A 72,089-nucleotide genomic window follows, 5' to 3' on the forward strand; every position below is an offset into this window, starting at 1 on the left:
ATTCATCGTTGGCTATATTTCGATAGCGATTACGGAAACAAGTAAAGACATTCCCTGGCAGAGAGAACTCCTCGTAACGGGCTCAATTCTGTTGTACACGCCGCTCGGGGTTTATATCATTCTCAGCGCTTCGTATATATCTCACTCGCGAGAGGATAATTGACCTTCACCCCTCCGTAATGAACCTCTGCGAGCGATTATACTTCGTCGGGACATGCCGCGCGTCCAAGCCCCGACACCTCTAAGCCGGGGCTGTTTAGCGTGGCAAGTGGGTGAAACGGAGGGACGTTTACGCGCACGATAGGCACGTAATGACCGATCGGCAAGGCGTTTTGTTGGCCGAGCTAAAGCGAGAACACAGGGCCGGGCGTGTATTTTTGAGTAATTACCGCTATCACGCGACGCCGAAGGTGTTACTTGGTTGCAAAGCTACGATCAAAGCTCTACTCCCTCTTCGCCCTGCTGCACCTCTCGCGTATCAAGCGGAACCGGCTGGTTCCCTTTCCCTTCGACATCTATCGCTACCGTACCCTCCCCCGTACTTCTTCTCTCCCATTTCCTTCCCCCCTATTCGCCACCTCCTACGATCTCTCACCCTTGCTTCCCCGAATAGACGGCAGTTAGGCGAAACTTGGAAACTGGTAGTTCGACGGTCGCATGACTCCGATAAGCGATTATGCCTTAACGGACTACCACCGAGAGGCTTTAACGACCGGTTGCCTCATTGGCTTCTCACGACATTGGCCGTTTTTCACCGACTAGACTTTGAGCATGAAAGACTGACGCGCCAATCGAGAAACACAAACCACGATTAAAAATGTTACGTTCGAATTAAAAATTAAAATTTATTTTTACTACTTTTTACAATTTATACTGTATTATTTATATTTTAATATAAAGAGTTTCACTATGGAGCGCAGTTTATTTTGTTGTTTTGGAAATTGAACCTAATGCGCTTCGTATAATTTTCTGCGAGGAAACCGCTCGGTTCTATCAACGTCGAATGAGATCATGGCCCGCAAGCAGCAAAAGAATCCACCGGGAATCTATCGATAGCATTCTGCCGATAATTTGAGATAATGAAAATACAGTCGTAATGAGATCACGATTCAATCCTCAGCGCAGATCGAAGGAAGGCGCGATCGTAACGGACGGCGGTCTCTCTTCTGTTGCGGTCTTCCGCGGGTGGTCACGCACCACCGGCCACGCCGCAAATCCGGTCGCGCTGCGATATCGTCCGCATCAGCATATTCGCACAAATTGATCGCGCCGGTATCGGGGACAAGGGCTCTTCTCCCGCGTTCAAGGATAAAGCGCCGTAATCTTTCGAATCTCGGCGTGACCCGCAATCACGACAGAATAAGACATGACCCCGTTTTACTACTTCGTGTTACTAAATAATACCTAACATTTTCCAAGGCGCCCATCCCTTTGCAAGAATACGAGGAAAAACGTATCTTGAAGAATGTAAATCGTCTATATCCCAAAATCTGCTTGCGGACAAACGCGAATGCGAGCACGTGCGGCTCCTTAATGTCCCCTTTCGTTTTCATCGGTCCCGGCCGCAGAACGATCTCGGCGCGGTCGAGCGGACACGCACGGTCGCTTCTGGGGAAGCGACCGAGAAAGAGTCGCCTGAACGGGCCTGGGTATCTTCCGCGCATTAATTTGGAGAAGGGACGTAAAGCGAGCAAAAGGACGTGGTCTTGTCGGGAGCGAGAGAAAGAAAGAGAGAGAGAGAAAGAGAATGAATGAACGATTCTCGAGTATCGATAAGCTCGCGACTTAAGCCCGAACTTTCCTTCATCTGTATTTATTTCTCAACGTGGTCGTACGGTCCTTGTGCCCTCTTTGCTTTCTTCATCTCCTGTCTCTAACGCTTTCAGTACCTGTTCTCCGGTTAACGTCACGCTCGGCTGCCTCGTTGACGGCGCCTTTTGTGCCGTCGAGCGTCATAATGACACCGGGCAAAAACTGTCAATGTTGCATATGCGGCGTATCGGCTTCCACGCATGCATTAGGCGTATCCGAAGTTTATAATATGCTACTAGATACTTTCCCGTACGCGCCGTGACTTGAATCCGATTATGGTAATATTACTACGCAGCCGAGCAACGTCCGTGCATTCTATACGCATATCTTTAGTGTACAATATTAGATTTATGCAAAAAAAAAAAAAATTAGAGACGTGCGCGCATGACGATAATTAACCATATCTATATTTAAGGCTATTAAATACGCTAAAAATTTATTTTTAGTTTATCATTCTTGTACAGGATGTCCCAGGGTTGGTGTGACAACGCTCGTGGGGTGTTAGATCTCGATAAATTAAACATAAAAGTTCTATACCATTTTACGTTTTTTTAAATTATAATCAAGATATAAATTTTTAAAAATTTATAAAGTACAGCGAATGAGTTCCACGCTTTAAAAGAAAATAACACAACCTACTCAATCACGCATGGGCCAAAAATTGTTTCTATAGCGGCAAGACAGCCGGCTCGGTACATTTACAATCGAGCGTCGGCCCATGCGTATTAGAGTAGGCTGTGCTATTCTCTACTAGAGCGTGGAACTTATTTGCTGTATTTTATTAATTTTTAAAAATTTATATCTCGACTATAATTTGAAAAAACGTAAAATGATATACAACTTTTACGTTCAATTTGTCGAGATCTATTATCCCACGAGCGTTGTCACACTAACCCGGGGACACCCTGTATAATAAATTTGCAATCAGGTTTTTTTTTCTTTAGAGAGGCAGTTGATAAACGAGACTGCATTTATGGAATAAACTTAACTCCCCGGAATTATTCAAATTTTTTTTATTATATTAAATTAAGAAAAATATTCTCGCGGTTTGGTATTAAAAACTGCTAGGTAAATACTGTATTAAATCGTATTTTACTTGCTCATTGTCCCGTAAAATGACAAAGTTTCGACGGAATAAATCGACTCTTTTTCTGCTTTATTTCTACCGATTAAACGTCATCACGTCGGTAAATAGTACACATCAGAACATAACATTCGTTGCGTGACCGCATCGATTAGGAGGCGCTTTTACTGTAATTCAAACGACATGTTCTAAGCCAATTTAGTAGAAAGCAATAGTGATCTGGCGTGCCTAGCGGTTGGCGAAGCGAGGTTTCCCAGACCGGTCCTTATACAAAGAGGATAGCGCGGTATGCCGCCGGTGGCTTCAATAATCAGAGGCGATTACTGTCGTCCTTCCTATGTTTTTTAGTGTCTCCTTTCATCCGTTCACTTGTCGTCGCGCGTCATCCGATTCTCTTCGCCGTGTGACGAGGAAGAGAGCGCGAGAGAAAAAAAGTGATCCCGTAAAAAGAAGAATAGACTTAAGACGACGGTGAATTGCGGATAGAATTGTTGTATCGAGGAAGTTCAAACCGCTTTTAGTTTACATAACGACGAGAAAGATACAAGAGAATTTATTCCAAATAAATGACGAGAGGAGTTTAAGAAAAAAAAAATTACGAAATAAAAATTTTTTACGTCGACTCACGAAAATTAAATTGTTCGCTGTGGAGTTTTTAGTTTTCAAATTTATAGCCCGAGATGTTATGGTAGCTTGATAGGTGATGACTTCGAAACGCGCGGCGCGGCAATCAGGACTCGCACGAATCGCTCGCCGCGGTCGTTCGGAAGCGTCGTATCGTAAGTCGAAGGACATTTACGAGTGGTTTCGTCAACGCGATGAACGAGCGAAGCCGGCGATAGAGGAGCGAACGCGGACAGCCATTTATTTATCAAACTGAATTACGACGTCGGAACACGTTCTCCAATAAGTTATCCTACGCCTCCATCTGTCTTCAACCAAGTACACGCCGTAACACTTAGAATCGTTAATTGTGAAAATATACGATATTGAAAGTTCTACACAACGAAGCTCGTATCACTCTCTAGATTCGTATACAATGTGTCGTACCACCGAAGTTTGAACCCAGATGAAACATCGTACGCTCGATCGCGCTGCGTCGACTGGTTTTCTTATCCGTCGCATCGAACAGCTGATCGCGACACTCCGTTTCGTGACACCGAGTCACCTATGCGAAGTAACGTCAGCGATTTTGACAGTCGCGCGGGTCTCGCCATGATAAATGAAGGGCTCGCGAGGTAATCGACGTTATCGTAAATCTTTCATGTCGAGCCCATTGTGGACGGGCTTGCTCGTCGTCCATATCGACACGGTCGCGAGAGTGAGCCAATCGGCTCGAGTAAGGTCAGATCTCTATCACTATGGAACTGGGACGAATCCGATTCTCATTTGGATCTCGTGAAACTTTCGTGCACCTTACGAAATTTTCATGCAACTAATCTGAGAATCGTTACGTCCCACGATTTTCAATTTCGGTCTATAATAATTTTTTTTTCGGTTTTTTCTTTTCTAACATTTTAACGTGCAAATTAGACAGATTTAATTTTCCTAGACTCTGTATAGATTTACGGTCGTTATTTAGCGCGTACAGTCAAACGCCGATAAGATGTGTGATGTTGGCACCCCCAAATTAAAATTTTTTTTAAATTTAAGTTGCATTTGTTTGTCCATCATTTGTCCATGTAGGTTCAATAAAAAATTTTATTTGTCCACCTTTATAAAAAAAATGATTAAAAAAAATTTTTTTTTTGGTACCGTATCTCCACGATACAATTTCTTAATTTTTTGAGTGCTATACGTTTGTCCATCGTTTGTCCACGTATGTTCAACTAAAAATTTTATTTGTTTAACTTTTAAAAATAAGTTATATCTAAGTTAAAAAATTAAAACCATATACAAGGTGTCCCAAACAATGTGTCGCTTCCAAAGACTATGGTTAAAAAATTGGAATTGAAGACTAAAGTCAAATACAATAGAAAAATGGTTTAATAGTTTTCGTGAAAAAAATTAATTTATGTACGCGTAAAAGCGACATGAAAGCTGCGTGCGAATGAGCGCGACAGGCGAATGGCGCCGTCGTTTGTCGCGCTCACTCAGCTCGCGCTTCCTTACGCGTACATAAATTAATTTTTTTCTTTAAAATTATTGAGTTTTTTAAAATTGTATTTGACTCTTCGTCTTCGGTTCAAATTTCCTACTCATAGTTTTTAGAAGCGACACATTGTTTGGGTTATCTTGTATGTGAGGTATATATAGTTTTAATTTTTTAACTTAGATATAACTTCTTTTTAAAAGTTAAACAAATAAATTTTTTAGTTGGACATACGTGGACAAACGTATGGCACTCAAAAAATAAAGAAATTGTATCGTGGGGGTGCTGGTACCAAAATAATTATTGTAAATAATTTTTTTTATAAAGGTGGACAAATAAAATTTTTTATTGGACATACGTGGACAAACGATGGACAAACAAATGCAACTTGAATTTTTGGAAAATTTTAATTTGGGGGTGCCAGCATCACACACCTACAAAAACCGCCGACTCGCGAGCGAGTTCCACCGTTTCGCGGTTCAGATGCCATGTATCGCGATACCACGTACCGACCCCACCTGCATCCAGTATCTATTATAAAGTCGTTACGACACGGCACGATATCGATATACAGACACCGGTAACTACTCGCGGAGATATTGATCTGCCGCGAAGATAGTACACGGGTAGTGCGATCTATCGTAGAGAACGTTTATGGCTCGAATCGTGTAATCGCGATTCCGACTGCGCCGTTGAACGATGCAAATTAATCGTTTCGTTATTATCTCACCTAATGGGGTCTATCTCGCCCGATGCGATCGCCAGCAAGACGATTGCACCGTAGAACGCATCGAGAAATCTTCGTCGGTGTTGTGTGATTTCGTCGACGCAATTATACGTTGCTGCAAAATTAGCTTCATCGTTTCGCTGGTTTCTCTTCTTTCTTTAACATTCTCACGATTCTGCTAGAATTAAAAACATGCAAAAGAATGCGTTATGCCTTGGAAGTCGTAGGTTTCAATTTTGCGAAAAGCCTATAATGTATAAAAAATAATTAATCCATCCAAAATTAATGATGACATCGCTTCAAGCATTATACGATATTATCTTTTAATTTTTTTTTTTTTTTACGGGAGGCGACGCTATTACGAAGCGGGACGCTTCATCGCAACTTGCGTAGATGCAACTTTATTAACCCGCAAGACCTTGTACGGCCGCATTTTTCTTTGTCTAACATTTGCGCACTTATCTACCGGTTTATCTGAGATTGATATGCCAATTAAGCCGCATCTTAGTGCCGAGAATGTAAATACATCGCACATCTTCGCTCCCGGAATGTTGGCGATACACAGATCCGCCCGTGTGTGTATCAGAGCGTCTCGTGTAGGTGATGGAATTATTTATAAATAATTATACACGAAACAATAAGTTACATCTTATCATTTAAATGTTTTATTCTTCAAAGTCCACTTTTCGAAAGTCCAGTATACGAATTCAGATCTTTTATCTCGAGACCGAACCTACCGTGTTTGCGTTCGCCGTTTCACCGACGCAGGTTTTTGTCCTTCGATGCGAAAGTCGTCTCTTTCCGAAGGCCTCTGGTCTTTATGATTCCGCGACGAACGCGCAAGGCAGAGAAAAATGTCCGAGATGAGGATCGGCGAGGGTCAAAATGCATGACAAATAACGCGGCTTGTCCACCGACGGAATGAAACAAAACACCGGCCGGGGACGCGAACGGCGCTTTGTTCCCATTGTGCCCGGGTGTCACTTCGAAGTAGCGAGGTTCGCCATTCAACCGAGCGACGGTGTCGGATCGCCATCAGATGACGCCCGATAAAGGCACGACAAATTGGTACCACCCGAACGACCGCCGCTCCTCGCGAAAGATACGCGCAGCGATAACGCCCGCGTCGATAACGCCGCAAGTTTTGCGCGTGAACCGGTGTGCTCTCGGAGTCTTACCTTGTCCCTCCGCCACTAGTCTACGATCGGAAACTTTCTAGACAGATTTCGCCGTGACTGAATAAGCGACGATATTAATTTCGTAAAATGTAGAAAATACTAACATCAGGTGTGTGATGCTGGCACCCCCAAATTAAGATTTTTTTTTAAATCAAGTTGCATTCGTTTGACCACGTATGTCCAATAAAAAATTTTATTTGTCCACCTTTATAAAAAAAATTATTAAAAAAATTTTTTTTTTTTTTTGGTACCAGCACCCCCACGATACAATTTCTTTATTTTCTGAGTGCCATACGTTTGTCTATCGTTTGTCCACGTATGTCCAACTAAAAATTTTATTTGTTCAACTTTTAAAAAGAAGTTATATCTAAGTTCAAAAATTAAAACCATATACAGGGTGTCCCAAACAATGTGTCGCTCCTAAAGACTATGGGTAGGAAATTGGAATTGAAGACTAAAGTCAAATACAATAAAAAAAATTTTTAATAATTTTTGTGTAAAAAATTAATTTATGTACGCGTAAGAGCGACATGAAAGCTGCGTGCGAGTGAGCGCGACAGGCGAATGGCGCCGTCGTCTGTCGCGCTCACTCAGCCCGCGCTTCCTTATGCGTACATAAATTAATTTTTTTCTTTAAAATTATTGAGAGTTTTTAAAAATTGTATTTGACTTTTCGTCTTCGGTTCTAATTTCCTACTCATAGTTTTTAGAAGCGACACATTGTTCGGGTCACCCTGTATGTGAGGTATATATGGTTTTAATTTTTTAACTTAGATATAACTTCTTTTTAAAAGTTGAACAAATAAAATTTTTAGTTGGACATACGTGGACAAACGATGGACACACGTATGGCACTCAAAAAATAAAGAAATTGTATCGTGGGGGTGCTGGTACCAAAATAATTATTGTAAATAATTTTTTTTATAAAGGTAGAAAAATAAAATTTTTTATTGAACATACGTGGACAAACAAATGCAACTTGAATTTTTTGAAAATTTTAATTTGGGGGTGCCAGCATCACACACTTCAACTCTTCGCCGTTTGCCTTCAGCATTTGTGATCGAAACGCCTGGTTGGTTTTGCAGCATGCGATTCAACGCTACGTCCGCCACGAGTGTTTTTCTCTCACGGCAAAAAGAGAACTTCGTAATTAGATTCATGCAAATCGTTAAAGGTGAAGTCTCCCTTTCCCTCCCCCTGGGAATTCCGACAGAAAATTCGTCCTGGCGCGGGCACGTCGCGTCGCGTCGCGTCTCGTCATTCGTCGTCCTTAAAAGGCGTGTCGCTCCTTGACCCGCGTTGGCGCTCATCCGTCACGCTTGTCAGCCCTCGAGATACGCGCATCCCGTGTCGCCCGATGCCAACGTGTACGATAAACCTCCTCTCCGAGAGTGCGCCACGTCGCGCGGACATATTTATAAATCCGCGAATGAAAGTCCGCGAACGCGCAGAGATACATAAATAAGAACTCCGGCGAACGCACGGTCCAGAGAAAATATCTTTGCCTTCTATTATCTAACCATCGCGAATTTAATGTCCATTATCGATAATCACGTCCCGAACAAATTTACTGAAGCACGACCAAGCGTTTCCGCGACTCGAACTGAAAATATCGCGTGCCTCTTAAGATTGGCCGACATAAAAACATTTTTTTGATTTTTGCTGCGATCTTAATGTCCCGAGGGAAAAGTCTTCATTCGACGCGATGTTGATGTTACGTCAATTAAGACCTTTTTTCCGAATCTTGTCAAAATATAATTTATTCGCCGCGGCAAAAAGTACCGATGCGACGCGACGTCGTGCCGTGAATGGTCGTAAGCAACATTATTACTATCGCCTTTACGGAGCAAGTAAATTGCGTCTCTCCGTATCTACCTGGCGTGTATGTAACGGGAAGAATTATGGGGCCGTGCACGCGGCCGCGCCACCCGTCTCAGACGATTCCACGTGCGTTTGCAAACGCAGATGCCCGTTATGGTGACAGGTACGCAATGTTTCATTACGCGCCATCACGGCTGATTATGAGGCTGGGCGAGTAATTGATTCGGCGCGTTTAATTTAACGAGAATTGCGCTGGGATGGACACCTCGGCGTTGATCGGCGTCCGCGAAGGCAAGTGCCCGTAATGGTTGTAATTTACTAAAACGGGACCGGCGGGCTGGCCGAATAAAGCACCTGAGAACACGGTTCATTAGTCACCGATCCCTTAGCGTTCACCTTCCCTCCGTGTTTTCGATCGAAAGAGTCTTTCTTACGTCTCGTCTGGCGCGCCGTACCCCATCTCTCGCTCACACGACTCCCGACTTTCTCTCCGACAGACATTGGAAAATAACGCATCATCGTCATTACTGCCAAACTGTCCGAATTGCGAAGAAAAATTCAACTCTATTTTGAACAAGCCAATTTTATTTGAGCTCCCCGATTTTCATATCTCCGTGTAGGCTGTCGAGTGAATAAATATATTAAATGCATTATGGAGAGTGCGCTTGCGAACGATAAGACTCGCAACATTAGTTAAACCGCGTACATTTCCTTTATCTCACCAGCAACATCCAAGTTCGCAAACGTCGTAATAATCTTGTTGCAGCACGCTTCTATACACCGATAGAAGAGATGTTCGGCGCATGCCGCGAAGATTACGCCACTGTCTTCGAGTAAGTCGATGACCGATCGCCGATCGCTTGTACCTCGTGATTGAACCAGCTTTATAGGTACACGCTCGTGCGTCCACCCTCTGTCACGACGTATACATACATATACATTTATACTCAAACCCGACTCGTCGCGATCGTTTTGTATCGACTTGCCGGTGTCAAGCGGTTATCTTGATTCAATAACTGTTAATGTCATCCGGCGATTGTCCGCCTCGGCACTTGTTCACCGATGGAAAACCGTGCTTCGTCCAAAGGCGCCGTACATATCTAATTATAATAAGAATAACAGTAACATATTGTGTCCCGCTGCATATAGCGATGTACACGATCGTACGATCGCTATCGATAATTCTCAAACACGTACGCATTATTTGCGAATACAAATACACAGCTTTCAAAGTTATTTTCTTTTAAAATTGTTTTTTTTTTTTTTTTTTTTTTTTTTAATTTGCTTAATACCGTAAGACTGCTCGGAATTAGTTGCACATTTCGGCCCGATTCCAAAGACACCGTCTCCTTTTCCCACTCTCTCTGGAATCGGGCCGAAATGTGCAACTAATTCCGAGCACTGCCGTAAGAAATTCGAACAATAAATCAGTAAGTTCATCCCAACATTTTGTACATTTTAATTTCAAGTTTGACTATCTGAATTTTATTTGTAATACCTATTTGTTGACTAAAAAATCAATACAGTTTGGAAAAAAAAATTTTTCTAAATTAATTTTTTTAGATGATAAAATCGAATGTTGTGTCGTGTGAGACCACAGTTTTGCTCGCAACGGTCGAATGCCTTCCGTTTCGGCCGCCTGCCAAGTTCACGAGAAATCATGCGGAAGATTCTCTCCTCTCTACCGTCAACGAAACTTTTCTTCTTCTTTCTTGTCCCATGTCACCGGACGTACAGACGTCGAGCGGACTTAGTGCGATTTCGCCGAACAGCAACGCGAAATCGGCCAACCGTGATCCGCCACACAAGTCGAGCTCGCCTACCCGCAATCGCGCAGCCGACTCGATAATCGAGTCATAGGTATAAATTGCGTTAGTCATTCAGAGAATTTTACGGAATATTCAGCGAGCGGCCGAGTAAAAATCGTCAATTTACTGCACATTGCAATTTATCTGCATTTACGCGCACGTTATCAAATAGCAAAGAAAATTTTGCGCGATATTTTTCGATATAAAAAAAAAGAAAAAAAAATATAGAGTCCTAATAAAATTTTGAGTACTTTCGAAATTATAGCTTACGCTAATGGACTGCATCGTACAGAAATATGCTTTTGATGTGCGTTTCAAGAATACAAAATATACTTCGTGCGAAAAGAAATTGCGCAAGTGGAAACGCTTACTTTACTACTCATTACTGCTGGCATTGTCCGCAGCCAATGTCGAGCCAATGCGTAATTATATACTTAAATTTAATATGGGAATTTTTTTTTTAACACGAAATTAATTGGAATAAATCGAATGCTGAATATTATAACGTTCGCGACAGGTCTTGTTCTCGAGCCACCGTGGATACTTTGCTAAATCTCAGTCGTCGGTAGTTGACATCTTTCACCCAACCGACCACGTGCGGCCGCGCGGTCTCACGTGTAGCGGGCGCGAGACGACAACAAATTCAGCTGTTTGCTCGCCGGGCTGCGCTGGTACGCATACGAACGTAAAATTAAGAATAAAATCTTACGGAAATTATACGATTAGTTTGAAGAAGCCTCCGTCGTATCAATTAATATCATATGAGAGATATTTATTTTATTAGTCCATTATATTTTCCATCTCAATCGAATATTTATACATGAATTTTTCTCAATAAGGTATCGTAACTTCGCTTTTAATCGTCTTCTCCATTTGTTCGACTTCACGTCTTTTTAGCGTTTCGAGTTATCCGCATCATTGTACACTGATCTATGCGCCAGCTACATCATCGTTCACCGATCTATTCGATCTTCACGCGCGTGAATAATCGGCTCGTTAGGTGTATCGTCCACCAAGCGGGTATCGATGTTGCCAGTCGTTTGTGAAATAATATATTTTACCGCTTCGCTTTATAACGTAATCGAAACTGGCTACGCCAGTGCGGGTATAACGGTACGCGACTATCGACGGTAAACGATGATATGTTGATGATACGAGTACAATGTGACATGGCACTTATGGAACCCCAAGTGGCTCATAAATTAGCAGTTTGTGTAAAACCGCGGCGTTATACAAAATTTCTCGGACGCGTTTGATTTTGCAATCGCAACAACTTTAATCTAATCCGCACGTTGTCGACATCATTGCGCAAATTGGCCGTATATACACAGGCCGCTTTATACGAGCAGGATTAACAGGAAGAGTAAAATTAACCTACATGCGTATAACTGAGATTTCCCGGAAATATTGACAATAAAATCGGGACGAGAAAATTGTCGAATCATCGCCGTGGTTCATTTTGCCCCTTCATCTGTTCGCGTCATTAACGCGCAAATCGCAAATTAAATCTACGTGGCCTAGTCGAATAACGTTGATCTACTCTCGGTTGCGATCGGCGCGCGTCTTTTCAGCCGAAGCCCCAATGGGGTTGCCTCATTGAAAGATTAAGGCGCATTATTAAGAGCAATGTCTTTCGCACATGTTGTGGTCTCACAATCGGCAAGTTTCATAACGTAACTGTAGTGGCGGGACTAATCGGAATACAATAAAAAGAGCCGTAAATAATAAAGACATTTCACTTTAATATGCAGCAATCTAAAAAAAAAATTCTTGTAATCCTACTCTCAGAAACGTTTGAATATAATATTAAAATAATTCTCCACATGGAGATAATTTTTATGATACTACTATTAGATGGTCGAGCGCGCTCTATGATTTCTTCTTTTAATTTTGAATTTTCTTCGTACGTGCCGCACACGCGATTCTTTCGATTTCTAAACAAACGGCACGTTGATCGTACCACTCGTCCTGGATTTATACGATTGCGATCGAGGTCTCGTCGCGAGTGGCCGATAAGTTCCATACTGCCTTCGTCAACGGCATCGATTTGTTTCTAGTGCATAGTGCGCGTACTATGTAATCCACAAGTCATCTCTCTCGTTGCTTGCTAGTTCACTGGCCGCTTGATAAGTCGCTCTACGCGCGGCTTATACGCTCTCACAATGCGCTTCCGCAAAAGGAATACTCGGTCTGGACCTGTCCGCTCGAATCATCGCGATTACGCGTCGGGTTTATATCCGCGGAACCAACGGAACGATCGCGTCCCCGATATACAATCGATTGTACGCGCCTGAGAGATTCCTCAAAAAATTTCCGTATAAAAATATATCCCGCGTAATGTATGTTATTCATAAATCGAAGCCGCGCTTGCTCTTTCGCATTTTCCCTGTTGCACTTGCGGCGTAATGTTTTGTCGTTCCCATCGAAAGTCTAATCGTTAGTGACCGAACCTGTAATATTAATAATCACGTCGCCGACATCACGCCTAATATTTCACGCTATCCTATCTAATCGTTTGCCGTCAGTTCCAAGTTCTGCGCTGTAAATGTTTATTATCTGTACACGCGCCTACATGAAATATATATGCCTGCGAGACACGTGTGAGTAACTATGTCGTTAGTGATTTACTTCGTTAAAGGGGTCAAACGTCAATACGCTGACTTTAACATGTAAGTACAGTTCTTACATATGTCAAGTGTCTATAGTTTACACTTTTTTTTTCTCCTCTTTCATACTTCTTTCATACATCGCAGAAGTCAATATATTGATAGCTGTACAACGTATGTAAATAATTTATGTCTACAAATTTTTGTTTGCGTACGTTTAAATTTTTATAAAAAAGAAATTTAATTTAAAAATAGATTCTTTAAGTGGCGCTATGTCAGAAAAATTCAAGTTATTTTTAGGTTTCGCTGAAAGATTAATTCGATTCTCATTGGCGATAATGAGAATGCGAGAATTTCGAGTCGTAACGACGTTTATGTTTTTCCACGATTTCTCCGCGGCGCGCAGTCTCCTCCACCGGTGTTTTCTATCGCGAGAGAGGCGGTGGCCTGGCACAGGATGCCTGTACATACGCGCGCTGTGGCGAAATGCGCCGTTTGTGGTCGTTCGCAAATTGCCACGACGGCGAACTGTAACTTTCTCGCGCGAGCGCGTGTTATCTGAAGTGGATTCGTACGAGCGCAGCTGGACGATCGCCTTTCACGCGCGTTTCTTGCTCGCTAGACACGTCGGACGTTTCCCGCCTTGTGCCCTCTTCGCGGACAGCACGGGCTGTCTTTGACACGATTATACCGATGATGAGGCATAAATTAAAATTATATTTATTTTTATTTTAAAGAAGTTCTAACTTTTTTATTTTATTTTATTTTATTTTTTTATTTATAAGCCTCGCATCTTTGCCGGTCAGTCTGTCCCTGGCAATGTCGTCATTCAATGTGACTGATTACTAGTTTGACGAAGTAACATGTCATTAGAACATGGGAGATAATTTTGAAACGAGCTGCTAGCTTCTACGCGGAAACGATGCTCGCGGAGAAATATGATTTATAGACGGTGGCTCGTTATCGTGAAAGCAGAGAAGTTGCTCGGGATCGATCGCAATATGGATCACTCGTTGCCGTTGACACGTTTGGCATATCCGACCGGGCTATTTTTCGCTGTCGCGACGCAATCTTGATTTATGCGATTGATCAAAAAGCGACTCGCCGATAATCATAACATGGATGCGCATCGATAACTCGTGTTTGGATTTAATAAATAATGAACTTCGCGGGACTCGTGCAAATGTATAAAAGTAATTTTACACGTCTAATTTATAACCCCGTTATTATTATCATCTCGACTAATATTTAAATACGGTAAATAAAAGCTCTCTCGGATTGTTATTTTTCTTTATTCTAATTTCAACTACGCTAGATGTCTACGCGACTCTTTTGAGCGGAAATAATTAACGAGCGTCCTGTGACGAGCGAGTAACGCAAATGAGAAAAAGGGTAGCAGGTGGAGTGGGGTAATGTCCTCTCCATCTCCGTCGTACGTTGGTCGATTTGTTAAGCGTACACACCTGCCGGCCATCGTTCCGGGACAATAAGCTCTATCTCGATCTCACGAAAGGTTCTCTTACCGTCTTGCCAGCAGCCAGGCTCACGGGGGCGATATATCGCTCGAAATGATCGTGTATAGCGTTTCACTGCGAAGGTAGCTCGGCCATTGTCCTTGGGCGTTTAACTAGATACCTCCGTCTCTGCCGCGTACAGTCGATAGAACTAGTTCGTCGGTCTCCTCGAACGGATCGTCTCGATTAATGATCATAATACGTTTTCCCTGTTGAAGCGCGGCTCTTCCGCGCCTTTATCTGACGCGAGTCTGCGAGCGCGTCGATCTTAATTAACGCTCGCGTCGAGCAACGCGCGAAATCGCGAGGAAAAATAGAATCGAGAAAAATCCCAAGACCTAACTCTATATCTCACGCATTACGCAACGGAGCGAATCGATGGGCCGTTGCTTCTTCCTCAAGTTGAATATTTAACTTTGTTAACAAATGTCTATTGCATAACGCAGATACTTTTTATCGTGAGATATGCTCCACGCACAGAAATAAATATAAATAAATATCGAATGGAAAGGCGTTAAAAAATAAACGTTGGGAGTGTGTACAGTGGAATACAGACCATGAGGAAAATGGAATTCCTTTCCTTGGATTATATTCTGATATACGCGCAATCGACAACTCGGCAATAACACTTGGCGCAAATGGACTGGTTTCGTCGACTGTACTGTCGAGAAAGCGGTGTTATCGTGCGCGAGGTGAACCGAGAGCACGGTGAAGAGAGCAAGTCCTTGCCGCTCGGTGAGGTCTTGGTATATTAGATTAGTTTGAGATCGTGGCCGGTCTGGTATATATTACTCCCGGGTCTCGTGATGAACTAAGGACGTCAGGCACTACCGTGATTAGTTCTCCGGCTAGTTGTCGTCTCTGCGGGATGTCTACGTCCTGTGTTAGTTCTGTCCGTGTCTTAGGTTACCGCTTCTCTCCCTACGTCGATTTCCGCGTCCCGCGTTTCTCTCTCTTACCCCCCTTTTCTCTCCCCTGGCCCCGTAGTTGGCTTGGCTACCGCGAGAATCGTCCAGCAATCTGAACTAGGTACCTCGGGTGACAGCCTCCGCGCTTCGGTCTTCTTCCTGGATCGTGGTAATTTAAAACGCGCGAGGAAGAGACCGGCAAGCCGCGCGCAGCCTCAAGCACGCGAATAAGAACACTACGGAAAGGTCGGCATTGGCATACCACTTAACCCTTCCGATGTCGTAGGGATATACGCCCGGCGGTGCAATACTCGTTTTTCTGATATACCGCGCTGTATCAGAAATTACGTACATATACTTTCTCCGTATCTTAGATACGGCAAATCAAGCCCCCGCGCGCAGGAGATGGGCGGCTGTGGAGGCGAAAAAGAAGCGAAGTATCAAGTTAAGCCATAAGATCTCTCCAACGTCATGCATATTCGCGGACTTTATAGATACTGCGTGGAATATATTATACGCGTTTGTCACGACGCGATTGTTGAGATAGCCGGCCTCGTGCTGTTTCGAGTCGCATGTAAGATTCTCGGCGGAAGGGAAAAAGAAAGAACATGTCCTTCGTGGCCTCGACCTTCTCGAGCGTTCGAGTTGCCACAATTCCCATTGCTAACGGTCGACCGTTAGCGGACCTTGAGGAGATCTTGGGGGGAAAACCTCGCGTAATTTACTTGTCCAACGCCGACGGCGTCGATCTCGTTAACTCGCCGATCGGGGGATTAAGGGGGAGAAAGAAGAGAGGAGGTTGGCGCGGAACGTTGCACCGAGCAGTTCAGCCGGTAGGATCGATCGGATGAATCATGCGAATTTAGGACGCGCGGCTACTGTGCATGCCGCGAACGAAGGATGCACGTTTCAGGAACGTCTTCGGCGGATGGTTATGCAAATCGCGTCAATGCCGAGCAGATCTTTGATACGTAGGTATATATATCCATAGGCGACGGAATGCACTTGTTTTGATTAAAAAAATATATATTTATACAGCGTGTCCCTGATATAACGAAGGATATATCGCGCGTCGTCGGTCGCTTCTCCGCACGCGTTGTCGCATCGTTTCGCTCGCGCGTTGTCGCATCGTCTCGCTCGTACATCGTCCAATTCTTGAGTCGAGTGGGAAGGACTTATACTTCTGAGGCGAAACCGCTTCTGACCTTCGTTATGTCTGGGACATTCTGTATATTACGAACAATTTGTAAGGCATTATTGAGGAATGATTACGAGCCGAGCGACGCGTGTAGCGTTACGATGAGTTTTCCAAATTTAGAAATCAAATTTGATCGAAGGGTTTCGTAAGATTTACAATCTGTTGCACATCGGACAATGCCCCACAGGCATCGCTCTCCGCAAAAACGTTCCCAGCGAGCGTCCGACGAGTCTCCAATGATAAATCGTAACAGGAAGTCGACCTCCGACCTTCTCTCTCTCTTGCGGTGAATTTGATTCGATCGATCCGAGAATAAATTCCTCGGCGGACAGATCACCGAGGAGCCCGATGCATTTCGCGGGCGCGAGCGCGGAATAGCGTAGTGGTATCGATATATTACAGGTCCCGAGCGGCCTTGGCTAGAAAATCACCACTAATGGAATCAATTAGGCGTGAATTAATATTGACAGATTTATTGACTCGCCTTTTGTAAGCGTCGCGGCCGCGGCCCGTTACGCGCGCGCCGATTTATAATTGAAAGGCAACATTCTACCTCTCTCTTTCTCTCTCTCTCCTCTCTTCCCTTTTTCTCCGTTTCGCTTCATAGTGCGCGCGTTAATGCGTAAATGCTATCTCGCGCGTGACAAGTGCGCGGATTTCCGTGCCATATTAATTATGTGCGTGCCGATCCAACATACGCCAAAATTAACCCATTTTCTTTCGTACGTCTTACTGCGTAGATCGAGATTGAGCAATAAGTAATTGCATACCACATAAAACAATCCGCGCGGCGTGGTTCCGTCGACATAAATTTTTACAACGTTAAGCGATCGTAAAACCTCTCGTTATCCCTTTCTCCCGTCCACAGCGCTTAAACTCGAGATAATCTCGATGCTCGGATACCGTATCACTTAGGCAGCCTATCTCCGGATCCTCGATAAAAACGACAAAAATGTTCGAGGACATCGCGGCACCGGCCTGCATTGCGAATCAGGTGGACGTTGTTTACAGTCCAATGCGTGCGTGCGGTCCCGGCGTCGCCGTTGATCGGATCGCAAAAATTTTAACGCAAATGCACAACGATCGTGTTTACATATCGTTACTTGCATTATCGTTATTTACAGCCGGAACCGGCCGAAACTTCGCGGTAGTGCCTTTGCAGTGTCCGCGCCAATTTCGCGCATTGATTCGACGATCGCGCACCGTTATCGTTAAAACGCGCGTCTTCGAGTACGTCGCGCTGTGAAATTCTTTCGCGGGCGGACTGTTTGGTTTCCACGCGATGCCGCCGTTTTAATTCTTTTTTTCTTCTCTTTTTATTTCCAATATTTAAAAAAAAAAAAAAAAAAGATACGCGCGTCGAGCCCCGTTAAATCGCCAGGACGCAATCCTTTGCGTAATTTGTAATTGCGTACGCGAACTACATGCGGGATTAACGAGCGGCCCATTAAATTTAACGACCATTGACTTCGCGCGACTGCGGGAAGGCGGCAGCTTTCAATCCTGTTAGCCGGGAAAAGAGAGGAAGACTCGCCGCTTTCATCTTCGTAACTTTAAATTTTTTTTACGCAAGCTTGCAATTATTTGCTAACTGTAAATATATTAATGAATATTTTCTAATTTTCGTGTGGATAAACATTAATAATTTATAATTAAATTACAAAAGAGTGTCTAAATAAGTTAAAATTATTAGAAAGAAATTTTTAACTATCACTGGACAAATCTTCGACCTCATTCGTCTTCGTACGACAACACTTCATCACATATCTTTCTAGTTAATCCATTTTTGCAACGCATTATCGCCATCATGTCATTATGGTCAACCGTATAAGGTTAATAACATTCCGGTTTCTGCTTAACGAGCGTTAAACGGCCACCAAAGAAGCCGATGCACGAAAGCGGAGACAACCGCTATCTCGCTTATGCAGATTAGCGATTTTTTGGAACGATTTACGAAGGGAATGGATGATGATCGGTTCTTATCGCATTAGTGCATGGGCGGCGGTAATGTTCTTTCGCGAAGAAAGCATTAACAAAAATTTTCGCAATCTTTCGAGTCTCTTCAGAAAATTTTTAATTAATGAAAAAAGAAATACATGTACAAAAACTATAATGTCGCCTTTACTTCGAATGGCCTCGGATCAGATTCTGCGATGCAGCGTTGGTTGTGCGGGAGATGGAGTCGTCAGCAATACAAGAGACTCAAGGTCGTAGGTCATCGCTGTTAATGCCTGTCGGCTGTCACGATGTGTCCGGACGGGCACGATTTCGTCATCCCCCGTTGAATAATTTCGCAAATCAGCGCGCGCCCGACAAATTTTTTTTTTTCCCTTTTTTTCTTTTTCCTTTGCAATCGTTTCTGCTGAGTCGTGACAAGTCGGCGGATCAGGCTTGCCCGATTAATTCTTGCGACACTACGTAAAGTTGGGGCAGATCGAAGTAAACAGATATAAATGATTGTCCCGTGGCTGTCTTCCATCACGTTTTTGCGCAACATCGGTCATCGTTCAACATTCGCGACTTGTGCCGAACGTTTATCTTGGTTTTTTTTTTTCTTTTTTCCTCTGTCACTTTTTAGCAAGAAAGAAAGTTTTAAATAAGCATAACATTAAAGAAGTTATACAAAGGCAAAAAGTAAAAAAAAAAATTTGCTAACATTATATGCGTACGAAGCGGAGTCTGAATCAAGATTATCTCGCAGATAATCTGCCGAAGAAAATAAGCAAAGGTCGAAAATTACACGGTTGACCGAGCTAGAGCGAAAGAGGACTGCGTGACGATCGTTCCGGCTGCTAAGCAAAACTCCGACGTCTTGACCGATCTGTGCCCTTTTCCGTGCCCGCTACCGTCCCCCCTCGATCTCCTCTCAGTCTCGCCGCTGCTCTCTTCACCGGCGAGAGCGACTAGCCATAATCAATTTCGCGCATTGATTAATACGAAGTAAATGAATACCTGGGAATCGTTGCGCGAGCGGTCGGGATGATTTATCCGGCGCGGGTCGGGGGTGCCCGGCCACGCGTAATTATCATACGACAGCCGATTAAAATTGAACGCGGCCGCGCTCGCGTTCAACATCAATTTCAGCTAATTACATGCATTTTCATGTTTATGGTCCAGTGCGTGTTCGCGGATCGATGCCGGCCGTGCGCGACGGAAAAATCGGTCAATACGTGCCACACGGGCTCGATCTCGGGGCCTCTAACCCGGGGTACCATACCGGGATAAGCGATCGCTGACGCGATCGAGGACGATGAACCTCCCGCCGATGGCGAGAGACTCCGTCGGAAGGTCCGTACCTTCGGACGTTATGCCGGACGGAGGCCGATTATCCTCGGTTAACGTCGGTAACGTGTCGGATAAGTGAGTGATTCTACCTAGGATGTGGTATCGTCGAATAATGAGCCCGACACAACCGCCGCGCGAATGTAAAAAGCGATTACATGCGGTCACTCAAGATCGTTGCAGTCAAGTTACAGCGTGGTTGGAAAAGAATCGCCCATTGCCGAGGAGATTTGATCGATTAGGTACGAATTCCCGTACATCTCTGTCGCCTGGTGCGCGTTGTTTCCCACGTTTCTTCCTGTCGTCTTTAATCTTGAAAATAACGTAACGTATAGTATATACTTTATTAAAACAAATTCGAACGCATCGCTTCTGTCCGAGATAGACTTTTTTTTTTTTTTTTGCAACATGACTGTTAAGTTTATTAATCGCTTTAAAACAGAAATATGGTAGCAGAAAATTACATCAGTTATTGTGAAAGTATAATATAATGAAGCAGTTAAATAAGTTTAGAAGAAGCAAAACGATTTAGCATAAATCGATGTAACAATGTTAATATAATAAATGATTAAAAGGATCAAAGCGGACCATCGATTCACGCTGAGACGACACGCTGCGTTACAGGGTCGCGTGTAACTGAATAAAAAAGTAGAGGGAAGAAAAGAGAAAGATAGAGATTGCCGTTGAGATTAAAACATCGAGAGGACCTTCTACGGCAGCTACGTCAATTAATATCTCGCGAGCCCATTATTAACGTCCGTGGAAAGCGACGGCGATGCCGTGGAGCGCCGGCTTCCCCGGCGACTTAAGGCGCTTCAGGAAACCAAAATAAATTACGGCGCGGAGAGAGGTGCATATTTAATTCGAGCAATTAATGCCGTCTTGTAAAACACGCCGCTGGGGGGTGGCTGTTGCTGTAGTCCTCCCTCTTTCCTGGCAGTAATGAGCCCGATAAATCAACTGGCTCTGCACTCGAAACTTCGCGGATAACTTTGGGCTCCTGCAGTTTCTTGCTGCCGGCTTGCCGGGACTTTCCGGGGCGTACCTCCGCGCATACCTCGTCTAAATTGATAAATGTAGACGAAAGGCGGCACGGAGGCGCGATATACACCAAAAGACAGATATGACGTTTTCTACGGCGAACGGTGACGGCGGCTAGCGTACGTGACTTCCTCCTTTCGGCCGCCAAGTACGGGGGAGTAATAGTAAGGCGCGTTCCCCCTCAGTCCTCCGCGATCGTTGCTCTATGGCACATCTACGCGCGCGCTTCGTGTATGACTTGACGCACACCACACTAAGGTACGTACACTAGCCGCCGTCGCCCAAGTAAATGCCATATCTGTCTTTCAGTATACAAGCACTCGCGTCTTTCCGACTTGTTGTATTCGGCAATTGTCTATTGGCAACAGGGAAATTGCAAACAATGATAACATCATTTATCGGTGCCCGCGATAACTTTTGATATTTAATATGATTTTAGTTACCGTATATTACATTGCAATCGTAAATATTTGTGCATGTGTACACACGCTTAATACTTCAGTAAAATCCACAGTGAAAACACAGGTAATTTATAACTTGACTGATTTGGCAAAGTTGTAGTTACCTGAAAGAGCCCCTCGTTTGTTTAAAAAGTCAATGATATACGGCGACGCGCGCTTAAACGCAATTACGAGGCGTGAAGCATCTTCTGCTTGTATCCACAAATCATTTAATCACCCCGGTTGAAAGACGCTTTCGCGCAAATTTCGCCGTAATCCTTCGTCGTTCCCTCGAATTTATGGCGATTAATTAGGCATAAAAATCTTGGTCGTTTGGGAGAGGAAAAAAAATACCGCAGATTGCCCCACTTAATCCCTGGCTAAACCGCCTTCTGCAGTGGGGATGACGCCTCCTGACGTCCCTCTGAAAATTCATTAAAGCGGCATCACGCTTTATTCTCAATTCGATATCCCCCGCATTGTAATGAAACGACATAACAAATGTATAACCTGCTAATTAAACTATGTCAATCTCGTAAAAGTTTCTTTTAAGTGAATGTTTGATTAAATCGACTGAATTATTTTAATTACATTATAGCTAAACGCCAACTATTTTATATGTATAATAAATTACAAACGTCTTTTTAAATAATTACAACACATTAATATAATTTTTAGATTAAATAACTTTTTATAAACGTATCTTTCAAAAATAGATAGGCCAATTCTATAATTTTTTTTGTCGCATCTATTTCCTATCGTTTTGGTCATCGTCAGATATTCTAATGATCAATTCTGGTTAGGAATGAATTCTGAATTGACAACAAGGTAAAAATCGACTGCGCGATCTTCACCAGGGTGAACGCCATACCGCCGACGATATTAATTACGATAATCACTATCAGGTTGATAAATGACCGTTCGCGATCGGGGCGCGACGATCCAAGCGGTATCTATTCACGCGGTCGTCGCTATCCAGTATTTGCGACAACGATCTCAGTCGCCGGTGTAGGTAATTAAAGTCGGCTAATGAAGCTTCCAACCGGGAGGATGTGCCAGTAGTCGCGCGAAATGCCCGTATCTCAGATCGAAAAGTTCCCATTCAGATTGCATTAATAAGTCGCCGGATGCTCGGCGATCGAACCGCCGGATCGATTCTTCGTCGACGTCGCTGTTACGTGCTCAATGAAGCATAGTGCAATTTTTAATTAATGCTCTTTATTTAGCATCGCGTCTTATTAATATAATCAGTCGCCACGATTCTAGTTAACAGATTTTCTATTAATTCATTTAGCATTTTATTTGCTTTTATAATTATTAATATTTTTATGTAAAGATACGTTCTTTTAATTAACATCGGCGATAATTCGACAAGCGGCACTCAAACTTATTTCGTCAACGAAAAGTGAAGGAAACGGCCCGAAGAGATTGAACAGAGCAATAACATTAATCCGGGACAATACCATAGTGAGAGCTTGTCTACTCGCGGTCACCGCAAGCCTGTGAGGGCCTCGAAGAGTAATCCCTAGCGGTTGGGCTTCTGAATGCTCGCATAAAGCAGCCTCATGGAATGAACTCAGAACTTACCTCCTCTTTCTCCGCTGCCCCTGGGTCCACGTCTGTTTTGGTCACGAGCTGTCTCGGCACCGTCGCGGTTTGTCCCTCGACGAGATGCGGTCTGGTCCTGAGCCCTTCCACCGCGGCATCTGTAATTTTAATAAGCCATATTACGAGGTCATATCTACGGAAACAACCTTCCCTGTTTGAATAAACCAATTACATTGCTACGTGCTCAATGAAGCATAGTGCAATTTTTAATTAATGCTCTTTATTTAGCATCGCGTCTTATTAATACAATCAGTCGCCACGGTTATAATACACAGATCGTCTGGACGTCACAATCAAAGTATTCTCGTCGTTAATTTCGCGGTAATTTTATGACAATTCGGAGAAGCGGTTTCTTGCGAGCTCGTTGCTACCTTTTTTCGAACTAACTTTCTCGTATCTTGAGGCCGCTCGCTTGGCCTGTCTATATTTACCACGTGAATATTCTGACACGTGAATGGTGCGTGACAATTCTCGATATACTATACAGTTGCTTCGTCCTATCTACCTCGACGTTAATTATGCCGTGCTGCATTTGATCTCGCATAAATGCAAAGCACTGCGCTTCGACAAAGTTATCGAGACGCAAGCCCACGTGAACCACGTATCGCGCCACGATCCGATCGCGCATAAAGCGACGTACTTTTCCACTTCTTCTTTCCGGCTGCGCATTAAACGAGACGAGAGATCTGTTCGCAATCAATACTCGCGTTTACGCACAGGCGTGTGTGGTCAAGGCCTGGCAAATTGTGAGCACGCTTATTGCACTGGAGTTCGATGCGAATCGCGGTCTGGCAATTTTAAATTACGATTCCATTCCCGTACAATTGCCGCGATTTGCTCGCGATCGTGAGAAACTCTGCGAGATGAACGGTAGGGTCGTTCCGAATCGCACGTTAGGCGCTTGAACACCTCGGCGCGTTTGGCGTTACTAATAATTATGACGTGAACAACGTTTTATCTTCGAGACATTACTTATTTCCTCTTCCGATATTGCCGCAGAAGTCAGATTTTATCGTAAGGCGATGAACAATCTTTCAGCGTGTTTAGCACAGATCTATTCTATTTTTTTTTTCAAGCTCTGCTTCGAGACACGTTGTGCACGACGCGGTGTACAAAACCGCGTTTTCTCTTGCTCGTTCTTCTTTTCCGCGCGCATATACACCTGTAATTTATAACAGTCACGAAGAGCTGTCCGACGTCGCGCGCGCGAGTGAGAGAGTTAATGCGCGGGGTTATACGGTCCACATTCTATCGCTTCTCTCCGGATGAGAGTGCAAGATACCCGAGAGACGAGAGCGAAACGATAGAATTCATCGTGTCGTCACGATACACCGTTGGCGGCGAGCTTAGTGTCGTCGAATGGAATGTCGAGGGATTCATCCATTGAGAGTATCCGTCAGCCTGATACTGGGTGTCGAGTATTTCTTCTTCTCTTCGGGGTGCGCGTAAAAAAAAAAAGAAATAAACAAGATACGCTCGTCGAGGGGGCGGGAGACGGTCGCCGCTAGTGACAAGAGCCGTAATTACGCTAAACGATTCCCGAGGTGGCCAACGGAGTGGCTAACGATTGTAAATGCCGGTCGACGACGAGGAGAGGACGAAGACGAGTCGTCTCTCGCGGAGGTAGCCGTCGCACCTTTCAAGAGGGCCGTTCCACGTCCTTGCCTCGTGTGAATCGAAAGATTAGTTGATTCACGGCGACCGTGCCGCGGCAGTCGCTGATTTACAGTCTCACGCCGGATGATGATACGTTGACGTTCCATCGGCGGAAATAATTCGATGCAATCGCGATCCAGTGAACGTTGAATCGGGAAAACGTGACTCTTAAAAACAACTTTTTGTCGCATCACATTTGGCAAATGTTTGTCGCACCAAGAAATACCGCTTCTCTCTGCGTAGTTTTTTCTTAACGTATTTTCATTGCGCACAGCTAACAAGTTGTTAATTAACATATCAACACAAAGCGATTAATTACATCTTCAAGATAACGTTAAAAAAAGTTTTTTTTGCTTTTGTTTTTACTCATCACGCCTGCGTCTTCAGTTGATTATATTTTAATGCGAGTAATAATGAGTTAGCGATATACTATAAGTCTTGTTAATTAACGGGATACCTGATACACCTTTCTCGAAATCGAAAAGCGAGACAAACGCGGGAAAGCGGATATCATCGGAATGACGGGTGCAAACTCTTTCCTCGGTAATTACATAACATCGCCCGTAGAAACCAAGTGCAGTTCAGATATGACGGAACGCGCTCGCGTACAGTATCGGCTCACTTCTTTTCGAGAGCGCTTCCCCTTAACGATCTCTCACACGATACGACCTAATGACTGGCACCGAGTGTCTTTCTCTTTCTTTCTCTCCTTTTTCTCTCTCTCTCTTTCTCCGTGCGATCCAATACGGCATTCGAAGAAAAGCAATGCCGCATTCTATATCCCGAGCAGCTCGGTGGACCAGAAATCGAGCTGCAAGTCACGGCTCGCAGGACGAGACGAGCTTCCGAGCTCTCGCGGGGAACGACGCAGCAAGCTCACGAACTCATACAGCCGCAGCGTAACTTACACATTCGCACGCGAAACGTAAACGTGCTCGTGGCGCGGTTTCTTCTCCCCCGGCCGCTCTCCGCCGAGCGTGTGTTTCACGTTTTCTTTCTTCTCCTGTCTAAGCGGCACCTCTTTCACGCTACCCTCGCTCTCAAGAGACGAGAAGGAGCCGCTGGAGGAATCCACCTTATTGACAGGTTCACGGCTCCCGAAGATATTCCCTCGCCGCATTATCCGTGGCACGTCTTCTCTCGCGCCGCGCGCTTTCCCCCTGGCCCTCTCATCTCTTCTTGTCTCGGAATTTGTCGGTGCTCCAAAGTGAACTTGTCGTCGACGCTTGGAAAGCTTGCCCACTTAAACCATTCGGCCTGAAATAGAAACGCAAGATACGAGTACACTGCAATATCGCGAAAGTCGCGCTAAAGCATTTTTTTTTTGTTTTTTTTAAGATAAAGAAAATTCCATCATATAATCGTGGAGCGTCTCGTCAGTGATATAATCTGAAAACTTTGGCTTTCACGTTCTTGTAATAAATAGAAAAAAAAATTTTTTTCTTTTTTTTTTCGAGATTTCATATTACGTGTCTCGTTCCGATGACATCAACGTCTCGCGATGTAACTTCGTCTTTAGGGCTTAGAAACGATGAGGCAAGAGGGAACGGTAGGAGCACGTCTGTGTGCACGAGTGGCAGGCACCATTAACACCTCCCGGACAAATCACTCGATTTTCTCGGACGATTTTCCCGCAGCACGTCCGACAAATAAGGAAACACGATGTATCACCCGTGGGACGACGACAAGGGGGCCAGGGTTGGATAGACCGGGCGGCGGTGGTGATGGTTAGAGGTGGTTTACTGCCTGCCGGTAATGACGAAACAGATGGCCTCCTCGCCGGCGTAAGGAGCTCCTTTCGGTTGGAGGAGAGAGGAAGCGCGTCCCGCAGGAAAGAAGGGCCAGGCTCTCTCACGGCCGAGGATCCTTGATGAAGTGCCGCCATTATCGGTGCAGGACAAAACCCACTTCTGCGCCAGCGGACAGCGCGTAGCCCAAGTGACTTTATTACCCGCGAACACACGCGCTTCCTGAAGTCCCACTGTGAGAGCCGGTGAGTCCGTTCGTGTATGTACAACGCCAGGATCTTAACGAGCTTAGCGGCCATCGGGGCCTTTAACTGCCGTCACAATTGCACAAAGTAGAACGAGCCGTTGACTTAAATTCTGAAATGCGGGTGCGAACGTAACGGGAATAAAATGCTGCTAATTGTATAAGGTACGAACGGCGGCTTATCTTATCTCGCGTCGCGAATGATTTTTAATTGAGGAGAGATAGGACTCTATCTGTCGAATGTGTTAGTGCCAGGCGGTCAATTCTCCAATTGCTGCTGTATCTTAATAGCACCTTCATCCGATCGCATATAATGGCTTATAAATAGAAGAGAATCGCACGACGCGTAATATACTTTATCTTCAAAATTTATCATTGTCATCATTAATTAAAGTAACTTATACGTGACGTCTCAGATAAAATGCAATAATCTCCACCTTTCGTTATTTAATATTATACGCGAAATCAACAGTAGGATCGCACTTTACTCTCATAATTAATGGTACGTTACATGTAGTACTTTATTTGTTGCAAGAGAGATCGCAATTTATTGCACTTTACATTTATTTCTTAAATCAAAATATCTTATCGCGCACAATAATTTAGTAGACACTTACGTTTAAATATTAAGAAATTAAATCTCTTTGAATCTATCGCTCGGACAGAAGTGTGTCTCGAATATATGATAATTATTACGTCGGCATGCTTCTCTTGATTTTCGAATACCCCGTTTATGCGCAGACGTTCCGAATGTCGAATTAGTCCGTCGCCAGCGGCGAGCAGCAACGACGGAGATTGTCGTCCCACACCGAAAAACTTTTATGTACGCTTTATGAGCGCAATAATCCGCTCGTGAGTAACACAATACAGGCTAATTATAGAGGATGAGGTCCAGGCCGGCCGACGGGCATTAACGTACGCGTTAAACTCGCGGCGCGACAGCCTGGGTGGCTTTCCCCGTGCCACTCTCCTTTTATTATTTTCTCGTTTCTCCTGCAACTCACGCGCACTTTGATCCTCGCGTCGCTAATGCGTCTCTGTTATTTCAGTCCTTATCCGTGACAGTTAGACCACCGACAGCCGCGGAGGCGACTTTCCGATTCGTGTAAACCGATCCCGGGATAGTCGGGGCCCCTTCGCAGACGACGCGCTGCCACGAAACCGATCTCCGCTCACTCGCCGGCTGAAGCGCAATCGGGATCATTACCGAGATTTCTGAGAAAGCGGCGGAAAGCGTAATTCGCGACCAAGCCTTAATGAGCGGCGTCTCTTAACGACGTAAACTTTTAATACGAGGGAGAGTTGTTAATTAGACGTGCCGCGTTGAACAAATCGTTCGATCGTGGATGACAGCTTTGAAATGCTCGATTACTGAAATTTGATTGAAACACCGAGAACGTTTACGATACACGAGATGCAGCACCAATTATTTAAACATATGTATAAATAGCATTTTAAATATTTTTTTTTATTTTTATTTTATTTAATATGGAATTTTTTTTAACATTTACAAGTTCCACGCAACCTTGCAGTAAATCTGTATAAAAATAGAATTTTGTAATAAATATCGATTAGCGTGGTTGATTCAAAATTTGATCCGTGACGATCCTCGAGGCGTCCGAAAAACGCAATGGGACAAAGATGAGTCCGATCTCTGTTTTGTACAGAAACAAGAATCGAGTCCGCGAGTTAGACGCAGATCAACGTCGAAAGTACAAAAAGCGGCACCCTTGTACCGGGTGACGGGGCGATTTCGACGACCCTCGTTTTGTAAACTAGGCGCGAGGGAATTTTCGGCTAAAAAGCGGGTGATTAATGGTCGCCGCTGTCTAAAAAGCTCCCCGCTCTCTGTCCCTTTTTCGTTCGTCGGTTGCCGTCGACGCGAGTTCCTTAGGGCCGCATGCTCGTAATTGATTCCGGATTGCTTGTCGCAGGAACACGACCATTACGAGATGACTCTTGACATCGCGGTGTCAATACAACAGCTTGCGTGACAAAATTATGTTATTTCGTTTTTCTATTTCGTTTACAACATATCTCATTAATAATCGACACTATTATAATAAAATCGCCGATTTTACGGTTGCTTTTACAAAACGTGAACGTTAAATGAAGTTGACGTTTCGCGTTATTATTTATATTTCTCGCTCTTGATCTCGGAGGAACACTGAACAGGTTTCTCTTCCAGTGTTTTCCGAAATTTCTGACACTAACGGGCGTCTGTCGTGCGAGAGGGCGGTAGAAAGCGAGGAGGATCTAATATTTCAAAGCGCATGTTGAGAGCGGCAGGCGAGCGAGCGGGCGGAATGTGCCGGGAGTAATTTGAACAAACGTACGACAACGTCTCATTTGTCACGCAGGGTGACGCGCGAGCGACACGGGACGACGCGTCTCCGTGCCAGAAATATCGGCGCTGGACACTTTTTTTGTCGCCGGTCGGCGACCATCTGGGCGAAATCCAGTCGTAATGAGGCCTACGTGTCGAAGGGTTCTTATTTTTGCGTTGGAGGGACAGAAACGCGAAAGGCTGAAAGTTAAGACTCAGTTAACTTCGTTCCGAACGATTTATTTAAAAATACCACGTGGTTTCTTCGCATTCTTGTTTAAAGGGCGTCCGAGAATAATTGAACGCGGGATTCACACTCATGGTATTGTATTGCATCTTCGTGAATCGCGCACATAAAAATATTTCGCGTATTGATTTCGCGATACGGTCAAAAATGAACTTCGGTTTTAAAGTCGATTCAACTCGCAGGGTCGACAAGGCCGGGACATATCGGATACTGTTTGCGAAGCGCAAACGTCGCTAATTAAAATCCCTTGGCCCTCCTCGGGCAGTGTAATCAACGAATGCCTTTAGGCTGCGAGGATGGTCAACGTTCCTCGGGCTTCCAACCCTTTTACCTAGCGGCTAGCAATTCGATCGGAATTATGGCGAATCCCATAAAAAATTTTGAGTTATTTGTTCAGGGATTATTATTTTATCTATTTTCAGTGTCTGACATTTTTTATTGGCGCAGTTTAATGTGTTGTATGCTTTTAAAACAAATTTTTGACTTTAAATTTGAATATTTAATATTGTTCTAAAAATAATTTACTTTTTAATGGAACGGCTTTAATTATCCACTTCCGTATAACGTATACGCTTATGCTGGAGGCGCCAAACATATGGAGTCTCGATTACGAGCTCGACAGAAAGCAGTGACGTATTATTTTTGATGTTTTCTTAGGGTATCGTTCGTGAACGGAATAAATTCTCGGACGAGCGAAACATATGCTACCTAAGGGTGATTAGGACTTATAATTATGTTGATCGAATTGAGGGTGAACTTTATACACACTCGAGATTTCTCGATAATTGGATGGAAATTAAATTACGTATGTTTCATAAGCAAAGAAAATTTTATTATTACTTTAAATATGTATAATTGTAAAATTGATAGACTTTTTTTTTTTATTTGCTTTTTTAAATATTGTCGAATAGCTTTACAAATATTAAAACGTCTCTGTTTAGTTTTTTTTTTTTTTTTTTTTTTTTTTAATATTCTTTATTAGACGTTTTTCTAGACGTTTATAAATAAATGACAACTATGTCTCTCATTAGTTCGAAATCTCGAGATGTAGGTTCCATCCCTGGAGCATAGGGAAAGAGTTTGGCGCTACGACTATTAATAATCCCCACATGGATGGCGCGTGCGGGTGCGACAGTCGTGTGTCACTAACGGGTGGTACGAAATGTTTGTTTGGCCGCGGTGGCCACCGGTTTGACAAACATGGTCGCGCGAGAGGAAGAATATCTGACGAATGGTGATGGGGAAAAGCTTAACCGGGGGACACCCGATATTTTCACAAGCCGCCGGGCGGACGTCGCGACGCGTCGGATGGAAATAGTGCCCGCGAGATTGCGAGCCGCGAAAAAAAGAATATGAGTGAGGGAGAGGGAGGGAACGAATCCAGAGAGATTTATCAGCTTTTAATGGCCTCGCGCTCGTAAAAAGCTGCACCAAGACTTTGTCAACGACTTTGTCAAAGTTATGTCAACAGGGGCTCGTTGCCAACAGCTGGCCCGGGCTGCCAAGTTATTTCAAAATTAACAGCGACTTGTTTATGGGTGACGACACCAATGTGCCCGCCGCTCTCCGAACCTCCTTCAGCGCGCAAACGGTTCTTCGAGGAAAGCGCCTTTACGTGCGAGGCTTTGTAGAACAATTTGTTTACAAGGGTGCATCAGCCGGATAAACGCGAGGCACCGAAGCCGTTGTCGTTGAATCGGTCGCGTTTGGTGGACGAAGCGCCAAGGCAAATTGTTTATGTGACGCGACTAAATTTAAATGACCGAATTTTCCGCCTGTGTTTGACATTTCCTTACCGCTAAACGCGTACGCTCGACAGTTGCGTGTTACAACTCATTTTCTGCTCGTTCTTCTTTTGTTTTATTCTTCTGTCTGCACGAAATTAACACTTGATTTTTTAGAATAATACTATGATTAATATAATTAACTTTTTGTCAGAAATTTTTTGAAGTTTTACATGCGCTTTTAATTAAATACAATTTATTAAAAATGTGCTTTTTTAAAAAAAAACGTATTTTCGTATCAACATTAAACCGCAATTTCCAACGTTATTGTCTTATCCGTGCAAATATAATTTGCGTAGCTCTAATAGCCGAGTTCTCGTAATCTTGTGCGCGCAATAAGAAAGTGTCGACGTAATAACATTTGTGTCGCGACAGTATTATTCCTTTTGCCTCTGCTCGACAGGGGATTAACTCCGTCATTTGCGCGTCTAATAATTATCGCCGGCTGCTAATAATTTTACGACGTGGCGCAATTTGGTATCGCGGCCGAGCGTCGGGGAGAGCCCCGAGTCGCTGTGCAAGGATGTTTGAGACGCGATCAGCTTATTCCACTCCGATGAACGGCCAAGTAACAATGATGCGATTAAGCCCCTTGGCAAATTACGCCATTACACATTAGCTACATGTCTGTTTGGCTCTGCCTCTTGGCATTGCGCTTCCGCTCCGTGTACTTAAGGCCGGGCAAGTCACGCGTGGCAAATTGAACATACAGCGACTGTCGCGCATTTAGCGTGAATACACGTGCTTTTATGGCGACCGTCCAACGTTTACTATAAATCAGAGACGGCGGCGTGTGCGCGCACATAGGTGATCTGATTTAATGCCCGTCGACGTGAGACTTAACGGTCAAACGAGAAACAGGTCTGATAAGATTGACGAGCGCGGGCCTCGATCGACGGCTATCGCCGGCACCGCGAATCGCAAACGATCGCGGCGGATGGCAATAAATAGATAATCACGAACAGGATATGACATATTTGTCGACTTTAGCCCGGTCAATCATTATCGCCGGCGAGATATTAACGTTGACAGTTCGGTGTTAATATCGCTCGACACAACGTTGCTCGTCGTTACGCGCGTTTGCGTAAACATATTCATTAACATCCCCGTCGATTTTCCTCCGCGGGAATAATAACGCGAGGACGGTGAGCGGGAGGAAAGGGGAGGAGGAGACCCGGTCGATTTGTAGCCGGTAATCGACAATGGCCGAAGTAATGATTAGCGGAGGTAGATGTTGCGATTAGGAGAAATGACAGTCTGCGCGCCGCAAAGGAAGCGATTTCGCTAGGGAGAAAAAATCGACTTCTGCCGCCCTGTGCCCTGGGAGAGCTTCAGTACCGCGGATATTCACCGTTGTGCGTTCAATCACAGTCAGAAGGGGAACGCGCGATCGGAACGTTGAAACGTTCATCATCGGTATCTCGAGGATTCGATTCGTGGACAATCAAACGTGCGTCACGAGCGACAATTAATATCGGTGATGTACTAAGCGCGGTGCCTGGACGCGAGCTTATTGCATTCCCTTGTCCGTTAACGAGAAAATGATATCGGTGCGGCGAAGAATCTTATCGATTACCTAAGCTTTCGGAAATGAAGACCCCGCCGTAAGGAAGATCGTGGACGTATGTATTGCGCGCGGATGCATTTCAATGTCGATACAATCGAACGCAATTAAATGAAGCTCAATTAATTTAACCCAATTAACTTCATTTTACCGTTAATTAATTAATTGATTTATTTATTTGAAGAGCGACAATGGTATCTATCTTATTACCAAAAGATTAGATGAAAATTTATATTACGTCTGTATTTTGAGGTTTTATTTTAGATTTGGATAGAAAATTATATCTGCGAATTTTTTTGACATTTATTTATCGCGTTACTCAATTTCGCCGCTTAATTACTTCTCCGAATGAGAACGATCAGCAAGCAGGTGTTCATCGATGGTGACGAGCTTCCCGTTCGCAAAGACGTTTTCCATTTCCTGATGTTTTATATGGGAAGAGACAGCCGGTGACCTCGGGGGAGAAACGTCGAATGTTTTCGGCGTGTATTTTTCACAAATTATCGCTCGCAACATAACGCTCTTTGCTCTCCGATGAAATTATGTGCGTGTTTGCAAACAAAATATGCGCGATATCGTTCTTTATTTTTTTTTTCACTCTAAAAATTCGTTCAATTCGTACAATGGATATAAAATCGGTTTATTTTTCTTCCTTCTCTGCCCTTCTCAGCGCCGCTCTTTCTCTCTTTCTCTCTCCGAAATTTGTTAGTTTTCTTAGCCCCGTTACGCGGTTGCCATAAAATTAAGCCGGCACTCGTGACTGCCAAGATCATACGCGTAGGTTTCAAAACTCTGTGCGTACAATCCTATGATATCACGATTGAAAAAACACTCCGACGCGGTACCCCCGGAGGAGTTGGCTGTCTACCAAAACGCGACTAGGCTACAATGTGCCGCGGTAATGTTGCAGCCGCGTTTTAACCGTTTCGCGCAACGCAAACATTACGACGTCGGTCTGATATCTTCGCGCGCGCGTCCGACGCATAAATTTCGCGCGCGGCGGTTATTTTGGCGCGAGTAAACCGCGAATCGACGTGTCAACGAAACGCCGGGCGATTCCCTCGACGAGGCTCGCGCCGTGGCCTGCGGTTGACGTCGATTAATCACACGCGTACACGCATACGTTCACCCACCGCCCTCGATCGCGTACAGGCTGGACGTGTGCGTGAGCGTGGGTGCGCGTGTATTGTGGCGCGCACGTTGCGAGCAACGACGCGGCGGTGACTTGCAGCTACGCCCGCCGCCTATCATATTAACGTGTAATTGAAAGATATCCGGTCGGAAAGCGGCGCCGTGATTTTTTGTGGTGTCACTACGGACGGTTGCGCTCTGCGGCGAACGATCACGGGGTGACTTGCACCCCACTCGCGGCGCGGCCACTCGAGCGGAATCACGTCGTCTCATGTCTGCGAGAGCGCCGAGTGGCCGACACCCGTTACTTACTCGTTAAACCTCGGCTCATCACCTGAGGGCATACCCCTAAAGCTAGAATTAAACCCTCCCTTTCTGCCTTCCCCTCGAGTTGTCATCCGCAATGCTCGACGCGCGTCATATGCAAGCGCGTAATTCTTCTGCGAAAAGTTTCTACTTCGTTATTATTACGTCGTTACATTTCAATTCGTGCGATTAAAACTCTAATCGCTCGACTCGTGTATTTATTGCGTCGATCTTTCGACGTCAAAGCGGTAATTATTCGCCCGGCTGGTACAAGCCATACGAGCGAGATCGGACCTCGTCGAGAGATATGTATCATGTAGCCGCACACGTGTAAAAGACCATGACATCGTAAACAAAGACGCTCTTCGCGTTATTAATAATAACTGGCGATCTCTCGCTTGAACTGGAGGGAAGACTGCTTAGCTTCTCGGCGTTTAAGTTGGCTTCGGTTCGTGACGGGGCCGCCCGTCATACGAAAACATTCCCCGTCGATTTACTTTCGGGAATCCACGCATAAACGTTGACGTATTTAAGGGAGGCTGTAAACCATCTATTTCGGTGTCTCAGATGCCGTGGATGGTCGCGCAGCGTCTCGGATTATAGCTCGACGCGTGAAACGGCGCTAACATTGTGGAATTTTCACTCACTTCCCGGGGTGACCTTCCATTACCGGAAGCGTCGCGACATATTTACGAGCCGTTCCATTATTAGAATGTTAAAACACGAATTTTCCGAAGAATCGTTGCGTGAATAACATGCATTTAACCGTAACATGATTTAATTCCATCTCGATACTTTTTTTTCTGTATAAAAAAAGAAATTGCTAAAAAATAAGCAATTATCGACAAAATTGCTTAACATGCAGCAATGTTGCATTCAGATAATAAATCCGTAGTCATCGTGTTAGGTTTGCGAAATATTGAAAAATTCGTCACTTAAGTGTGATAAGGCTCGAAGCTAGTGGACGAGAGCTTCGTTTCACATGTCGACCGTGTTCGTCCTCGTCTTACAACTGGCTGCCGGTTATATCGGAATTGCTATCGCTACCAGGAGGAGGCCTCGTCGCCGAGTAGAAGATTTGCTGGTTGAACGGCGGTACGACAAGGAGTTATGATATCGGCGGCGATCGCCGCACCAAGTGAAAACACGGTGGCGTGAGTAATATACAACCGTAGGGCGATCTTTTATAGTGCAAGAGACCTCGAAGGGAATGATCCGCGGCCACGTCTCGCATAGATAGGATCGTTCTAACCTCGGGAACGAGAGGAGAGGGTCAAGGAGGAGCGAACCCGGAGAGCAGTCGGCGGAATCTAGTCGTAAATAAAAGCAACGTCTGCTACCAATGCCAATCTCGTCTCGACTTCGTCATCGTGCCGCGTTGTTGCGTTGTCTTTTAACGGAAAGTTTAATCGTTCCGATACACCGAAAGATAGAAGCTAAAGAATTTGCTAACCAATTATTTGACAGTGCAGTTGCAAACTGTTTTTACTAATAAACAATCTTTTCTTAATGAATAAAATGAGCAACAGCTAAATCTAATAAAAAATCAATTAAATGTCGCTAGAAGAAATAACTCCTCGATACGTGATTATTATCGCGATGCAAATTTTTAGAATTGAGAATATAATTCGGCCGATCATAGAATTATCTCGAGATGAGATTTGCTTATTTGCTGGAAATCGATTCGTGGCAAATCAATCTCTGAGAAAAAAAAAAAAAAAATGCATGCAACTGCAGTCTCTAATCATCCCGACAAGGAAGGCGGGACACCGCGCCGCTCTAACTCGAGCGGCATCATTCAACGCTCATTATTCGTATTCCGTTAGACGCGAGCAACGTCCGTGGAAGAGCACGCGGAACGTCCGCGGGAGCAAATGACAGCAGGATCGGCGGGTGAGCGGTCGGGAAAGTGGCACGGCACGGCACGGCACGGCCAGCTGCTGTAACCGAGGCTAAACTACGTCCGCGTGTCTTCTACCGGCGCGAAGGTAATCAGGGCCACGGGGTCTGCCATTACCTGCGGGCATTATCGGCGATGGTAGTAGCGCAATATGGTAGCCGGTGCTCCGGTATCGCGGTATTGCGCGACGCGGCAGCTCGGGCTCGAGTCCCTCCCTTGCGCTCGCGAACTGAGGGGAAAGATCGCCGCTTCGTCCACTCCCTCGTCGACGAATACCGGATGCGGATGCGGTGCCGATTAGACCGGCAGGACGCCTGCGATTTGAATGATTAGGCGGAGAGAGGGGGGTCGACGATTCGGAGATCTCGCTGGTGGTCAAATAACAGCCTCCGGGACCGTGTTCGTGACCGGTAGGCACGCATATCCCAGCACGGCGGGTCGATAGTTCGTCCGAGGTGGAAGCGCCGAGTCCATGCGGGATGCACGTCGGTGTACACGTAAGTACACGTGTCTGATTGAACGACCTAGCCATTCTCCAATCTTATTCCACCTTTTTCTCCTCCTCCTTCCTTCTGCTGTTGCCTCTCGACAGGTGCGTTGGCCGAGGATTAATGCCCGGATCGTCTCGAGGATCAAAAAAGCTCTTAAGGCGAGCTAACCACGCCGTATACGGTAATTTCGTGAATACGGCCCCGCTCGATTCCCTATCCACTTTTAATCGTAAGTGCGAGAAGGCGAACGTGTTTATGGGAGTGGAGAATAATTTCAGGAGGCGGAGGGCGCGCACGTAAGGAAGTCATATCGGACCGGCCGGTGGAAATTATTTACGCACCGAATTCAAATAAGTCAGAAAATAACTTGGGGTACACCGAGCTGTGAAATAATTGCGTCATTAAATACGTTATGGTAATGTAATCAAATCGCTTTCTGACATTTTGAAGAAAATTAATTACCAACACATTTTTCATTTTTAGATGAATAATTCACACCATAATATAATCTTAAATTCTTATCACAATCGCTAATACATTTTTATTATCATAACTTTTGTAAAAACAAAAGTATACCATACAATTTTTTTTTAACGTATACATTTTTTTAACAATGTCGAAAGCACCGATAGAGACGAGAAAAAACTGCGGTATAACTATTAAAAAAAAAAAAAAAAAAAAAAGTATATATATTGTCATACGCGCGTTATTTGTATTCATATTCGTTGCACTTAGCGTCAAAAGCAAACGGAAATGGGGTACGCGATCTGAGATTGAAGCTCGCGGAACCCTGGCTCGTTACGTCGCGGCAACGCGTTTGTCTTAATTAATCGGGAGTGTTGAGTTATGCGAAGGTGCATGGGCACCGGAACTCCCGTTCCGTCGCGGACTACTCCACGTAAAGCGCGCGGAACGGCACGTTGTCGCCGCTTCGCGCCACCTCGTTTATCTTCTCGTCGGCGTCGAGCCGCGAAAAGGCTTCTGAACATTGACGCAGTCCCAGCGTGTCCGCGGCGTCGTCGCGCAGGCAATCAGACACCACCCGCTGATCCCGAGAGGACACGTGGAACCCATTCGCCTGTCCCGTTCTCTTTCTTGCGCCCGCACCGCCGTCGCTTCCTGAAGTCTCCATTACCGCATCACCGGCGTGAGAATCGCGCGGTTTCCCGGCGGCGTTTGCGTACGCGTCATTAGCGTTCCTCAGGGTTGACCGCGCGGCGGCTGGAGGGTCGAAAGAGCGGGATAGTTCCGGCGTCCACGGCTTGTAGAGCTTCGGGTAAGGAGGCACGCGCCATTTGTCCAGATTTTCCCGGCTATAGGGATAAGGATCGCCAGGTAATCGTACGTAATCTCCATCGATAATATATCCCTCGTACGAATCCCCGTCTTCGTCGACGTTTTTTACGCTCGAGTCAAAGGTGACGTTATTACCATCTTCGAATCTCGGATTTACCTTAGCCGATTTGATTGCGTCTGATTTAATCGAACCATTGTCAGTTGATGGATCGTTGAAATCGACGTACGTCGTGCCTGCGTTATGTAAGCTCGCATAATTGGCCCGTGGCTCCTCGTAAATTTTCTTTATTTCGTCTTCCGCGTCCTCGTCTTTATAACGAGATTTATCTTTTTGCACGGATGCAACAGTAGTAGAATTTGCGAGATAGGCAATCTTTTTACGACTAGAGTTTTGCAACTGATTTATAGAAATCTCCGTTTCTTTGTCCGCTATAACGTCCAGTGTCTTTGCGAAATCAATATCCGCTTGCTCTTGATTGCTACTCGATAGCGTTGGAGATTCTACGGGAGGGAAAGATCGATCGTTATTTAAAATATTATTTGAATTAAGATTATTACATTTTTCTTCGTTTTGAGTTTTCAAGTTTATTTGTTGTTTGTCCCGCTTATGCGATTCTGATTCGTCGATCGCCTTTTTCGTATCCTTGAAACTCGTAGGAAAAGCTGACGTGCCTTCTGGACATTTCGTTTTTATTCTCACGACAGAGGCAAAATTACTCGAAGATAACTCAACACGTCGTTTAATGATACTATTCATATATCGATGCAAGTAACGAGTAGGCGTGTTTATAGTATGCAGTTTTTTACTTATGGAATAACCGCCTGGTTTTCGCAAAGGTTTAATTCGCTTAATCTCTGTAGATTTCAACGACGTGCAGCCGGAGTCCGACAGCTCGGTCGTCTCGCTGTCTTCGGTAGACTTCACAACTTGCACGTCCAATTTCGGCTGCGGTGCTTCCGGGCGGATAGACAACATTTCCAGGTTTTCCATGCTGCTGCTCGAAAAGTAATTTTCTTTGACCTTCGAAACGGATCTCGCCGCGAAATTTTGCCAGGCTGCGATCACCGTGTTAGAGTTTACTTCTTCCGGAATGTTGAACTCGTCGTTGACGACTATAGTTTCGGTCAGCATGTTTGGAGATGTTCTCATTATTTCGCGGAGCTCCTTAGAACTCATGTACGAGCTCGCGTCGCCGCTTTTTTCTTTCGCTGCAATGAAATCGTTACTCAAGCCGGTCGACGGAATCGAGAGAAATTCCGCGGTGGTGTCTTTTAAGCTTGATGTAGTCGTAGAATTTTTCTGCGCTGCTGTAGCGTCATTTTTCGCTTCGCGAGTAAGGCTATCGCCATTTTCAGAGATCGAAGACGTGTTTTGGGGTCTTTTCGTGGCTCGGCCAAAATTCGCGGTCGTCTGTGGAGCGATATCTGGCTTTGGCTCTTTCAAGTTCACTCCCCAAAGCCGCTTCGTGACGTATCGCTGGCCTTTTTCGAACTTATCGTTATCGTTCGCCGCTTCGGCGGACGCTTGTTCCTCAGAGAGTTTCACGCCCCACTCGTAACGAAACGCTGCGTCGGGGTCGCATCTCGGGTTATCATTCACCGTCATCTCCGTTCGGTTCTCGCTACTATCGGCGGATTCGCCCGTACGTATCGCCGGGTTCTCTCTTTTTTTTTTGTCCTTCCTCTCGTCCTTCTCGTGCTTTTCGGGCGCGTTAGACTTCTTGATAGGCGGCTTTGTGTTTCTAGGACCGAAACCCACCATCGCGCGCCTCGGCACGTCGATGTGTCCATGCGGGACGCGCAATCCCAGCAATGGCTGTTTTGCTCGCCGTGGTGGCGGGCGATAACAGTTTGTCGGGCTCGTGTAACAACGATAATGCGAGGCCGCGTTGAAATCGTTTCTCGCCGCAAGCTGGATCGCGCCGCCGTTTCTCCAGGATCGATACATCTCGCCGGGACCGCGACACGATGGATCGAGGCCTATTTCGCGCTCGAAAGTTTTTCCAGCCGCGAAACGACTCGACTGAGACGTAGCGTGGATCGCCGATTGTTGCTTCACGTACGCACGTTCGCTGCTCGCCGTCTCACGCTTCTCGGCGCGAATGTTCCCATACTCGAACTTCGTCATCGATTGAACCGCACAGAAGTTAGCCAGTTTTTGATTAATGACATCGGCCTTGTCCGAAGAATCTGCCGGCCGCATGGAAGCCGCTATTTCTGGCCGATTGAATGTTGTTGCTGTTACTGCACGATCGACGATCGCGGTGTCAGCCTTGCGGCTTTTATCCTCTGCAACGTAATATTTTATTCGTGACTTACGTCATTTAGAATTACGCGATAAAACTTTAGGATGTTTATAATTACGATTTTTACAATAATTTTAATGTTGAATAATTTTTACATTAAAAATACAAATTGTAACATCAAGTATACTAACGTATTATAATTTAAAAGAACATAATAAAATAGTATTAAATTGTCATATGATTAATGGAGAATTTAATAGTAAATTATATTATGTTCGTGACTGATTTTATCGCCGTCTTAATAAGTTTGTAATTAATGAGAAGCATGCATGTAATATAATGAACTGCACCGGCTTGATTTTTGCATGTTATATAACGCACCTTACGTAATAGTGAACGGCTAAAATAACCTCTGTCCCAAAAATGACGTCAGCGTGTGGCTTACCTGCACATTTATTAAAGATGTCCTTCAGCCAAGTGAGGAATCCATCTCGTCCGATTTTACCGTTCGTATGCAAGGCGGATGCTGTGTAAATAGAAACTCTGCATTATAAATGCCATTATCATCCCAAGATTGAGTACACAATGTTTTACGAGACGCATGTATTTATAATAGCTAATGTTCGATCTCGTTGACATTTCGGGTGACTGACCGGCAGAGAAATTCCTTCGCGGTTTGAAGTCAAATAACCTCGATGCGACATTAGCTAAACGGCATTGTCGCCACAGAATCGCGCCCCTCGAACGCGATGAAACGCACGTGCTCATATTTTAATATACGAGTTGCACTGGTTGAATTTAGATTATATATCTTTCCAAATCAATTTGATCTGCGATCTAATGGTCGAGCTTGTCAGATTGTCTTCCTTGAAGCCTGCTCGCCTATCTTCTCGTTCGATTTGTCGTATGCAATTTTGTTTTTTATTCAAGGGAAATTCGAGCGACGATAGCGTTGTCTTGAATTTTTACCGTTGATATCAGGTTTCTCTTTTTTTATTAGCGATCTAAATAACAATTTGATTACTTCTTTATTAAAAGAAAATTAAATTGTAATTATAATAAATCAACGAATAAGTATCGTTCAAGCTGCAGTAAAAATACCTACGTGCGTCAAACAATAAATCTTAATTATTCTTAACAACTCTATAGAAACGAGTCGACTCACCAAAAGCATGAACTACACTTCAGTTAATTATTGGCAAAACTTTTCCTCCCATGAGACACGAGACCCTCCGACGCCGTTAATGGCGTAATGGATCAAAGATGAGCAGAAAGTTCACACACGCATACTTTTGGGTTATCACGCAGCTGCGAAGAAAGCCCTCATTACTTTTACGATTATTTATCGCTTGTTAAATCCGACGAGTCTCTTATTTAATTACTGTATTATTTATTTTTGTTTTTTTTTTTTTACGTATAGTTATTTCGATCTTAGAAAATACGATAAGACTTTTCCGAGTAAGAATTTTACGGATAAAGGATCGAAGCTGGCTCGCATTGTCGCGTGAGAATAGCCATGACCATTCAAGCCACGTACTTTGATAACCGTTAATAAAAGCTTAAAGGACATTATCGTAAGCATTCGTCGGGACATTAAAAAGCGCACGTGCCCTTAACGGTAGGCCGTCAATGCAATTTTAAACAGCTATTCCCGACCCTTACTACCAATCGTCCTGCCTGACACATGTCCCCGATGCTGTTACATGAATCCAAGGGCTCCGCCGAGCTGAATATCAATCGTTCGCAATGCAAGCGATGCCACGAGGCGAGGGTGGTAAGGGTGAAGGGTAAACGTTTGGCCTTATATATTATCTTTAATACAACTGAGACGTTTCGATTATCATTTCCTCGCGAATAATGATCAACTAGCTCAATTTTTTTTTTAATTAAATGAGTTTATTAACGCGTAAATGTTTCTAATATAATTTTTTTTTATTTATTAGTCTAATAAGCAATTTTTTAATTTTTTTTTTTTTTATATTTTATAAAATAATGATATTTGTGTTTTTCACGAGTGAACAAAATTAAGGCACGTTATAGCCAGGGATAAGGGAGCGTGATCGAGTATCGGCACATCGGTCGTAAATTCGTGGGTCCCCAGCGCCAAATAGCGGGTGTCGCACCGCAATACCAATTGTATAAATTGCCTATGACAAACTTATCGTTTTATACGTACGCGACCGGAAAGATTTCGTCCAGCCCGGAGAGATACAAGCGAGACAGTACTTTTTCTAGCGTAGGGACTCGGTACAGGTGCGTTTTGGGTCCCGCATGGTCGTTTGAGACATCGTTCCCCGGGGGGACTCGTGCGAGAACATCACGTTCCATCTTCGGCCGCTCACGTACACGGGGCATGCCATTGGGTTTTGTCGTGCGATTCGTCGCGTACGACGTCTTGCCTGCCGCCGCTCATAAATCCCGACTCCGAGCCGGAGATGAATGCTGCTAGGAATTGCCAGCGAACGACGTGGGCGATGAGATAGGATAATACATATTTTTACACGTCTTTCGTACAAAAACTTCATTTCCACGCTTACAAGATATTTTCATACGTTATTAATGAATTATATTTATTGTATACCGATGGTATCGCGGCTTTATGCAAAAATCGCTAATTATTGTATCCCGCCGTGAAAGCATGCGACAATGCGTTACGCTCAGGCGGGGCCCCGGTTCGCCGTTTGATCTCTCGCATCTCGTAACTTTATACATGTACGACGCGGCTAATTGCTGATCTATGATCGGTCTGCGAACCTGCGGAACGGCTGGGGAACCGACGTTATTTCGCCGATCATACGAGGCAGATAGCATTATGTATCGAAACAATTTCACCCGCCGCTTTATCTCGCGCTTCCATCCCGCGTACACGTTATCCGACCTTGCCGACTTATCGCCCGCTGCCGTCTTCGTCATCGCCGTAGAGAGGTAATTCGCGGCGCACGCGCCCGGAAATATTAACCCGGCCGTTTTACTTTGTCATCTCCGGTTTATCCCGACTGTCAACGAGGCTGCATTATGAATGCGGGCCAATTTAAAATTCATTACAAGGTGCAGGGGTCCCCTCCCGCCACCCGGTACCCCCTTACCCTGTCATTTCTACCGGCTTTCACGCCGCGCCTCCACGTGGAAGGGATAATTGTTCGTCACTGTAATGTTTCGAGAGCGCGAGAACAACCGTGGGAGGGAGGGAGGAGAAAGAGCGCTAGATATGGCAAAGAGATGAAACGAGAAAGTGGAGGGAGAGCCGAGAAACACATTTATTATAGAGAAACAGAGAAGAGATGGTGTACAAGCAGCAGCCAATCTCCCCCGTCGACCCGCTTGTTTATTTAAATAATGCATAGAGGAAGGGGTAGGAGGGGTTCAAGTCTGAAAATGGATGAACTACAAAGCCTCTGAAATCCGCTACGAGTAAAGTGGCACGCTCGCACCGAGTCTCTCTTGTGACAACGGAGAAAATCCACCTGCCACGTGCACGGAGGCACCGACTACCACTTTTCGGGAGATATATTTTCTCCGCTTCCGCTTTTTCAGCTTTCCGAAAGGATGGAGGGCATTGTCCCTGCGCGCACTCTTCCCGTTTACTAGGAAGTTTAACTTTAGGCTCGCTTCTCTTAAACCGCGCTCTCTTACGTTGCTCTCTCCGTTCGAAATAAAATAATCGCGTGCTCGGGTTTTTCGGGTGAGCCGTCTGAGTGATAATGTTTTTCAGAATGTTATCTTTGTTTAATATATTTGTTCACTTACTCTCGCAAATTAATTATTTTTGTTTTATGTTTATTATATATGTATAATTAAATTCTTTCTTTTATTTCATATTACGTATATCGACCATCTCTTTTTCGCGTAAAAGTTTCGATCAATACCCGAGTTAACAATTGAACCTTTTTCAGCGTCTAAATAAAAACGGTACATGCATTAGAGCGAAAAGATCTTGGGGTGAAACTGGGAGGGGACGAATCAATCGCGTTTCCTGTCTCGAGATAGGAGCCTCTTCTTTATAAATGAGCGGAGTGAGGAGGGAAGGAGCGAGTTTGGAGGCTGCAGTTCAGATATTCACCGGTTGATTACGGTCCCGACGGGCGCCGGGGTTCGGCTCTAGCAGGGAAATCCTCGAGGGAGGACGCTAACTCGACAACTGACAAATTAGCCCGGCACACCGACGACACTTGCAAAATAGGTCGACAAGAAGGTGCCCCGTTTCAGTTTGAATTCGGTGCCCGCCAGATGAGATTCGCGCGGCTAGTCGTCGAACTCAATTTTACTCGTCGACAGGGTGAACGATGCGCCGGCGGACGCCGGTTATCGGTCACACGAGATTAACCCTACGCCCTACGCCCTACAGTGCGAAATAATTAATCGCCACTCCGGCAGAGGATCCAAGATCGATAAGAAAATAATTATTAATTTTTAACAAACGTTCGACATACGGTATTTTAAGTATTAGTGTAATACGTGATCTTTTAGACGTCTATTACTATCACGGATACCCTCTTAAATTATTTAAACGCAATCGTGCTACTGGAAAATCGACGGAAATCAAAATTGACGTCTCTCAAGGGGCGGGGACGCGTTTGCGATTCTACGGAGCAGTTTCTTTGCCGTGTGGACTCGTGGGTTTTTCAAGTCCAGGAAATTCCTCGTTGGCGGCTAAGTGAATTGGAAATAAAAAAAAAAGGAAAAAAAATAAAAGAGCGTTGGGTCGAATAAATAACGTCCGTTGGCGATGTTCGCGCGGGATGATGTCGCATCGGCAATACTTTTCACATCGGTCCCGGTTCGAGGTAGGGGGATTGTTATTCGCGCAGCGTAGTGCCTCGGTGTCGCTTTCACTAGAGTCGGTTACTGATAAACGAGCGGTTTCAACCCCACGCGTCGTCCCCTGAATGTAAACTCACCCTGCTCGACGCGCTTTAAGCTCTTAGCGCGGGTAAACGCTCGGTGTAAATCGTTTTCGAACGTAAACGATTGTCGACGACAGACCTTAAATTAATCGTTGTGATTCCGATCGTCGTACGCCGAAAATGATTCCATGAACTAACCTGAAACAAAAATAAATTTTAAAGTGTTACACAATCAAATTGAAATTGTAATTAAACAGGGTGTTCCGCGAAATGCGGAAAATCTCTACGGTGTAGATAGACATTAAGAATATATTTAGAAAAGTTTAGCACCAATTTGTCGAATTCGCGATTTTAGCATTTATACGAATTTTTATAACCGAGCGAATAAGAGCGAGCTCTTAGAAGCGATCCACGCCTAATAGCATTGACTCTGCCCTAGCTTTTTCGTCGCTTAGCGATTGTCCGGTCCCCCCTTCTCCCCCATTTGTGTCTTCTACCTTCACTAGACCCGCCGAGAGAGAGATCAGCTAGGGCAGAGTCAATGCTATTAGGCGTGGATCGCTTCTAAGAGCGCGCTCTTATTCACTCGGTTATAAAAATTCGTAAAAATATTAAAATCGCGAATTCGACAAATTGGTGCTAAACTTTTCTAAATATGTTCCCAATGTCTACCTACACCCGAGAGATTTTCCGCATTTCACGGGACACCCTGAATACATATCAAATTAAAATTTAATTACTCATCGTTTTTAATTGATCCTCTATTATTTCTTATTTTATATATATTTTTTTATCTAAGAAACTGTAACGACACATTTCTAGAAATCAATAATTTTCGTAAAATCGGTGATTAAATCATCGTATGTCGTTCGCGGTGTAATCTCGGTCCCCGGCTGGCCGATTCGGCCCCAAAAGCCCGCGGAATATTCGTTATCGCTCGTCGCGATCGCATCTCCCCGTCTCCGACGCACCGCGACGTTTCTCCGTTACGCACTTTTTTCGTGATCGTAAATTATAATATATCGGACGGGATCGAGTAAAATTGCCATCCTCGCCGTGAATTTACGAGGAAGTAATCGTGTACATTTACGGAGGTAATAATAACAATTTATGTCGCAATAAAGGGTACAGCTATTTACGCATATTTATCTTGAGTTCAATGAACGGCACCTTGCCGAAGTTCCGAAGTAATTCCGAGGCCTAAATGTATCTATCGATTGATAACATAGTCAGCATGGATATTTTTTAAAAAATAAGACAATGTGACGAAATTAACAATAATAAAAAAAAAATAAAATAAAATAAATAACTTCAGAAAAATATAAATCCATATAAATAGAAATTTATGTGGTACAGAATACAAAATATTCATTACAACTATTATTTTTCTTGTTATACATATATGTATACGCACGTAGCTTATTTTCTTTTATTTTTCGTGAAGGCTGTTTAATTAATATTCCGTGGTGAGCTTGCCCAACCGCCGCGGTTGTATCGAAAGCTTCAGTTTGACGTGCATAAACCATGGTGCAATTCGTACCGCGGCTACGGAAGGGTCTTACAAGTGCCGTCCTGGGAACTCGGCGCGAGTCGTTGCACATGCAACCGACGGGATCCCGTGAGACGAATCAGCCGAATTGCTGCGGGAAGGGCGAGCTCTCCCGGATTCTGGACGAACCGGGCACCGTTTATTGTTCGCAGACTTGCGGCGCACGTAGACGGCGGAATGAGGGGACAGGTAACGCTGCCGCGGTTGCGCAAGTTTCGTTACTAACCGAAATAGATGCGGTTCGCCATGTGGGCAACGTCGCGCAGCCCGTATTGATAAACAGCACTCGATCCACAGATATGCGGTTCGAAAAATCCCGCCTGCCATTTCTTTGATCTTGCCCAGCGAGATGCCCTTTGCCGTCGCTAAACCCCGTCGATCAAAGGTCCTTCGGATAATCCCATTCAATCACCGTCTGTTTTTGCGCCCGACGCGAATGTCAAATAACTCTCCTTCCTTTTCGAAAAGGCTGCAAGTTGCAATTAAAGTAAATTAAATTTATTCAACTAGATTAGCCGTTTCCTTGTTTAAATAAAATTATCCATGGCGCGTTTGTCGCTACGCAATTCTATTTTTGATTCTTCTTGACGTTATACGCATACTTATGTTTCCGACTGTTAGTACAAGCAACGTGATACGAGGGAAGGAATGCTTCCTCGGGAAATACGCGTGTACAGTAGTGCCGAAACGTCTCGAAGGCAGACGATCGAACTTTCCTCGACGTCTCTCGGTGTCGGCTGCATTCATCCCAGGGGGGTCAGCGCGGTACGAGGGGGATGCCTGTTAACTCGGGCGGGTTTCCTTGCGAGTTCCCTTCTGGTATCTGCAGGTGTATGTTGAGCCAGTGATACTACCGGAAGGCACTTTGAGCCCCCGGGCCACTCTGAGTCTGTAAGTTAGCCGCGTACAATTACCATACATCTCCGCGGCCGTAACTCCTGGCGCCGTTACAGCGCTCGGACGAGAGCTATGGACGGATATCCCAACTTGCGAGACCGAACGGCGTCTCGGGAAACATCTGTACGGTCAAATTGAAACTGGCAAACGGGCACGATGAATATTGTCAGAATCGCATCGTCGATCTGTAATGAAATCGACTCAACGAAACTCGGCTGATCGAAAAATAAACTGCTCCACGGAAATGTGCGCATATTAATGCGGCTAGTGGTTAGATCGCGCAGATTAAATATATGATTATTTTCAAAAAATTAAGTTATTTAAAAAAAGAAAAACAAAATCTGTCTAGTATCGGTTGTCTAGTCAGCTGTCCAGCGCAGACCATGTATCTAAATAGATATCTCAACTTTTTTCGTCGCGTACTTGTTTACTGTTTTGGTCTGACCTTACGAAACGCTCGCTCGACTGTCGAATTTGCCGGACAAACCGATTCTCGCCGCCCGCCGCCCGCGCATCCTCCACCTTGCGAACTTGGACCGCGAGGATTGCCGGCCGATGTAAACACACGTACGTACTCACACTACCGCGGCGGGCAGGCAGGAACAGGTCAGCCGGTGAATTCGGCAGTCGAGCACTCGATAAAATAGATCAGCACATTAATAATTACGTCGCGCAATTAGATTCTATATATTATTTATTTATATCGAATGGAAGAGTGGTAATTTTTTTTGTCTGCTGATTGGCGTTTAAAGAATTTTATACTATTATTATATAAAATAATATTAACTGTTACGTACAAGTGAGTTTTATAGTTCGTGGAAATATTGGCGTTTAATTGGTATTTATTGATAATTGCATGACTGATGCCAAAAGGGCTAAGTGCCGGTCTACGTTTCAACGAGTTATCGATTGCGCGTAGAAAGCAAACAAGCAGATCGCGACCGTTCCTAAGCGCGATTAGATGCCGGTTGAAACGGCCATGATTCATCGAGCGAACAGGCAATTAAATCGACCTGAAACTAAAAAAAATTTGCCATTTTTTCCGCGACACCTGGTATTTACAAGGGATCACTTTACACGGCTACTTTCTAGCCAGATCATAACCCGCGGTGTATACTCAAGGCTTTTTTCTTTTTTTTCTTTCTTTTTTTTTTGTGTGAAACGCGTCTTTTTCCTGTCAATCATTTTTCAAGACACGCAAAACCGTTGCGCAATTTCGACCGCAGTTGTAATTTTACTTTTTGTGACAAAGATCGATGATCGGACATTACTAAAAAGCTTAAAATAAAATTCTTAAACTAAAATTCGCGCTTAGGAACGGTCGCGATCTGCTTGTTTGCTTTCTAAGCGCAATCGATAACTCGTTGAAACGTAGACTGGCACTTAGCCCTTTTGGCATCAGTCATGCAATTATCAATAAATACCAATTAAACGCCAATATTTCCACGAACTATAAAACTCACTTGTACGTAACAGTTAATATTATTTTATATAATAATAGTATAAAAATGTTTACTCAATAGTTTTTAAATTCTGTAAAAAATATTGTCTATTGAAGATTAAAATATTTTATAAATTGCAAAAAATTTTAATACACTTTGCAGAAATTACTTTTGGCAAACGCGTAAAGACGTTAAAAACTATTATATTTATCGTGAAACGTCGTGAGGCTAAAGGTATTTAAATGCTTAAGTGAGTTCGTCGTTAAAAAGGCAAACAAAGAAATCCCTGTCGGAACCCTTTTGTACAACCTTATAAATGTCAGTAGACCCGCCGAATCTGTCACCTTGACGGCCTGCGGTTTTTTTTTCCTCGGGACTAAAACTGCCGAGGGAGCGTCGTCCGTCCCGCCAGTAGGGAGAGATTTAAAACAATTACAAGAAGCCGCGGCAAGAAGAAGAGGGGGAGCTAATCTTGAGGGTGGTTTAATTAAAAGTGGTGCCAACTGACGGGTATGCCCATCGATCAACACCACCGGCTTCGCGTTCACGGCGTCGTTCCGCGATTCTTCCGTTAGACAATCAGCTTGTCTTCTCAGCAGAGGGAAGTACATAATTTCGCCGAAAACGAGCACGAGTTATTAAATGTCAGCAAATTGCAAACTATACTTCTTCTCGTCGCTTTCTGTTTTTCTTTTTTCTTTTTTCATTAAACAATTAAACAGATAAGATTGTATAAATTAATATTTATACAAAAGCACTTGGTGAAAAGCGTTGATTAAAAAACAAGTGACTGACAAAAGAATAAACAATTTTTATTAAAATACTTGGCATAAATCGCGTCAAGCTGGGGAATTAATCGTTACTGGTTAGAATTTAATTCTGTAAATATTTTAAAATGCTACGTGAATACTTTTTATGCTTTTTAGCGATTAACTACTAATTATAAAGTAATAAAAAATATGCGATTTATTTTATAGAATGATTGTAAACGTTCTTCGCATGACCGTCGCTCGTAAGATAAGCTTGAGAAAAATCTGTGACGCGCCGAAGGGGACGTGAGGGCGTCTTGGAATCCGGGATATGTCCGACGCAAGCACGTATCAAGAACGGGCAAACTCCCGCGCTCGGTATCTCCGCCTCGATTGGTATGTGTCGAGAATGTCCACCGGGTGACGTTTTAACGCCCTGTCATTCCGCCGGGCCCCGGCGTGCCGAAGTATCCCTTCGGGACATTCCTCCGCCCGCGAGAGTTTCCCGACCTTCGAAGATTCGGGGAGTACGGATATCCGATCATAGTTCGCTCGACTGGTGCCAGGGACTTGCATCCATTCAGCCGAAGTAAGTTGCGCACGACTTAGCTTCCGCATGGTAAACTTGTTGCAATGCCGTGTACTTGTTACAATAAGACCGTTTATCGAGAGGTTTTTTCCGTGCGTATCATTACGTTTCGTGTACAACGACGCTAAGAAAAATAAAAGAGTACGCCGAGCAGACACGTGAGACGGAGCGACGATTTTCTTTTATCATTTTCGGTAATCAACTAAATAGCTCTCTCGTCTTATTTGCCGTATAACGCAATGCAGTCGCGGTGCGCGCACGCGAGACCTTTCGCGCCGCCGTAACGACAGACAATAACTTGCGGAGTATATCAATTCTAATTGACCGGCGCGCTAATAAATCAGTCGGAGCGATAAACATTGCCGTCCGCTTTCATTTAGCGCGAAAATTACGGGCGGCCGCGCGGTTATTTATACGAGAGTCCAGCGATCAATCTCGCCGATAGGCGTAAAGATATCTTTCGCTCTCTTTCCCTTCCCTTTGTAGATGTGTGATGTTGGCACCCCCAAATTAAAATTTTCCAAAATTCAAGTTGCATTTGTTTGTCCATCGTTTGTCCACGTAGGTCCAATATAAAATTTTCTTTGTCTATCTTTATAAAAAAAATTATTAAAAAAAATTTTTTTTTTTTTTGTACCATTACCTCCACGATACAATTTCTTTATTTTCTGAGTGCCATACGTTTGTCCATCGTTTGTCCACGTATGTTCAACTAAAAATTTTATTTGTCTAACTTTTAAAAAGAAGTTATATCTAAGTTAAAAAATTAAAACCATATACAGGGTGTCCCAAACAATGTGTCGCTCCCAAAGACTATGGGTAGGAAATTGGAATTGAAGACTAAAGTCAAATACAATAAAAAAAATGTTTAATAGTTTTTGTGAAAAAAATTAATTTATGTACGCGTAAGAGCGACATGAAAACTGCGTGCGAGTGAACGCGACAGGCGAATGGCGCCGTCGTCTGTCGCGCTCACTCAGCCTGCGCTTCCTTAGGCGTACATAAATTAATTTTTTTCTTTAAAATTATTGAGTTTTTAAAAATTGTATTTGACTCTTCGTCTTCGGTTCTAATTTCCTACCCATAGTCTTTGGAAGCGACACATTGTTCGGGTCACTCTGTATGTGAGGTATATATGGTTTTAATTTTTTAACTTAGATATAACTTCTTTTTAAAAGTTGAACAAATAAAATTTTTAGTTGGACATAGGTGGACAAACGATGGACAAACGTATGGCACTCAAAAAATTAAGAAATTGTATCGTGGGGGTGCTGGTACCAAAATAATTATTGTAAATAATTTTTTTTATAAAGGTGAACAAATAAAATTTTTTATTGGACATACGTGGACAAACGATGGACAAACAAATGCAACTTGAATTTTTGGAAAATTTTAATTTGGGGGTGCCAGCATCACACACCTTCCCTTTGTTTCTCTCAGCAACGCGCATAAAATTCGCGATCACTTTCCTTCGCGATCTTGATCTCTTCGGCGAACTACGTGCGTGTGCGTGAGTAGCGGTCGAAAGAAGCGACTGTGGATAAGGATCGAGGAAAAGCGGTAGATGAGAAGCGAGGAGTCATGGGACCTCGCGTGCACCGCGGTCATCCCTCGTCTGGCACGTAGGATTTATGCTCGTCGTCCCTACTGCCGTCCTAACTAGTCCACCCACTTACTTACCCACAGACCTAAGAAACTTGTGGGGTCAAGCCTGGGACACGCGGGCCACCCTTAAAATATCACCTATCCGCTCCACGTCCGCCTTTATCGTGACTACGACCTGCCACCCTTGCTTTTTTTTTCGTTCTTCGAGCAGACAGCTTGCAATCGGCACGACAAAGAAGGATTTGCATATCTATATCGCCGAGGTTTGTCCGCGATCGAAGTTACATGAGAAGCGACAAAGTTGAAACGCGAACAAATCAAATTGGAATGAAATATGTTTTAGAATAAAGAAAAAAAGATCTTAATTCTGCTTTTCTCTGTTTATCAAAAAAAAATTATATTTTAAAATTACAAGATTTTGATAAGAATATTCGCAGATAACGATTTCTCGTCTCGCGAGCTTAATTGCTCCTTCGAATTAAAATTAAACGCGACGGCCGACGGGCCATTCTCGCGACGCTTAATTAATTACAGCCTTTTCTATTACGTCGTTGCATGCGCGCGGTGTGTCCTGTAAAAGAAGCCGTGGTTCCTAGCGGCTATTTGTACCCTCCTCTAATATCGTGTTGGTGCTTTAAGCGAATAGCTCGTATTACGGGGCCCTTAACGGGCGGCCGTTATACGCGCCCCTTCGGTTTAACGAACCGCAAATGCGTTGTTTTAACGACGTCATTAATATTTAACCAAATATCTGGCCGCCGTCTTGCATGACCCACGGTCGTGCGGTCACGAAGACTGCGGGGGCCGGCTGTAACGTCGCTATGCGATTTACTTAATTTGTACAAGCGGACTTTACCTGAAATTACGATTTACATTTAATCAGCGAATTATGTAGATCGCGATCGTGTCCCGTTCGTGTACGTTCGAATGGTCCGCTATAATTTAGCCATTAGCCGTATACGATCTTAAGGATTTAGAGCGTTTCATGTTCCGAATTACGTATTAATGGCTCGCGTGTCGTAAAAAGTATAGACGGCTACGATGTGGCGAAGTTAGAGAAGCGCGGTAGGTACTTTCGCGTATTACAATCGGTTGGATTCAGGGATTTCAGTGGCAAACGTTGAGCCACGTCGAAGAAATCTTGGCAAGTAGGCACTCGCGCGTCTCTCGTCCTTCGTCTGACGAAGGTATTTGACCGAAAGTCGTAGCTCTTAGCGGGTCCCTTAATTGCGCCTATTTATGCCCCTTTGCTTCCGTTTGGTCGAAAAGAAATACGTGACATGTTTATAAAGAGAACGGAACGAGAGAGCGCGACGGAGCGGGACAAGGGAGACGGGCACCCACTAAATGCCCTATGCCCTCAATCAACCTATCGCTCTTCTGTATCTTTCTCTTTTTTTTTTCTTCTCTCTCTTTCTTTTTCTTTTGTACGCGCACACCAGCGTCTGTCTCTCCGTCTACATCTCGCTCCTCTCGCCCGCAATGGTAGCCCCCGCATCTCAGAAGCGTATTGATCTTTAGGGGCGCTTTGATCTACCAAAGGGTCTATCCCTCGGCCACCCGTGCCCACCCTCTGGATCTATCCTTCATTCCCTCCACTCACGACACGCACACGAACACTCGGAGTTCGAGCCCGCTCCGACACGTCCGGCGTCTAAGTTTATCAAGGAAAGTTCCTTTGCTCTCTTCAGTTCCGCGACAGTGGTGGCCTCGCGTAATTAGAAAAATGAGTTAGCGCTCGAAGCGCGTTAGTTAACGAAGCTCGGCCACGTAGCGTAGACAGAAATCCGGCTGAACTTGCAAGCGGAGAGTTGTGCGAGGAGTTGCACGGGAAGTTGCGCTCCCGCAGAATTCGCGAAGCTCAAAGTCCCGAGATATCCCCGAATGGCTGATATCTCGCACAATATTTGACTGAAATTTTAATTGCAATAGAGCAATGAAAATAGTCACGAGAATTGCAAGAGATAAATCTATAAAATTTATTATTAAATATTGAAAATAGTTTATAGAAAAGTAAATTAAAAAATTTTTTTTGCAAAAAGTTACGATAAAAGATATATATACTTAGATATCTGGTAATCACAAAATTGTTTATTGTACGTTATGGTAAAAAGACGTACATTTGGAATATAAAATCGCACCGAAGAGTAGTCGATTCTCCGATAATTTGTAACCACAGCAGTAATTGCGCTACCCTCTCGAAAAAGAATGAATTCAAAGTAATTTAAGCGGAATCGCGTAAGTCTATATATCACGACGTTCGGTGTGAGAATATTTAGGGAACTAATTGCCGATATATTTTATTACAGCTGCGCAAGCACAACTTCGTCGTTGCCTATAAATTCCTTTTACCGGATGTCTCTGCATTCTAACTTCGAGCAAACTCCCTCGTCGCTGACCCCTTGCTCATCTTGTATTTCTAATTAAGCTTTGTTGGCATTCATCCGCCAAAAACTCTAAATGATGATAAGAATACGGAGGAATACTGTCCTAATCTGTTTCGTAAAACGAGTTAAGAAGCTAATTCATGCGTCACTCACCAATTTTTTAAGATAGGATAAATAATGTAATGTAAATTTTTTATGTGCAATGCAGCATTAATTTCCCGTCCCACTTAAACAGACTGCGGACTGTCGGTTGTACATACTTTTAATATTTTCTTTAAATACAACCGGTGTGGTTAAAAATTTTTGATGCATTCCACATTATTTTCTTGAAAGAAATATATATTAATATAAATATATATAAAAATATATAAATATATATTAACTTGCACTAAGCGGCGAAAAATTATTATAAAACAAGGAAAAATTGTTCAAATAAGACTTATAGAATATTAAAATACGCATCGCACAATCCGGCGTAACGCGAATCTCTTCAGCAGAAAATTTAATTAAGAATAGAACCTTGAAATAAACAAGAGTTAGAATCAAATTTTCAGACAGTATTTCGAGTTTTGTCGGACTTAGGTATGACGATTCTCTCGCTTTTGTTCGAGAAATAGCCGCTATTAATTTCGGGACCGAGAATTTCACGAGCGGGTGGATACGTTCCTAAAAGACAGACAACAGCTGTAGGAGATTTCGTGCCGCGTTCGTGACCGACATTAGTAACTCTTTTTTCGGCGATACCATGGCGCCACTTTTCCTTTTCGTCTGCCTTTATACGATCGTCGTAACGATCGCTTCTCTCCTCCGACGAAGCGCCGAGAATTGTTTTCGTGCCGAATCCCACGGAAATCAGTCGAGGACGCCTCCCCGGAGAAAATTTTCTTCGCAATTAGATCCAATTATGTATCACCACGGGGATTTGAGCCACCGCCAATTATACCGGCCATGAATAGGTAGTTAACCCGCCTGGAAGTATTTCTAAAACCGCACGCATGTTTAATTAAGGACCACGCCGGCTAAAACAGCGAAACTCGAAGTTAACTTGATAGCTCTATGATTTTCGTTTGAATAAGGATAAAGTTATTAAGCCTCCAGTTTTGATTTATAAAAACGTGCCGTGCGTTTTCAAATAATTAATCTGTTTCAATTTCATAAAATTTATACATATAGGATGAACTCTGCTTCACTTCTTTTACCAATCTTCTTTGCTCTCTCTCTCTTTTTTTAACCGTCTTTCACCGTGTGTCTTTCTCTCTCTCTCTCTCTCTCTCTCTCTCTCTCTGAAGGTATGTAAGAGTACCTACTACCTACGTACGAAGGTCGGTACAGTGCACGTCGTTTCAGTCGGCGTCCCTACGCCACCCTGTTATTTTCTGGAGGGCAAATTATCTCGGGGCCGCGGTGGCGGCGGCGGTGGCGGTATGCTCTCGATGCAGGCTTCGCCGCGTGCAGTGGCCGATGCCCGAGCATTACCCCTCGGCCGGGTAGCCGCACGGAAGAAGTAGCATCTTCGCGCACGTATCGCGAGCCACCACGGCGCATCAAGGCACGTCCTACTGGATTGTGGCTCCAACGATCTCACCGTGCTTGCTACCTGCTCTACGTGGACGATACCGCGCGTTGTCCTCTCTTTTCTTCTTTCGCGGTTCGCTATTGCTCCAACCATGCCTCTCCGCGATGGATGCCCGTAGGTGCTCCGCCACGATATCCTGTCTCTTCTCGATTTCTGGGTCTCGGCTATGTAGGTAAATAGAGGCTGCCGGCACACCCGACTCCGTGCTACGCCTACCCGAGATGAATCTGCTGTCGTCGATTGAAGGGCAGCGTACGAAGTAGAACGATCGATCGTGATGATCTACGCGGCTCTCTTCTAGAAATTTTAATATCACCGATGCATCTCGCGCACAATGTTGAACGCCAGCAGAATCACGAAAAGAATTTTCACGATACTATTATTTTCAGATATTTTAATCACATTAATATTACGTCTATTGATTTTAAGAGTTCTCAGATACTATACAGATAAGAAAAATTTTGCTTCTAAATAATATACAGTTTTCTTTTTTTTTTTATTTTTATTTTTTTAATTTTTTTAATTGTGTCGATATCATAAATACTAATAAAAATGGTTATCCATGCTTGAAGTTATTTATCACTCTGTGTCTGATTTATATTTATTTCATCTCCATACGTTGGTTCATTTAAAAACTAAATGAAAAGAAATGGTGCATTCAATTCAGAGCTGCTAATTATAAAGAAGCAAATACAATGCGGCGATCAATAATCATTTAACTATTTTATGGATTCTGCTGTCTTCGCCGATTACGAGGAAATATTCGTTCCCACCTCTGACAGGAAGTTTCCTCGAAGGGTTACGATTACGAAATTGTACCTCGTATGAGCTCTTCGTTTTGCCGTTACTAGTTTCGCGAATGCCGCGTCACGCTACGTGCAGCTCTCGGCTTTTTGTCACGCCCTTCCTTTGAACGCTTCAAGTCGAAAGTCCGCGAATGTGAATTATGATAAAGTATAAAGTAAAAAAATATAAAAAAAAAAAAAAAATAAAAATAGCAGGATTCGAAAATCACGAATCATCTTCGACATCTTTATCTAATCGACGTCGTTCAATGTAGAAAGAAAGGAACGTTTTTATTTCTTCCTCGCACGGTGCTAAAAGTCAATAGCAGCAGCCGTGGAAGACCGGTTAATAATTTCTCGTTGCCGCTTACATCGTACAGTTAATTATAATGTAACAGATAGAGAAAGGAAGCTAAGCCGCGGCTATAACCAATGTTAATGGAATCTGCCTCGAGCGACACGCTCGCGATGGACGTGGATGGACGGGACGACAGCGGCGGCGCGCGCTGGACATTTTCGCAGGCTGCGTGCCCGTTTCCGAGGTGCGGCGGAAACCCCGGGCGGGCGGTAATAATATCCTCGGCCTGAAAGCCGCGGCCGATCGGTCGGCGGACTTTACGGAGGCACCGCGCGCTTCTCGTCTTCGCGGCGTGCACGAGAAGTGGCCGATAATTTCGCGAGAGCAGCAGTCGGGTCGCGCTAACCGTCTATCTACGGTCATAGGATATTTCTGGCTGGCCGGCGAGAAGAAGAGGACGCTAGAGAGAAAGAGGAGGGGAGGGAGAGTAAACGAGAGGAGCCGCGATGCATATACGCGTTATCTCTTACGCGGTCGCAAGCCTGAAGCATGTCTGCGAGTTCTTCACCGGCTGAGGGCTGTGCGCCGCCTGGCACGCCAATTTTTCATTCTTTTCCTTTCCCTCTTCCTCTCGCCTCTATATCTCCCCGTCTTCTTGCCGTACGCGGAGTCTTACAATAAACAAATCATGAGAGACGACTCTCGACGGTCGGATAGGCCACGTCGCTCCCTGCGTCTTTTAAATTAAAGGCGCTCGTGGTAATTGCGCAACGCGGTCCGATAAATAAACCAGAACGACTGTTCCCCGTCAGGGCATTTACGCTCGCGATGCGCGAGCGACGTTCGGTGTGTAATATGTTGCAAAGCTGGCGGCCAGCTTAAAGACCGGACCCGCTTGTCGGCGCGTGACAGGAAAATAATTGCGTAATTACATTTACCGGCATAATTCATACGTCTAAATTCTCAATGTAACGGCGAGGTTCTAGCCGGGTGTACAGATCTCGCGGGGAGGAAAAAAAAAAATAAAAAAAGAGAGAGAGACTCGCGCTCCGATGTTATCGCCCCGTCGAAAATCGTATCTCTCTTATTACGCTATGATACAACAATCTAAAATGCCACAGCCGACACGCTCTTTCCTCGTCGGAGGAGGGTCAGAATCGCGGTGACCTCGGCACGCGAATAAAATTCCTCGTGTAATCACGCGAACCGCGAAACGCCTTCGATCGTGGATCGCGCGCTTCTGCACAGCACTCTCAAAGGCCCGTCGCCGTTGACGTCAGGAGACGTCCGGCAGTCGTTTCGAGAAACGACGTTCTATCCAATCCCCCGTTTGGATTAGCGGTTCTCGTACCGTCACTCGAGATTGACAGCCCTCGAGAAGACATTGCTCGCACGGATCGGTCGAACAGCGATGGGACATGAGAAAGACGAGCTAGAGAGAAAGAGAGAAAGAGAGAGGCCGGACACGCGAGGAGGTCAGATAGCGGGGTATTAGGGTCTTAAGTCGCGCCAGAAAAGCGCCCGCCGCTTCTGATAGTAGCCAGAAGCCGGTTGCGCTCGCTTGGAAGCGCTTTATCATCTCGTCTTAATTCGGGACTTTAAATATTTATACACCGTCGCAGCGGAACGACGATCTCTCTCTCGCAAGCCTATTTTTTTTTTTCATTGAATCACGCATCCGCTCGTACGATTTATACCGTGCCGCATTTGAAAAGAATTTCAGACAAGAAAGTGTTTGGGGATTAATTTTTTCTTATTTTTGATTTCAATACTTTTTCGATATATCGATTTTCTTAAATTATTTTTTAATCATTCTTCGATTAAAAATAATAAAATATAAAATTTTTGGCAAACTTTTTTTTTAAAGCTTAATAATATAGATCATATATTACCTATTTAAGACTAAATAGCGACTCTGAACGAAACTGACGAAAAAAGCGAAGACTTGACGTGCAAGTCGCGTTTTTTTCTGTTTGTAATAGGGTTGAACGAGCCAAGATCACCCTCGGTTAACGGAATCCCATGGAGTCTGTAGGCTTCTCGAGAATAATAGGCGCGTCCGTGTGGCCGTCCCTTAAATCCTTATGTCGCTCGAACCCCTTCTCGATTCCCGAAGGGTCGTGAACGTGCGATGAAATCAACAAGAACAACAACTACCATTGTATCGTAGCGAAGGCACTTGGTGCCCCGAGTGACATTCGTGAAAGGGTTGGCAAGCTTTTCTCCGCGTTTGTTTCTTTCGCTCCCTCTTTCTTTCTTTCTTTACTTCGTCGTCGATCGACTTTTTCGGTCCTTTTTCCGTCCGACACATGGTGGAAGGGTTCTTAACTACTTTGGACGAACGTCGCTCGATTGCCCGGCTGTTATTGCCTGTCAATTGTCCGCGTTCGACGTTATTAAATTAATATTAGGGCTAAACTTTGCCCGGCGTCAACGAGCCAAGGGTCAGCTGTTGTCCGGTTTTTCTTTATTTGCTAAGAATTTCCCATGGGACTATGTGTACCATGAAAATTCTTCTTCACTTCTGTCCCGTATTTTAATGAATTAATAAAAAGACATGATTTATTTTATTAACCACGATATTACATAAAGATCGAAAATCGGACTGCGATAATGGAATTAAGGGCGGATGCTTCTTACGCTAACATTGTCACGGTTATCTTGTCGCGTTGGTCTTAGAGTATACGCCCCGAGGCTGGAGCAAACGACAAGGGGAGACACGAGCTTCCGTTGTCAAACGCATTTAGCTGCTACAAACGCAAACTTGAGAGTTTCCCCTGCAGGCTGTGTCGTCGAGTCTTGCAGAGTTTAATTACCGGGATAATAACGGGATCTAGTCAGCCTTATCGATCGGAGCGAGTCTCAAATCATTAAGTATGCTTTTGATCTTAATTATGAATATTACAATAAAGATTCGTCTTATTAAAAGAAGAGGAGCATTAAAATTAATTTTATACAGTGAATTACATATACACACTGAGAAAAAAAATTATTTAATTAAAACAAATATTTAGTTGCATACGTTTAAACAAATGTTTATTTAAAGTGAGTAAAAATACATTTAAATTAGTAAAATATATTATCTATTTTAATATATTTTATTATTTCAAATATATTTTTGCTTACTTTAAATAATTTATTTGTTTGAACGTATTCAACTAAATATTTTTTTAGATTAAATTTTTTTTTTTCAGTGCATATATGGCATCGACCTTCGAAGAACCACATTGATTCTACGCGTACGAATCGTTCCCGATTCTCCTTAATCGAGTCCGGGGCGCGCTCGTTTCGCTCGGCTATCGGAAAGTGGTGCACTAGTCTCGCGATGCGACTAACACCGTGGAATGATCGAGACGTAGAGAAGAGGGTTATTTCTTGACTCGCGCGCGAAGAAACCGGGTGGAAGGTCACGAGCGAGGAAGGAGGGGGGAAGGAGGAAAGCGAGGACTTTCGGGATTACTAATAATGACCGCGGCGGTGCGACGAGCTTTGTTACATTGTGAGCGAGCAACAAAGAACTTTTTTGATTTCTGATTCTATAGCCAAGGGAGGGTGATTACGATTGCGAGGCAGATGTCACGCGAGATTAGAGCGCGGGAAAAAATGGGAGAAGCTACCGGGAACGAAGACACCCGTGGTTAACAATTGACAGGTAGTCATCAGTTATCAACGAGTATCCCTGTGTCATCGTCACTGATGGCGCTGCCTGATTGGCAGATGTCAATTTCGTCTAACGCATCTTCGGCCGCGCTGAGAGCGCGTTCGCGATGAGGCTGATTTTTCATGCGCTTTTCGTCGTTTTGCCCGCGGCACCTCCGCGACTCATCACGTGTCCGTTCCACGTTTTTCTGACTGTGCTAATTCCGGACGACGCGAGCGGCCTTACGGTAGGCACGGTGGAACAAAAGGCGATCGTAGATTAACGCGGTCGTGCGATGATCGACGTCCATTAGTATTATTCTGGAGGTGGTAGGCGCGACTCGCGATCCTTGTCATCGTCACTAATTGTCATGCAGCGGTCGATCCTGCTGGCGCATCTGCCGGCGATCAAAAGTCTCCCCCGTCGATGACGACGATCCTACGGCGGCTCTGACAGAGCTGATTCTTTTGTGAACGCCAACAAAACTGGCGAACTTATTTGAATATACGTAACCTGCGCTCGCATATTCTTTGTCTACGGTCACCTCCTTCGTATGTAAATATCGTACTCGAGCTCGGAGATTCTTTACATTCAGCTATTTTTTTCTCACCTTAGCCTTTAATCTTCTAGATAAAAAAGCCTCCTTATTAATCGTTGTCTTGTATCTACTGCAATATTAACGGTCATCGACAAATAAAACTATCAGTCTCGTCGTCCTGTCGGAAATCGTCATTCGGAGAAAAGATTTTGATGAAAGAAAAAGATAAGCTATAGTACCGATCGTCACCTCGCTCGCGCATTAGGTGACACTAAGCTACCCGCGATCATTAGCTCCTCGCAATTTACAGCGGTATTCTTCGCAGCTGGAAAAATTGTTCAAGTGCACGGCGGGCGAGGGACGCTGACTGGTCTCTCTATGCCTTCTATGCGTATACGCGTCACCGACGAGAACAATGAACTCGCCTTTCGTCTCCCGTCGTATCTTCCCATTCGTCTCTTTAGAGTATCTCCACAATCTCCTCCTGCCTCGACTTGCCCGCTCGCGCTTCCACCGCCTCACCGCTCGCACTTCTACCGCCTCGCCGCTCGCGCACCCCCATCACGCCGTAAGGCTGCCGTGGAGTCATTCGTTACGAGGCCGCGAACAAGAGCAATAAATGTGTCGGAGTGCAGTAACGGGTGATACGTACGACGTGGGCCCGCGGCCCCCACGACCTTCGCTTTATAGGTCTACTTCGGCACGACCCCCCCGAGACTCGATTTGTCAACTCGTTAGTGGAACTCGTTTAACCCCGGGGCCGCGTTCCGGGACCACGGGCGCTGACCGACTGTCTCTCTCTTTCTCCTCTATTTCTCTCCCGCGCCCCTTTTCCGTCTCACCATTCTTGCGCATCTCTGTCTTTCTCTTGCATTCCTCCGCGCCTCCCCGAAGCTTCGATTCCAGGGTGGTTCTTCCACGTCGTTGGATACGCTTCTCTCTTCGGCCAAAGCGCGCCTCCCCGTGTCGTTTCGAGAATGTTTTCAGCATGCATTCGAGTTAGGGAAGAGAGGGGTAGTGGGACGGAGGGGGTGAGTGCTCCAGTTATAACGGCCGCCCGGTACAGGGTGCCGCGGTGACGGATGTCGGACCGTACCCCATTACACGGAATAGAGAGCCATTGGTCACTCCGACCGAACGTACCTCAAATTGACGAATGGTAATGAGTTCACCTTGTTAAGCGACTACACGGCCAAGCACCGGCCTTCGCCCCCTGTCCCTCCGTCGTTCCGCCGTCGAGCTTCTCCTCCTCTTTTCCAGGATCGTTTCTGCGGGAATTAAACCTCGATATCCGTACGGGAGTGAATGCACCTGTGCGGCGACGGTGTGAAATGCGGGGCCGCAAGGACGATTCATCGTCAATCCCGGAATTAAGGGAATGCGGTGCGAGTTCTCGATAACGCGGAAATGACTTCGCAACGGAAATACGAAACATTCCGCGAATGGAGGAGCCGAAGCATTTGTTACATCTTGGCTCCATCGAGTCGGATTTCTTTCTTCTCTCTCTCTTGCTCGCGTTTACGTAAAACAATAAAATATCTTTACTGCCGACATTTCAGTTATTATTCCTTAATTTTTTATATTATTTTAATAATTTTTTTTAATGTATTTCTAAACAAAACAAAAATACGGATTGCAAATTATTTTATTTTCTTATTAAAGTTATTATCTGTCCATGCAGTTTAATTAATTTTGTAGCTTTATTTTTATATAAAACTCGATAGTAAATTTTTTTATGTTATTATCATATTTTCAGGAAATTATTTTTTTAATATTAAAGAATACAAAGTTACGTTGATCGATCCGAGAATTTTCTGCGAACCCGCGTCGGCGTGCTTTAATGCGGATGCCTCGCAGGTAAGCTGCCTATCGTATTTCAAGTCGTTACACGAAATTGCTAGTTCCATTGACGCGATGCGTCCGGCTACGAAGGACAGTGGACTCGTCGTATGTTCATCGTGTATCCGTCAACCTTAGAGGCGCGGCACACGCCGCGAGAGACGATAAATTATCAAGGCCGAGCAAGGGTGAAAGATTAGAGAGAAAGAGAGCGAAAGAGAAGAAAGGAGAGGATTCGCGAGGCGCGAGGATCGATACCTTTAAAAGCGCAGACCGCCTTAGCCGAAGGATCCCCATGCGGACCAACCCGGGTCCGCAATACCTAACGGAGTTTATTCGACATTGTTGAATGGCGGCAGTTGTAAAAATGATAACGGATGACCCGTGAGGCCGGGGGAACTCCCGGATAATGAAGTACGGTCAGTACGGTCTGGCCCCCTTGCCGAATGCCGGGGCATTCTACCTAGAAGCGGCATTCCCCTCTGGACGATGTCGACTCGGATTTACGTCACGCCTCTCGCGCATGTTACTCTTAGTCGTCGTTTAGACCGGCCACGCCGGTACGAGTCCGCCCCGCGGTAAAGAAAACGGTTTTAAGATCGCTCTGACACATTCTTCGGCGAGATCGCAAGGAGGTCGCTTAAACCATGGGCGCGGAAAATTTTATTTTGTTTAATATCACCTGTCGCTTCAACGCGAAATTATTTCAACGATAAATTTGCGTCGCTTGTGAAAATAAAGTTTCACGTTTCTCTGTGAGTAAATGGATCATCGGTACGGAGTTACCGAAGCCGCGGGTCTCCCGCCTGAGCTCGCAATACCGCCGAACTTTCCGGTCTTTTGATCAAAAGATTTCGCGCGCGTTTACGACCGGATGATTTATGATCGCGGGGCCGAGCGATGCGCGTTCCCATCTCGAGCGAGCGTGATGCACGTGTCGAATCGCGCGACCTTCCGACAGTGGCGGCCATAACAGGCGTCCGTAACGAAGACGCAATTAGACGATGAGCGTGATTGCGAGTAATCGGTGATTAAATTTTACAGCGCGGGCTTATTGAATAAGTTGTTGCAAAATGTATTTCGTCGTAAAAGCCAGCCAATTGATACGCGCCGGTTATTTGTGCCCAAGATATAGCCTATTTTTTTTGTTCGACGGAGACGGGGACCGCGTCATTACAAGATCGTACACGCGCATACATATGATTGAAATCACGGTACGTCGTCGTTTCGCCACATACGCTCCTGTAAATATTTCAATCGCATCTCGGCCTGTCATTACCCCTCATATGCAGCCACATCTCTATAACTACTCGCACACCATAATTGGCCGCGCTTCTTGTAATTATGAGGGCTTCCTGCGACGAGCGGAGGGAGTTGAGAGATTCGCGATTCTTTTCGTGAATTATTTTACTCCCACGAAGGAATAAATGTCCTCGTTCGTGTGATCGCCGAGTGGTTTATGGCCCGCGGTAACCCTGAACGTCCAAGATCGATGCCTGGGGGAAACGTTCGAGGGCTCGGAACGTCGGTGCGAGACGAAGCGATACGCACCGCGAGCTCCATAAAATTTCTCGCTATTACCGGGGAAAAAGCACAACGTAGTCTGTAATTAGCACTTGACGATGCATTAGTACCGCGCCAGTCTTTCTCCCCTCCTTTGAAAACACCCTTGCAATAAACTCGGAATGGCCGTCAACTGTTAGCCACGACGAATTGCTGTAACCGTAGGAGAACCGAACGCTGGTCCTTCCGGAGGCAGGACTTGGCTTTATTTGTTTGCTATTGTTTGATCGCGAATTTTACGAGATTGCTTTTACGTAAGGCTTTTCCAGAGCAAAAAGTAGTGATCACCAGAATCAGATATTGAGACGTAAAAGAGTTTTTATCTCTGTTAACGTCTCTATAATTATTTCGCTAAGATAACTAAGAGCTATTTAAAGAAAATGATATATTAGAAGAAAGGCCTCAATTTCGCTAAAAGATAGCTCATGATACGTACAATCATATATATACATTGTATATGAGGTTTCACGTTTACCCGTTCCTTTAATTCTTCGATTATCTTAAGTATTACTGGCTGCTTTCGTTGCGACAGTATTAAAAAAAAAAAAAAAAAAAAAAAAATACGTCTAACGTTAGACCAGTTCTATAATTAGTTCTATAATTAGAATCAAAAGTTCAAAATTATAACGCTGCAGAAAGATACGCGTTGAGATAAAGAGATATTTGAACGTCCAAGCCTGTAAAAGAAACTTTTTTTTTTATACTTTATTTACGGAGATAAATGGGAGCTCTAATCTCAAATAATAAATTTCACGCATAAAATAATAAATTAAATTCACGCTTTGAATCGGAAAAATATGTTTATCCCGTTTTATACATATCTTTCCAAGTGTTGTAACTCTGACCAAAATATAAATTAAATTATCATATAAATAACTAATTAATATTATTTTTCGTTTTGCGGAAGTCGGATGGGTGCTCGTGTGAATATCTCTACAGCATGTGCGGCTACGTGGACGCATTGCAAAAATCGATCGTTCCTCCGGCGACTTCTCGGAGAGAAATCTTGTCAAATAGCCGCGCTTGGCTCGCGGTACGTGCCAATTTGCGCCCGCATTGCATACGGCTTTCACCTCTGCATTCGCGCGACGCTCCAGCGCACCGCTCGCCCACCTCTCGCCGCGGAAAAAGAGTCCGAAGCCACGAGTATTACGTGCGAATGCCGCGGCTTTCCGCGCGCACGGTATCAATTTCTCAAACGAATCACGAGGGCCACTCGCGCCGGCCGCTCGCTTACCAGGTAGCACGGTAATTCTCGGGTACTCGCCGACAATCGTCGACCCTGCCACGGCGGAATCTCCTCCGAACGCGCGGTGTGTCGGAGGCGCGAAAGTTGTCCGTCTATTCCGCTCGCCAACAACTCACACTCGTTGCCGCTAAAATATTTTTTACGACCTGGAATTTTTTAATTATGTTTTTTTATTTTTATATATATATATATATATATATATATATATATATATATATATATATATATATATATATATTTTTTTTTTGCTATACTTAGCTTAAAGATAGAAGAACGCGTAACGGCTACAAAAAAATTATTTAAAATATCCTTTATTTAATATATTATTATTACCGTCTGTTGTACAATATTTGACAAATAAAACACGAAACGAATGCTCCTACCCGGTTTTACTTTCAAAAGTGTACGAGAGTGTGAAATAAAAAATAAAAAAAAAACGCGTACGTGAAAGAGTATACAATCACAAGCGTGAAGTTAAGCGGATCAATCAATGCTTCTTATCCGCGATTCCGCGGCGCGTCGCGACGAGCGTACGTTTTTCTCCCTCGCGGAATTTAAAGGGGAGATCTCCCTAGTCCTTAACGGCAGCAATTGCTCGAAGGCCGATGGCGCGAGAGGGATAATTTCCAGACCCGGCACACGTAAACCGGGACGAGTAAGGATGGAGGTGATAGAGGACGTCGAGCGTCGATAGCGCACGGTAGGCATTTCTCGCCGGCGAAGGAGAGCCGCGCACCGAGGACGTTGAAAATTGCAGCACGAAGAGGCGGCACGAAGTCGTTCCGTCGTCCCTCGTCGACCTCCCTTCGTCGTCGGACCGTTCCGGATCGAGATGGTGTGCGGTCCGCTCGCGCGCGGACAGCCCGACACGCCGCGAGCCGATACAACCCGCGGCTACCCGGGTGCGAGCGTGAACGTTGAGCGCGAGTGTGAGCGTGTCGGCGAGATCATGTGCTTCGAGTCTCCTTCGTGTGTCCCGCCGGTCGCCTCTGATGCATGCATCAACGCGCGTAGAGCAGACACGCACACACACACACACGCGAGCGTGCATATGGCCGGTGCATTTCTTTCGCGTAGTGGGCGCGGCCGATCTCGCTCGACCGGGGAGAGGCCGAGAGGTCGTCCGCGGACCCGCTGGGAACCAGCGATTGTCGCTTGTGCTTCGAGGAGCACGCACTCCCGTGCTCCCTCTTCTCCCTGCCTGCCGCCGCCGCCGCCGCTGGTATATTCTGCAACCTACGATTACAGAGCGATTTTCAGATCGGTAGCGCGGCCGACCGGACGGCCGCGCCGATGATTTTTTCGCACGTCGCACGATCGTCCTCCCGCCGCCCGTGCTTTCCCCGAGACATGTTTCGGAGAAGCGTCTACAACGCATGCCGCCGTCGGCATGGACCACGACGGTGTCGTTATATTCCGATCGGCTTGCCCGACGTGTTTCCTCCGCGTGCTAACAGCTATTACCGCGTGGTTTCTACGTTTCCTAGAGGACGCTTAATTGGATAATTACGTATCCGCGAGCGCGGAATATTGTAGATACCTACAATCGAATGATCAACGGATAACATTGGAAAGAGAACTATGGCGAGGAAGGCATTTTGCATTTTTACGAACACGCACGATCGTCATTAAACTTGAATATCGTATCGTAGACTTAATCCCGCAGACTTTACTAAATTGATATAAAAAATTATCGGGCGGGCAGGCATATCAAATCCTTTTGCAAACCTTTATGCATACGCACTTTTGTATCACTTTCCTTTAATAATGGAAAGTATGTAATTACGTTCACGATTAAGAAGCTCGGCGGTGATTATACATCGCCGATGAGAATGTCGAGGCGTGGAAGATTCAGGGTCGATGATGAAACGATTTGGTGGTGGGGTCGTGTATCAATCGGATCTCGAGGTTGCGTGCTTGAGGTCACGGAGATGGATGGGAATAAGGCGATTGCCCCTCCCACAAAAAGCGAGCAAAATCGAAGCAGGTGCAATTGCCGCTCGCGAGGTGGAGGAATCGTCGAAACAATTATAGAGCCAGGCGGGACGGGGTGTGCAGTATGCAATTCTGTTCGGGGCTACCGTACTTGTAATTGCTTCGGAAGCAATAACGTGCGTCGAAAAAAAAAAAACCCGTTGGAGGCCATGGGCCTAGATATAACGTGATGTGGCGTGACACGTGCAACCGCGTGCGCTCTTGCCCGGTACGTTACACGTAAATTGTACGTAATATTATTTATTTGTCTACGACGGCGCGCACTTATTTCTACATATATCCGTCTTTTTATTTGGCCGTCCGAAATTTTCCGCACAGATGACTTACGTCACGCGATTATTCAGTTAATTAAGTCGCGCGCGGTAGGACTAACATCTGCCCTTATCTGTCTTTCGCAACTTAAAATGTGTGTGCTTCAAAAGTGGATACCGAGCGGACGGAAAGAGTTTATATTGTAATGTCACATTTATGACTTGTACCGGCTCCTCCTTCTAAAAATTATGTTTATGACCCGCGAAAGGAGATTTAATACCGATCCGATGTTACGTGCAATCGTTTGTTATCCGATGCACTTGTACCCGCACGGATGAAGCCGGCCAAGTGAGGCCCAACACGAAAAACCCGATAAAAAGCACATGTCCATTATATATAAAATATATTGTGACGCGCGAAACATATTCTGAAGATCGGGTCGATTATGTTGTGAAAGATTTGCGCCGATTTTTTAATTTGCAAAGTTTGTCCGATCTGTGAAAATATCTGTTGGAATTAAATTCAAAATGTTACAAATAACGAGCGGGAGTAATTAATCTTTTACAAGAAAGGCATTACATTTTAGTTGCGGTAGTTTTGTTTTAATTATTAAATATGTGAATTATTAGATTACTTTTTGGCTTGCGCGAACAGAAGTTTTAAAACGATGTTTTACAGGCTCGAGAAAGTGTCTTGTATTTTTATTTTGGAAGAGACACTTCGAGCTCGGTGAGCACATAAAAAACGTAAACAGATCAACTCGGCGTCGAGCTCAGCGATTCCGAGAACTCCGACCGAGACGGACAGCGTTCAGTTGACGATCGGCTATTGCTGTCTCACTCCATTTGCTCGGTTTTCTCTTTCTATATAACAACCGAAATCTCTACGGCCAAATAGTCTAGTCGCGAAGCACCGAGCGTGAGGACGTGTCGCTGATCGCTCTGCTATTTCGCGTCTTTTTGACCGCGGATCGGAAAAAGTCGCGTACGAACAAGTGTCAACGTCGTTAACTCAAGAACGGACAATCATTTTCTGTGCTCGTACGTCATTCCACTTGTTCTGTGCTACGTTTCGCGCCTCGAAAAAAAAACGACAAGGTTTTGTGACCGGTGCAGCGCGCGAAGCGTCTAACCTGAATGCGCCGCGGGTTCGGCGGCGTTACCAACCCACTTCGCTCGCCATCTCCTTCAGCGACGTTCATTGAAAACCACGAAGAGAGCCGTGCATCAAGGTAATAATATATAAATTTGTCAAGTACACCGCGATCGAGCCGCGGTCTCGCATGATCGTATCCGCGAGCATCAATCTCTCAGGCTGCGTCTCTCTCTCTCTCTCTCTCTCTCTCTCTCTCTCTCTCTCTCTCTCTCTCTTTTTTAGTCTTTCTCGTTTTGGTCATTATCCTTTTATTACCACGCGCGCGTTATTTAGAGAGGCCGATCCTGGGAGCACGCGCGGGGTACGACTGCTCGACTGGAAATCTACCCGTACGCGAGCGGTGCATCATCGTACTCGTCGCGATGCATCTCGTAAATAAAGTAACGCTCGATCGTGCACGCCCGTCCCTACCGTCGCTATCCGACTGATTTACGGCTATGAGCGACCCTGCCAGAAGTCCGCCATAACGACACACGTATCTTTTTTACTGCTCGCGCACATCCAATTCGAGATGCTGCGCTACCAGCTTCCGGAGATTCCATCAAACGGAATCTCGTGTGTTGAATAATATGTTGCAAGGCCCACCTGCTATTTAGCGAAACGCTTAATTTTTAAGTTATTTCAATTTTTTTTTTTTTGTCAATTAAACTTCTCGCAAGATCATTTTTCTATTTTTTATAATAAAAAAAATTTTTTTTATGTTAAACTTTTATAAAATCTTGAACTCGAGCGTTTTAAAAATGAAACGAGGGTTCTCCAGACACTCTTCAACGAAAAAGTAATCCCTCCGAACTGGTATAAAAAATTAATTGTTCAAAATAGATTTAACGTTACGTGTGAGGACTTGGTGGTTAAATGATTATACGAAATAGGCGTTCCTATCATTCTCAGAATCCTAGAATTCTCAGTTTAGATACCGTTAATTTTTGCCGTTGGTACCGGCACCGTTGAAAATGATCGCGGCGGTTTCAAGAATTATAGAGGTTTCTTATCGTTATGGCGATATCCAGGGTGCGCGGGGAGGAAGCCCGGCGAGATCCACTGTATCGTGCCGTTTGACAAACCGCGCGCCATAAACAGGCGCCGCGTTCTCCGTAGCCGCGGTTCCACCGCCCTCGTATTCTCGCGACATAACCGTAGATTCGACCCGCGCTGCATATTTGATGTCGCCCGCACCGGATCGCCCAGAATTTTCCCCGGTGAATCGTGGCGGGCGGTCATAAGAGCCCTCAGTGATTGAGGGTTAGGGCAAAAGCCGATATGCCGAGCCGGCGGCGGGTCTTCTCGCTCGCGCGCCTCGGCCCCGTGCCCCGGCATTAACTTTTCATCTTTATATAATTCCACGGTCGTGCGCCACGGCAAAGTAGGTATGTACCGCACGGACATACAGCGGCCGTGCCAATGGCTCCCAGCCCACTCTTTTTCCGGGCCGCGCCGGAACCGAGCGGTAATTGCCGGCGATAAAGATCCGCCGAGATACGAGCCCTCGTTACGAGATTTGCCACCGGTGGGACCGTCGATTCGCGGTCTGCCCCCTTCTCTTCCACCGCCCGCGTGTACCTTCACCGTCGCCCCTCGGCCCCCATGCGCCCTTCGCGGCATTCATGCCGAGCTCCTTGCGTATTCGCAGATGGATTTTTACGAGCGACGTCTACGAGCGACGCTGAGTGCTGTATACGCGACCCGACTCTCACTAAATCATTCGCGAACCCACCGATTATCTGCCGCCTCGTCCGTTCTCGCGTTTACGACTTTTACGCGAAGATGTGGGCCGCGGTCGTTAGAAAAACCACGCGATTGCGTGGGACTCGTCGCGTGATTTGTGAAATTTTAATGAGAATTAAATGTTCGTATTTTTAATCTCAAAATTGCTTATTATGTTTTAATTATTATTTATGCACCGTCGATCGTTGTCTATTGTAAGTAACCTTTATCTCGATCTATCCGACAGACCGTCTCAATATTCGATGTCGACAATAGAGAGCGGGAGGTGGAGACGTGTAACCGGGAGACAAAAGATACGGCGTGGTAGACGTACTTACTACTTTCGGGGTGAAAGAGAGAGAGAAAGAGACGCCACGAAACCACTTCGAGGGAAAATCTATTGCATCCGCGAGGGTTGTGTTTGGCTCGAGGCAGCACGCGTCGAGAGGGCGAGTGTGGGCTCAAATGACACGGAATAAAAGTAATGCCCAGCGATACACACCGTCCCTGCTAAGAACACCCTTCTTCTCACCCTACGAAACCGGGACCGTTCTTAGTACCGTCGCCGGAGGGTTCCCGCCGGGAAAGCGGGCAATCGATATCTGGGATAAGAAATACCCCTGCTCGCGCTAGGAAGTCTTTCCCTCTGCCATCGATCCGCAATTATTTTGCGATACGTCGTAACGAAGGTGACGTATCGCGGTTGATGCGGATTGTTCGAATTACGCCTTTAACTTGAGAGACATTTGTACCCGTCTTTCTCCGTGAAAGTGAAAAACGACTCCCATTATTTCGACGGAAAGTAAAATTCTCGTACAAAAGTGAATCTTTTTTTTTTTAATTTAATTAATAAGCTGTCACAAAAAATTTTAAAACTAACGTACAATATGCGGAGAAAAAATATTATAATTTATTTTTGTTTTTTTATTCCAGTTAGGTTTTCTGTAGTATAAATTTTTTTTTTTTTTTTCTTAAGATTGGAATAATGATGTGTCAGAATATCGCGATATAAAATTTTATTTAGTTAAATCAATATTGTAATAATGAGCCGATGATGTTCAATGTAATAAGTTGAGATCACAATTGATCATTTACGTTTTATTGGGACGTCGGTCTAATCTTCCGCGGAGGACTTTGGTGGTTTTTTAAATCTACCTAGCAAGTCATCGAATCCAATCAACAACCGCTCGAGTGACGACGTGTGGTTTGACGTTCCGAGAAGCTGTACGAAATTCAGTCCCACGAACACTTCGAGCACACGCCACAAGGACAAGCGGTGTCCATCGTCAGAAGTCGATTCCGCGAAATCGGCCGATCCAATTCACCTATACGCACGCGAGATCTTTTTCGTCGCTTTTAGGCAGAGTCCGCCATT

At 44.8% G+C, this 72,089-nt stretch overlaps 1 protein-coding gene across 1 annotated transcript; it reads right to left on the bottom strand.

Annotated features, from left to right (window-relative positions):
* Positions 1 to 37,335: 37,335 nt before the first annotated feature.
* On the bottom strand, positions 37,336 to 43,152 carry LOC139102180 (uncharacterized). Its single transcript, XM_070655907.1, has 3 exons — positions 43,145 to 43,152; positions 40,504 to 40,601; positions 37,336 to 40,101 (listed from the first exon to the last, which is right to left on the bottom strand). The coding sequence occupies exons 1-3, from the start codon at positions 43,150 to 43,152 to the stop codon at positions 37,406 to 37,408; spliced, it is 2,802 nt and encodes a 933-aa protein (XP_070512008.1). The 3' UTR covers positions 37,336 to 37,405.
* Positions 43,153 to 72,089: the final 28,937 nt, after the last annotated feature.

The sequence above is a fragment of the Cardiocondyla obscurior genome, linkage group LG04 (assembly GCF_019399895.1).
Source record: "Cardiocondyla obscurior isolate alpha-2009 linkage group LG04, Cobs3.1, whole genome shotgun sequence".
Taxonomy (NCBI): Eukaryota; Metazoa; Arthropoda; class Insecta; order Hymenoptera; family Formicidae; genus Cardiocondyla; species Cardiocondyla obscurior.

Bases quoted from the DNA above. Each gene is read 5' to 3' on its own strand.
- LOC139102180 (XM_070655907.1), bottom strand. The intron at 40,102-40,503 runs GTAAGCCACACG...ATTACGTTGCAG, and splicing joins CATCTTTAATAAATGTGCAG to AGGATAAAAGCCGCAAGGCT.